Genomic DNA, 72,089 nt, shown 5'->3' with positions numbered 1-72,089 from the left:
TTCTTTTCAAGTGTACAATTTGTTTCTATGAAGTCACGTGTCTCTCTGTGCTTTTTGTATATAAAAGGATAGGTATACAGACATTATTTTAAACTTAGCTTCTGAATATGCTACTGTCATTTACAAATGTACTATAGAAATTATTCATAAGAAGGAGCAAAAATTATTGCTATATTTTTTAGTATATTCATAAACTATATAGTGTAGGATTCATATGGGTTGCAACATTCTAAAATTTTGTTTTGATTAATGTATTTTTTTCCTTCATAATTTGAGTGTTTCTCAGGATACTAATCTCTCATCACCTCACTGTCCAACTTCAGTACTCATAGAAGTATAATAGTGCAAGAGTGTAATGCACGCTGGTCAATTTTTTCCTGTAAGCAAACACCTTTTTCAAGTGAAATATCATTTCAAAGTTTCAGCACTTTAGAGAAAAAAAAAAAAACATCAATTTTGCTTTTGGGGAAGATTTACTTCTATACTTAATTACCTTCCCCATCTACTCTATCTCTGTTGAACACAATCAATTTATTTCACTTCTATGGTTATTGCTTGAAGTACACTGAAGCATGACAGAGTAAAATGAAACATCAGGAACAAAATGTAAAAAAAGGTCAGACAAATAAAGAATATAAATGGTAGATGACCATGAAGAGATGCTGTTTGCTGACACTTGTATTTTAGGCTTTTTTCCTTAATATATGACTTGGATAACCCCATAAAAATTTTTAAACCTTGTTTTCAACATACCTGTTTATTTAAAATGTGACTGAAGAAATAGCCATGCAGAAATTTTTGCCAAAGATAAAATGATTAGTGAGAAGTTGAAAATATTAGACCGTAGTTGCTGGTTAAAAGCTGATTCTGGGAATATTGGATGTTCCCCGATACATAGCATTCTAATATTCATGCTGTGACATGACTACTGCTGGCTGCAATTAGCCAAATCTACAATAAAATTCAGAATTTTAAAAAATGGAGGTGAATGATTTGAAAAGCTTACATTTATACCAGAAGGGTTTGCAAAGTTTAAACCCAGGAGAACATGTTTGCTGAAAAGATTGCCACTAAAAAAAAACCAAGTGTTTTGCATAAAGACAGTAAGAAAGATGGCTTGACCACACTCATCACAAGCCCAAGGGGATTAAAGAGTAAACAACTTTGAAAGATATGGGAAGACATATACTGGGGGCCCAGCCTTTCCAAGGACACATAGGCAAGTTTCTCAGAGTTCAGCTCTCCAGGAACTCAGAGACCTCTGCAGCCACAGTCCTAGGAGGTCAGGCAACTGCTTGACCTGACAGCTGATCTTGGTGTCATCCACATGGTGCTAGTTTTTTAGACAAGAACAAGGCAAGAGTTGCAGGGTCAGGCAGTCTTCCATAATGATGTCAGAAGCGGGTCTAGGAGGCAGGCTGGGAAGTGTGCTCCTTAACACTGAAAGGGTAAAGCTGCGAGAGTGAAGCAGAAAGTACACTAGAGACTCCAGGACATTGAAGATACCTGGTTTTCAATGTCTGCCAAAGAAATCCGCAGGCAGAGGACAGAGTCAGCCCAGGAGAGAAACAATAGGGGCTGCAAGGAGCAAGATAATAGGGGCAAGATTTGCTAGGCTGTTTGGAGCACATAACTCACTCACCCTGTCCTGGGTGCTGGGCATGGAGCTACAGGATGTAACCTGTGCTCTGCTGAGTTTTGACTGGCTTTGGTCCCATTCTTTCCTCTACTCCTGTTTCTCTGTTTTGAAATGGAAATGGCTACCCTGTGCCATTGAATGTTGGAAGCAGTTAAATTTGTTAAAATTTTTTACATGGGCTCACAATTGTGAATTTACTTTAAATCTTGGATTTACTTTTTACTTGAATTTTTCAGCAATCTAGAAATGTTAATATTTTGGTGACTCTTAAAAATGAACTACATGCATTTTGTATAAGGATACAGTAAGGAGTCTTTGGAGATTGTGGCTAGAATGCTATAGTTAAGATCTAAAAAGTTTTCCTAAAGTCTTCTGTGTTTAGAACATGATCAGATCATAGGGCCACTAAACTTATTCACTGAGTTCAGTAGCTAAATGTGCTATCAGGAAATGATGGCTGCTTAGAGGTGGGTCACTAGTTATCTGTCATGGAAGAGTTTATTCTTGCTCTGGGTCCTCCTTTTCCCTCTATTTCCTGGCTGCTATAGAATTGGCAGCTTTGCTGTACCATGGCTCTCCAGGGCGCTATTTCTTCCTTGGGACCAGCCAACCACACATACAGAATCCTCTAACAACCATGAGTCAAAATAAACTTTTACTTTCAATTGCAGGTGTTGGATATTTTGTTCCAGTGACAGAAAAGCTGGCTAAGAGGGTATCCTAGAAAGACCTAGGATTGAAAGTCAGATGCATGAAAAGCAGCCTGTGCTACTAACTAGCAAAGAAACAATATTACCACAGAAAGGAAGAAAGTCTGCAGGCTACTTTCAATAATCCCAAGTCTACAGAAAGCATAATAAACACATGTTGAAATTTTCCCATTGCTTTTTTATTTAATAACAAAGAGGTCATTATGACCTTGGAAAGAATGATTTTCAGGTGGGAGTTGAGACATGATTTAATGAAGTATAATTAGGTGTAGCTATAGAGGAGAAATGAATCTTAAGATTTATATCTTGGAGAGTAGCAGGCTAGAAAAAGAAGCATGCAACTATGTATTTAGAGTCTATGCCAAAAATAAGCATCACCTGGGAAAGTTAACAAAAAAGATTGGTTGACAAGAGAGAATGAAATATACTAGAGTATCAAGCTATATTTAGAAAAAGCAGAGATAGAGAAAATCTAAAAAGTAGAAAACTAACTGATAGAAAAACAGAACACTGAAGAATCCAGAGGAACCAGGACATCTAAATTATCTGAAAAAGTGGTATTGCTGAAATCCATACCATATGGGCTCAAGCACCATGTCTTATCTCAGGGATTTATCACTTTCGAGAAAATAACTTCCATTTCTTTATAGTCTTTGTACTGTGTCACTTTGGTGTCTCTGAAAAAGGTCTGCACTGGCAGATATCTTGTGCAAAACACAAGTTTAATTTCCATATGTGCACATGTGTGAAAGAGATTGTGTGGGAATATCAGAAAAAAAGGATTTGAACAGTAAAAGCTACAGTGAGGGGCCACATTTATAACACAATCTTTAAACATACTAGTTATTTGAAGTCTGTGTCTGGAGTTATAAAGGTCTGAGCCCCACTGTTTTCTAAATACTCAAATTTGGTATGCAGCTTTATGACAGGAAGTTGGCCTTCAGAGCAGGAATGTATGTAAACAAAGAAATGTATCTCACAGGAAAGTTTAGTTAAATCAAATTCTGAAGGCTGCCCCCTCTCTGAGAGTCTTCTGTATCTTGATTATTTGCAGATGCTTTCCATGAGGCTGGAGATGAAACCCAATCATTAACCTCCCTAAAACTCCCAAAGCAGCTCACAGTCAGACCTGAGTGTGGACCAGCTAAACCAAACAACGAGAAGGAAGTGGGAAATTTAATGCCATCCTGCTTCAAGATGCAGAAAATACTTTTTTTTCCCTCCCTTAAGAATCAAACCTCAAGAATGAACTTTTAAAACAGAGATTGAAAATTCAAGCAATGCAAGTGCCTATTATAATCACTGTAAACATAAAGGGTTGTAAGTTATAGTTGTTTGGTCCTTTGGCTTTACTATAAAATCACATGCTAAGCTTCAAATCCTATTGTCTTGCCAGAGGACACAGCTCTGACTTTCTTGGTCATGCAATTGCTAAAATTCCAAGTGCTACAAATTGCCTTGTATAAAGTCATGGAAACTTTATAGGTTAAGATAGATAAAGAAAACAAAAAGGATAGGTTTTGTCACTCTCAGAAACTCTGTATCATGGGTGAAATAAAAAAATTCCCAGATTACTGCAGCACTATCTGCCATAAAGAACTAGCCAAATTCACCTGAAAACTAAGAGCTGTTTTGTTTTCCCCAAGCTAAGTAACTGAGGAGAGTGCCAAGAAATTAAGACTCTCTTGCTATTGGAATTGTGCTTCTTGGCATGGCCCCTGCTGATGGCACAAGGGAGAAACAAAGAAGGGGAAAGTGTGCTGGGAAGAGGCAGAAGGACTGGAGGCAAGGCCCAGAGAGTCTCTCTGTCAGCAGCTCCCACTTCCCAAGCGTTTGAGAGATGGATCCTCCACTTGCCTGCAGGCCCCAGAATCAACTGGAGTTTGGATCTGCACTTAGTGGAGACTGCTGCTTACCTCCTGGAACACTGCGGGAAGAGCTGGGGTAAACTGAGGGATTGCAAATGACTGTGGGTGTTGCTCAAAGGAAGCTCACAAGAGTCTGCAGAAAGTATGTTGAAGAAGTGCTGGCCCACAGGAGTGGGGAGTTTTTGGGGGTGAGTAGGGTAGGTTGTAACAGCTCTTAGATAAAAAGGAAGACAGGAATTCTTCCTGTAATTTCAAGCCTGTAATTGCAACATTCTGGGAGACTAAGCCAGGAATATCACAAGTTTGAGTCCAGGTTGGACGATTTAACAACTTAGTGAAATTGTGTCTCAAAACACAAAAGAGCTGGGAACCCTTCATGGTGACGATGTTCGGTGTTCTGAGTTTGTTCATCTTTTTCCCTCACTAATCCCTGAGAAACTGAAGCCATAGAAAAACAGGGAAAGAAACATGAGAGCCATAGCAAATCCATGTCATTTTTCAGCCATTTAAACTGCAACTCATACTTAAGAGGGAAAAAAGAAAATTTTTAGAATATAAAATGAACAGGAATGAATTGGATAAAGTGAGGTAAATAGGAATATTGGAGAGTGAATGAAATATAATGGGATTGGGCCAAGGAGTTATTCACAAATGTAGCCTGTCTTCTATAATGACAGGAGCTTTAATATGGTCTAGATGTGGCATCATTGCTGGAAAAGTGAAGCAATTTCATGTTCATAACTTACAGGTCTCAGACTCTTCAGTAAACTCATGCTATATGACAGCTCAATTTTGCAATGAAGGCCTTCGACCCCTGAATTATTACAGAACCTCATTTTGTTGTTTCTTATTTGACACTGAAAATTGTGAGTTCTTGGGCATACATTTCTATGCTTGAATATTTCCTCAATCCTTTTAGAAAAAGATACAAAATTGTCTTTTAAAATGAAATTTAGTGTATTTCTTCCTTAACACATTGAACATTCCTCAAATCTTTGGTTTATTACTAGTTTTATGACTTCTAATTCTACCATACTTAATTTATTTCAATTTATATGCATTTGTGTACTGCATTGGTGTGTGCACACAAAGACACAGATTTCATTTCAGTTCCACTTCACAGTGACAGGATACTCAGGACCAAGTGAAAGGGGTCGGTGTACAATCTGCCAGCACAACTCATTGCCTGGGCTAGAGTTAACACCCTGTTTCCAGCAGGGACACCTCTTACCACAAGGGGGAGAGGGGGTGAGGGGGGCGAGCAAGTAAGGGAAAAGGGATATTCTTTAAAACGAGAAAAATGAAAGAAAAAATATCACATCAGTTTTTGCACATGGGGAGGGGAAGAAAGGTTGAAGTAGGAAAGAAGAATTGGAAAAAAAAAAACAAGAGATACTATACACAGGTACAAATATGATGAATGTAACCATTATGCATGGCAAGCATTTAGTAATAAGAAAAATTAGAAAAAAGAAGAAGATTGACAGTCACCACTTTCTCCTGGAGAAGAAGCCTTTCTCTATATCAGTACAAGTTATATAAAATTAGGTGTTTTTCCACCTCTAGGAGATTTAGAAAGATAATTAGGGCAGTCAAGATTGTGGGTGGACCAATCACCTCAGAGGACAGGGACTGGAAGTGGAGATAACCGTCCGGTACTAATCAGTATCTCAAGCGGTCTCTTGGGATAATCATGTAGCAGTAAAGGGCACAATCCAACAAAATTTAGCCTCAATGTTTGTTTCGGTTTAAAAAAATAGAATTTTCAGAATAACATTTTTGCTAATTTAATTCTTTTCCTGGCAGAAAATAATATATTACTTCTAGATGTCTTAGGTTTTCTTGGATCTACATTTAGCTAAAAAAATTATTTGCAATGGATATGAAATATATAACTTTCACTAATGCAAAAACTTTCTTTTTTGGTAATATATATTTTTAGTTTGATATGTTTTAACTGAGTTCTCAATAAAACATAGTCATAGAGTTTATAGTAATACTCTTTTCATCTGCACTAGCAAAACCTAGGAGAAAAATAGACTTGCTAAGTGTAGAAAACACTAAAATTGTACATGGAGCCTTATGACAAAAGATAAAACTTATTTTAAGAGGATATTTATATTCATATGAAAAGGTACTAATAAAACTAAATAGGCCCACAGAGTTGAGTCCTAAAATATCCCATATTGTTGAAATCAGGGAACTAGAGAAAGCTTGTTTCCCTGAACTCAGGAGGACAGAAATCCAATTCTTCTCTCTTCTATTTGCTGTCTTTTATTTTCATTTTCCCTCGACTTCCATATCATGGCTTGGGTTACATTAAAGTCTACTGGAGTTGGCTATCCAGCCAGTGCACGGAAGAACAGTTTTGTGTTGATATGAACTAGGCCATGAAAATGGTATTGGAAGCAACAATACATTGTAGGGACTGCTGGGAAAGGGTTTGTAATGAGAGAACCAATCAGCTGGAAAGGCAGGCTTTAAATTCAAAATGTCATTGGATAGGAATGACTTAGGAAGCTAAGTCGTGTCACTGTGAATTCTTTAAAAAGTTTTCCTTTCGGATCTGAAATTTGGCAGCAGGATATCTGAGTCCTGGAACTGGACTTTCATTCAGTTGTGAGGACTGGAAATGTTATTTGAAACATCAGTATAGAGGTGATATTTAACACTATGAAAATTTAAGTGTTCACTGGAAGAATGAACTTACAGTGTCACAGGTAAACACAAAGACATGAAGAAAGATGGGCCTGTGGGATTCTAGGAGGGAAAGAAGAAATCAAAACAGAGGGAAAAAAAAAAAAACACAAAAGTTGAAGACACTTAGCTTTTTGTAGCGTCAGAGTAACAAATTAAGAGGCAATTTGAAGATGACATCTATTGAGTACAAAAATGATAGTTAATTAAATCAAACCTTTGAATTTTGTAAGAAAAACCTTTGTGAGTTTCTAGACTCAGCAGTAAATTGCTGCTTTTAAATTGTTTCAAAGGAGAGAAAGGAAATTAAATTATTCATTTATTCTTTCTTCTATTTATCCAAGAAATAGTTGTTGAGAAACGTCTGTATGTTAGGCATATGTGAATTACACTTTTAGGTCATTTATGACAAGCTCTTTGGAAAACTTCCAACTTTGAGTTTTTTTGTCCAGCAGAAGCATAAACATTCTCCTCTGTAATAATATTACCCAATAATTTCATTGAATCACTCAATGTAAGAAACACTCAGACAAAACTATTTTAGGAGATTTCTATGTTTAGCCTCAGTTGGGGGAGAAAACTTTTAAGTTTCCATTAGACTTCTCATAAATGAATTGAAAAAACAATTATTGTGGTTTATAGATGAAAATGTTTCCATTTTTATTTGTACTCTCATAGGAAGATATTGAGAATAGGGCTTTCTCTGTCTGTCTCCTATAATTTCTTGTTTGCTTTATTAAAAAAAATTAGGCTAGTAAGATAAATAGCAGGACTCAATTTGCATGAATATTCCTTTAATCTTTTGAGCAAACCACTACAAATAATGCTTCTTGACTTCCAGGCCTTTATTCCCCAGAGATACTGAAATTCCTCTGGAACAAAATGGATATAAAGGCAAAATCTGAGGTCATAGGAAAACCATAATCTTAAAAACAATAAGGATCACTTTACTAAAATGTTCTACTGGTCCTGATTTTTAGAGATAGGCCAAGATCTTATGTCAGTGAATTTCAATTCACATCTTTCCATGAACATGTATCTGGGTACCTACTATGTGCTCCAAACAAAGCTAAAACATTGAGCAAGAAAATTTAATTTTCAATGGTCCTCAAGCTCTGACGTGTAGAATTAGGCAATACAGGTAGCTGGTCTTGCACACGCTAAAGCAGTGTGAAGGGAAACACAGGATGGACTCCACATGTGAATGAGAGGGTGGAGCTTATGACATACACAGTGTGTGTAAAAAAAAAGGACCTCTGTAGCAATGAGAGCAGAGCCAGGATTTGAGTGACATGGAAAACTGAGAAATAAAATATTTGAGGAAAAAAGTTTCACAAAAGAGAAACAGCCAGCGCGGTGTCCTACAGTGGGGCTTAGGTAGCCCTAAGTTGGAGAAACAAGAGATAGTGAGGTAAGTGAATGAAAGAAAGCATGGTGGAGAAATACTGGGTTCAAATAAAACTTTATCACAGTTGAGATTTCACCCTAAGGGGAGCTGGACACCAGTGGAGGGTTTTGAATGACAAAGTTTTACTATCTGATGGCATTTTTAAAATATTACCAGAAATGTGTTTTGTGTGGAAACAAATGAATTGGGACAAGAATTAAAGGAGAGGACTTGGCCCAGAAGGTGTTGCAGATACATGTGAGAGAGTAAGTCTTGCTAAGGCGGTACAAGGAAGGATGGAAGTCCACGTGGGGGTGAGCAATGCAGTGAGTAGCAAGGAGAGAATGCAAGCCCACTTTTTGAAACAGATTTTAGTACAAATGTATTAAATGTACAACAGTAATTTTGTTCAGTCAGTAGTGTTTGTGTCAGTGCAAAGAAGAAAGGCTTTAATTATGTCAATATGAGTCAATGGAAAAAAGATTACAAATAAAATTTTAAAAATGATGAGCAAGGTTGACAAGGAGGCTGTAGATGGCTGAGGTGATATTTGGGAAATTTTTCTGTGATCTTGAAACTGTTCAAATATATAAAATGTACTTCTTAAAAACTAGGGTAGTTTTCTAATGTTAATGTTAACCAGACAATAAATAATAGAAATACAGATGATGATAAAACATCAATTCAGTGTTCCCAACACTTGAATTTTATAGACTTTATAAAGATCAACGTGGTGATTTCCTTTGTCTTGTTTCAAGAATATTTTTAAATCATAGCAAAAATTAGATCTTTTCTGAAGTTCATTTGTTTATTTGCACTTCTCTATCTTTGTTACAAACTCCATACACAATCTTCATTTTCCTTGCAGATCATTGCAAAAATGAAAATATCATCTTCTTACCCTCAAATACTGCCCCACTGTTGTGCTTTAGCTAAGTGTCCTCTGAACAGCTGTGTAATGGATTGGCCACCAGTGTATGACCCTGGGAGTTGTCAAAATCTTTTAAAAATGGGGAGTGTGGAAGAAAGGCTATTTATAATGTGTCCTGGATATCAGGATGCATTTCAGGGACCCTGACCATTCCTCTTTGTCTATCTTGCTTCCAGGCTGCCATGAACTGAAGAGTTTCCTCCACTGGGTATCCCATGTATGGTTCTGGCCTGACCCAAAGCAACAAGACCAATTGAACATGCACTGAATCTTCCAAAACTGTGAACTAAAATGAACTTTTCTATTTAAGATTATAATCTCAGATAGTTCATTCTATTACTAGAATTCTTGCATATCCGTCTAAAGGTAGACTATAGACTTCAAGATTCATTGGTATAGTACTAATTTTTGAAGTCATTTTAGTACACATAGAATCACTACAGCTTTGCCTTTATATAACTTTTTTTTTTTTAGAAAATTAGAGTTTCCAGAAAAAATAAAGAACATTTGTAGTAGAGTTTCAAATAAGCCATAATTTCTAAAAAACTTTGTGGAAAAAACTTAAAATTTCATGGCAAGATATTAGGATAATAATAGCTCATACATTGCATATGGTTATATTTAAAGTAATTACTTGGAGTAAAAGATAATGGCATAAAAATTCTCAAATGGGATTGGGGATTTAGCTGAGTGGCATAAGCATCCATCTGATAAGTGCAAGGTCATGAGTTCAATCCTCATTACAAAAAGTAAATTCTCCAAATGATATTAGCACAAATATTTCTTTTCAATGAACTAAGAGACACTAGTAGAATAATTTGTAGTCTTTATTCCTTTTCACTTTTTCTTTCCCTTTTCCTCCATTCTACTTCCTTTTTCTTTTTCTATTCTATTAACTTCTTCCCATTTCAAAGTATCTATTGTACCTGGTGCATCTTATTTACTCTCTCAGTTTCTCATACTGAGACAATATGATGTCTACACATGTGAATCTGATTTATTCCACTTACGATTATGCTCTTAAATTGCATCCATTTACCTATAAAAGTCACAATGTATCCATCTTTATAGCTGAGTAGTATTCTCCTGTATTAAAAAATCACAGTTTTTTTTATCCATTCCTTGTTTAATAGGCATTTGAGTTGTTTCAAAGATATAGCTATTACAAATGGTGTTGCTATAAACATGGGTGCACATTTATTGATGTGATAGGATGCTTTGAGTCCATCCGGGAAGATAACCAGAAGATAACTAGCTGGATCAAATGGGACTTCTAATCTTATCTTTTTTAGTAATCCTAATATGATTCCCATAGTGCTTGGTAATCAGTCTGCATTCCCACCAACAGTGCAGAAGGGTTCCTTTCTCCCCATGGTCCCTCCAGCATTTGTTATTGTTGATTTCTTGATGTTAGCCATTCTGGAGTAAGATGGAATCTCAATGTTGTTTTAATTTGCATCTCTTGAATGACTAGTGATGTCAAACGTTATTTCATGTGTTTAATAGCCATTTGTATTTTTTTCATCTGAGAAGATCATATTCATCTCAGATACCCATTTTTGAATTTGGTCTTTGAATCTGGGGTCCTAAGTTTTTCAGTTCTTTATGTGTTCTAGCTATAAGTATTTTGTCTGAGAGACAACTTGCTGAATTTATTCCGACTGTGTGGGTTATCTTTTCACTGTTGGTGATTTCTTTTGATGTGCAAAGGATTTTAATAAGATGAGATCTCAATTGTTGATTCTTTGAAGTATTTCCAGTGTAGTCTGGTTTTTGTTCATGAACTCTCTGCCTACCCTGATGTCTTCAAGATTTCTACCTACTTTTTCTTCTATTACATCTACCATTTCTGTTTTAGTATTTGGATCTTTGATCTAGTTTGACTATAGTTTAGTACAGGCTATAGACTTTGTTTTCTGTTTAGTCCTTGGGGAAAACCAGTTTTTCCAGAACCATTTATTAGAGTGGTAACAGTTGTCCCACAGATTATTCTGGCCCCTTTGTAAAAGGTTAAGTAACTAAGTGTGTTTGGAATTGTTTGCATCTTCTAATCTTTCCCAATGATCTTCAAGTATTTTTTATCATAGTGAATTTTATCATGGTAGTTTCAATGTATAATTTTTCAAGTCAAGGATTGTCTTTATCTTTGTTGCCCAGAATTGCTTTTCCTATTCTAGACTTCCAATTGGGTTTTAAGAATTTTCTATCTACTTCTATGAGATATGCTAATAGTATTTTGATTGATATTGCACTAATTCTATATAATAATTTGGAGAATATGATCATTTTCATTATCTTCCTACCCATTAGAAAGGGATCTTTCCATTTTCTGATATCCTTTTTGATCTCCTTTCTCAGAGTGTGATAGTTTTCAATATATAGACCTTTCATTACTTTTGTTAGACTGATTCCTAATTATTTAGAAGCTACTGGGAAAGCTATGGTTTCCCTAACTTCTCTCTCAGTGAATTTGTTGTTTGTGTACAGGAATGTTGTTGATCTTGAATCCAGCTACATTACTAAATTTGGTTATTACTTCTAAATGTCTTTCAATTGAGTTTCGGGAGTCTTCTTTGTAGAGTATCAAATCATCTGCAAATAATGCTAATTTATCTTCTTCCTTTCTATCCTTATGCATTTTATTTCTCTCTCTTGTCTAATTTCTCTGGCTAATGTTTCCACAACTATATTGAATATGAGTGGTGATAGTGGACATCCTTGTCTTGTTGCTGTCTTTTTATCTATTCCTCAGTTGATGAGCATTTGGGTTATTTCCAAGGTTTCACTATTACAAATGCTATTTTAGAGTGAAAGCTTTCATTTTTTTTTTTCATTTAGAGTGATTTTTTGACTGCTGATTTGTAAGAAATGGCTTTTGTCAGATTGGGGTAAAAATCATCTATTCCAATTTTCTCTTTTGAGAGTATACATACTTCTGCCTTTATATGTCTGACAACTTTTCCTATCTTGAAAAGCTATGTTGAGTAAATATTGTATAAAGGAGATCTTCATTCTCACAGACATCATCATAAAAAGGGGAGAATTGCTAAATTGTAATTTTCATTAAACTGAAGCCAGGGCAGTGAATCTGGCGTCTTTGAAGGGAGAAAGCCACACAGACTAAGAGAAGGAAACAGGCCTTGTTTCTTTGCAATTTGCAAATATTAATTACTGTGAATGTAGGGAACAAGTGGAAACCACTTACATGGACTTTTCACAACCACATTTAAATTTTTATAAGAAACTTTGTATAGTAAACCACAGTGTTCACAATTCAAGGATGATTGTGACATCTAAAGTATGAGAGAGAAAAAGTTTTTTAAATTGGTTATGCTCTGTGTATGCTGTAGAATGCAAAATCATTAACAAACAAAATGGAAACTGTAGAGGTCAAGGCCAGGCCAGAGAAGCAGTCATTGAATAATTTTACTGCTTTCAAAGTGTCGAAATCTTAAACAAAACTCATTAATGAGATCTGTAGCTTACAAGGCTCAAATACAATATTCTAAAAGAATTTTTTGCAGTTGTTTTCTTTAAAAAGTCTATTTTAAAGAGAAAAAATAAAACAAGACACTAGAGGGTAAAAATGGGATTTAGCTCAGCGGCATAAGCACCTGCCTTGCAAGCAGGCGGTCGTGAGTTCAATCCCTCGTACCGATAAAAATGAAAAAGACAAAAAAAAATAATAATATACTGTATATAGTTATCTTCAAATTAGTTGCTCAGAGTAGAAGGTATTGGAATTTAATTGACCAAACAATATTAACACAAAACTTTCTTTTTAATAAATTGAGAGAAATTAGTTGTATAACTATCTTATCTTTTATATGTATGTGTATAATTTGTTTTAATTTTCCCTTTCTTTTTTCCTTCATTCTCTCACCTTAGTTTCTCTTTATTTGTAAAGTTTCTTCCCATTTTACAATATTTACTGTACATTTTGGATTTCATTTACTCTTTAAGTTTCTCATATCAGTGAGACAATATGAAGGGTACACATGTGAGTCTGGTGTATTTCACTTGTAAGTATGGTCTTGAGTCACATCTATTTACCTATGAAAGTCTCTGTATGACTGTATACTACTCCACTGTATAAAAAGACTACATCTTATTTATCCATTCCTCAGTTGACAACCATTTGGGTTGTTTCCAAGATTTAACTATTACAAATGCTATAGATATGGGTACACATATATCACTGTGGAATGATGTTTTTAATTCTTCTGGGAAGATACCCAGCAGAAGAATAGCTGAGTCAAATGGGATCTCCAATCCTAGTATTCTGAAGAATCTTGACAATGATTTCCACAGTGGTTGCACCAGTTTACACTCCCATGTTTGTATGTCTTCACCTAAGAAATGTGTATTCATCTTAGATGCTGATTTTGTATTGGGTCTCTAAAGTTGGGAAGTTTGATTTTTGTTGTTCTTCTTTGTATGTTCTTGATAGTAAACCTTTGTCTGAGGAACAACTGGCAAATATTTTTTCCCCACATTTTGGGTTGTCTCTTCACTTTCTTGGTGGTTTCTCTTTCTGTGCAAAAGCTTTTTAATAAGATGAGATCCCAGTTGTTGATTCTTTGTGATAGTTCCTGTGCAGTTGGGATTTTAAGCCTTTGCGTACACCAATGTCTTTCAGACTTTTACCTATTCGATCTAACATTGGATTCAATATTTCTGTTTTAATATTTAGACCTTTGAACCACTTAGAATTTAGTTTAGTGCATGGTGAAAGATACAGGTCTGATTTTAATCTTTGACATGTGCAGATTTTTCCAGAATCATTTATTAAATTGGGTATCTTCCAATGAATGTTATTGACATGTTTGTTCAAGGTAAGGTGCCTACAGTAGTTTATTCATCTTCTAATCTGCTCCATTCATCTTCAAGTCTGATTGTTTGCCACTATCATATTGTTTTATTACAATAGCTTTATAGTATAATTTCAAATCATCGATTGTTATGCTCCCTGCCTTGCCTTTGTTGCCCAAAATCATCTTTGCTATTTTAGATCTCTTCTGGTTCCAAATGAATTTTAGTATTGTTTTCTGTAATTTGTGAGATATGCTACCGAATTTTGATCAGAATTGCAATAAATCTGCATAACAGTTTTGAAAGTATGGACATTTTCGCTATATTGGTTTTCCTACCAAAGAGCAATGGATATCTTTCCATTTTCTGATATTCTTTTTAAAATTTTATTTAAAGAGAAAAAAACAAAACAGAAAAAGTGTACAAGTAATACAGAATTTCAAAAACTAAACAGTAAGAAACCACTAGTTAATAGATTACATATTACTAGTTAATAGATTTAATCAGATTGAGAGAAAGACTCACTAAGAGAGGAATTAAGGAAACAACAGAATACAAGATGATCAAAAATGGTTACCATAATGCCTCTTGTTACCTTAAAAAGAATTGCCTGTATCATCAGGTATAATAAAATTGAACAAAACAGTACAGAACAAAACCAATAAAACTGAAACATTGGAGACATTACAGGACTTCAAAAGAAGATAATAGTCAAACCAGAATGGCATCATAGTGAATCTTATTGCCTTCAAAGTAGTTGCCTATACCTTCAAACTTGATACTGTCAATCAAAACAGAATAGAGTAAAATCAGTCAAAACAAGATGGTGCGTCTGATATTCTTTTCAGTCTCCTTTTTCAGAGTAGGGTTCTTTAATATCTTTAATCAAACTGATTCCTAGATATTTCATTTCTCTGGATGCCATTGTAAAAGCTGTTGTTTCCTTAATTTCTCTCTTAGTGAGTTTGTTATTCACGTAAAAGAATGCAATTGATGTTTGTTTATTTTTGTATTCAGATATGCTACAGAATTTGGTTATTAAATCTAGCAGTATTTTGGTGCAGTTTTGGTGTACTTTTATGTAGCGTATAATGTTATCTGCTAATAATTATAATTTAACTTCCTTTCTTGTCATTATTCCTTTTCTTGCTTTCTCCTCTCTAACTGCTATGGCTAAAGTTTTCATGATTATATTGAATAAGACTGGTGATAGTGAACATCCTTGTCTTATTCTTGATTTTAGAGTAAAAGCTTTTAATTTCTGACTATTCAGTATTATGTTGGCTGTTGGTTTGTCATACATAGCTTTAATCAGATTGAGAGAAAGACCATTTATTCCAATGTGGAAAGAAATTATTAATATAAGCTTTCAATATTCTCATACAGGCATGCATTAAGGAATTTTATGGAGTGTGTACACCCTAGAATGTCCACATCAACAAGAAAATGTAAAACTTCTCTAATAAATTAATTCTTATTTGAAAGATAAGTGTTACAATATATTGCTTAACAGTTTGTGGAAGACTTAATATATAAGTTAATTATTCCTGTTCTGCAAATCTTATCCAAAATACTGCACTCTAAAACCTGAAACTTGTTGGCTGGCAAGGCAGTGCTACAAATGGAAAATTGTAAAACATGAAAGGGTGTTTCTTGCACAAATTATTCGGGATATTGTGTGACTCTATATTCAGGCTATATGCATACAGCATACATGAATCCTGAATAAATTTTATGTTTAGACTAGGTACTATACTCAAGATATCATATATATGTAAATATTCTAGAATTTGAAAAAAATTCTATAAATCAAATCACTTATGGAATCAAGGATTTTGACTAATATATCAACCTATGTTTTTACACCCTCTTCCACAGAGAAATTTCATTTTTTCAGTTCATATTTTCTCATAGAAATAGAGAATTGTGAAGAAAGGGAATCAGCATGAGGCAAGTTTTGCAGGACAGTGAGTGGGCAGAAGTTGTGTATTCAGGGCTCTATCCATATATACATTGTAAATGGATATATGTATCCATATATACATTGTGTATTCAGGGTTCTATCCATATATATACGGACTCCTCTGTGCAAGACCATAGGACCTAGAGTGAATCATGGGCCCTAAGCAAGTTTCTGCCAATATTCATGGTTTGGAGACAATCAAGTACAGGTATAAATGCTGTTCATGACCATATGCAAGAAACTCAACTTCAGCCTCAGCTTGTTCTCAAAATGAATAGACATATAATATTTATCCTCAGTGATTTTTTGATCTCAAAACTCATACAGACTTTAAAATATTTTTAATAAATAAGGTTTTCATAAAAGTATCAATCTACTTGTAATGACTTTCAATAAATGTATCCAGTAGTATAAACACAAATATAGATGTGACATTGAACATTTGCTCTACTCTGGAAAGTTCCTGAGTACCATTATGCAATCATTTCCTCTCCAGCATACAACACTGTAATCCTGATCTGTTTCCCCTTATGACAGTTTTTGTCTTTTAAGATTTTACAAAATGCAATCATACATCACATACAGCTTTGTGTCTGATTTCCTTACTTAGCACAATGTTTTTAGATTCCCTATACTGTTTGTGTACTTGGATTATTCCACTGTATGAATATCCAGGTCTGGTTTTAATAATTAAGTAACATGTAAAAATATAATTAAGTAAAATTGTCTACACACAAGTTAATGAGTAGTTCTTGATTTGTAATTATTGAACTAATGGCAACTATTAAATTATGTGTAAATTATTACACATAATTCCCTCTTATTAGGTATTGCTTTCTGTTGGTACTTAAAGATTAATATAGTCAGCAAATAGTATTTTGAACTAGTGCATAGAAGCCCAAGTTATAAAGAAAGAGATAAATTGGAAAATTTAGGTATTATCTGAAAAATTTAAGGTTGCCTCTGATTCAATTAGCAGACATGTTCTTTAGATTGATTTATAAAGTTACCTGTCTTTCCTCAATTCTACTTTCACCCTCTGTGTGTGTAGATAATGCCGTACTTGGAAATATATAATCACCTAGGGTCAGTTTTTATATCTGTAGACATGACAATTTATGTTGTTGCTACTTCAGCAACCAAAGAGTCTGTTAATGGCATCATAAAACTTGACACACCATTGTTTTGCTACAAGGTATAAAATTAGGAAACTTAATTTCAATACTGAGATGGAACTCAGAACAGTGACTACAGATAAATATACAAGCTGTTTTCAGAAAGCGTTTCCTATGTCTTTTTCACTAAGAGTGTATGTCCCTAAAATTTTTCAATATGTGATCAAAATTCAAAGCAATGTTTATGCTGTGATTACTATTATCACTAAATTATAGTACTTTTTGGGCCTAGACTTGGAAAGATAAAATGTGAGAGACAGTTTAAACTATAATAATTTTCTGATTCTAAAAAAGAACATACACTAGTTCAGAATTTAAAATTTGGATTTGGAATTTGCTTCTGAGAATGGGAGATCAAGATTTGCATCTTGCAACCCCAACCGTAACGAATCCAGGATTTACTACTGGGACCAGTAGACCAGTACTACTGCAAATGCAAAGTTCAGGCTTGCTGCTTAGACCTAAGCATCACTTAACTTGAGAATAGCTTACTCTGAACTTACAGAAATGCCATACCATTTTGTAAAAATTTTTCCTTCATGCATTCATAACAGTTTATCTTGATTATTCTCTATAGATTTAAACCTAAAATTTAATTTTCTTTAACCCTTTTTCTGCTATTCTTTTGTTGAAGAACACTATTGTATCCCACACCAGCTACAGCATTACTGGAGGAGCACCAGTAAAGTTCAACAGAGAAACAAACAGCTGCGTGTGTATACGTATAAATATATACACACAGACATATCATGTGTTTTCTATATGCACATGTATGTGTTTGATTTCTTTCTGATAGTTTTGACCTTGCACTTGACATATTTTTATAAAACATAAGAAAGTGAGTAATTTGAACTGTATTACTACTAAGTTTTAGTCAAGGAGTAAAAAGCCAGTAGTAGATTAGAGACTTTTTATCAGAAATAAGTTATAAATGTGTAGAGATTGCTGCACTAGAGATGAAAGAATTGCCCAGCTCCATTGAAAAACAAAGAGACAGACAGAGAGATAAAGAAACAGAGAGAGAGAGAGAGAGAGAGAGAGAGAGAGAGAGACAGAGAGATTGGGTAGGGATGGAGCTCACAGGTAGAGTATTTGAATAGCTTGTTCAAGTGCTAGTTTTCATTCCTAACAACACACACACACACACACACACACACACATACACACACATATATATATATGTATATATATATATATATATATATATATGCTTGCACACACACACACACACACACACACACGGACAGACACACTTTATAGTTCTGTAAGTTTCTTATTGACTCTCATGAGACACTTAGGTCTCACATTTTTCAGAGCTATTCAGTCAAATTACTTTGTGGTGCAGATGATGGTTAGGAAAAGTATAAATTTTACCAGAATCCAGAAAATAATCTCTGCTTAGTATCTAGCTAATTGTTTCTAAAAGTTAAATTATTTTTTCACAAAAGAAGCCTACTCTTCCTAAATGAGGCCCAATGCTTTTTTATGAGTGAAATCTCAATCGTTGTATACAATCTTATCCTCTTCTTTATTACACTTTTTAATTTTTATTTTTCAAATAAATTTATAAGGTTTTTTTGAGATTTCTTTATTTGATTTTCTGCATGCTGTTTTATTTTATTTTTTTTGGAAGACAGGGACAAGCACATAACGTATTTAAGCATACCCCTCATCCACTTCCCTTGCTCCCTCCTCTTCCCTGGTACCTTTGGTGGGGGGGTAGGTGGCCATCACAGGTCATGTATATTGATCTCATCTACACCCTTGTACTTGTCACTGACCGCTCCTTCCTGATTCCCTTCCTCTTGTCCAACAGTAGTGTCCCTCCTACTTCCTGACCTCCCACTGAGAGCCCACGTGTTATGGAGAATGCGCCCCACCTGACCTCCTGAGCCTGGCTTATTTTGTTCCACACAATGATCTCCATACCCATTCATTTTTTCTGCAGACTAAAAAATTTCATTTCCATATGCTAAACTAAATTGGGTAACTGAGAAGAAATGGACACATTTCTAGACACGTGATCCATGAAGACTGAACCAGGAGGACATAAAAAACCTGAACAGATCAATAAGAAACAGTGGGGCTGAAGTAATAATAAAGTCTTCCAACAATGAAAGCTGTGAACCCAGGATTGCATAAATTTAATGATGAAGTTTACCAGATCTTTAAAGAAGAACTAACATCAGTGATTTTCAATCTATTCCATGAAATAAAAAGGAGAGGACACTCCTGAACTCATTCTATAAGGCCAATATTGTTACAAATAGAGTTAATTAGAAACATTATAGGCGATCAGACAGGGCTGGACCCCCAAAGCAGCCAGTGCAAAAGACCAGGTATCTTGTAACTTGGAGAAGACAGACATCTCCTGTGGGCCAGACCTCAAGACAAAAGGCAAAACAAATGCAACCACACCTTAAGTAAAAACACCAGGGACTGTTATTCTAAATAAGTATGGATCACCTTGAGGAAGCCAGGAGTCAGCATTGAAAACCCCAACAGAGTCACCTCACTATGAATCATTTCCCCATTTGATCCCAATTTAATCAATTGTTCCTGAGCAATTACACTTATAATCTTATTGGTAGGCCATAGCCCTGCTAGTTCTCATTTTCCCCTGTTTTCGACCTTCTTCACTTCATAGTTTTCCTCTATAAAAATCCCTAGAAAAGGCAGTCTGTAGCAACCCACTCGGGACCTCTTCTGTCTCTCTCTCAGACAGAAGCTTTCTTTCTCTCAATAGACATGTTCTGCTTTTAACCTCCATTGTTCCTAAAAGTCGTTCTTCAGTTTTAGCACAAATTCCTACTAGACATCTAGTTGGTTGGGAGTTTCACTCCCCTATATCACTATTACCCTGATATCAAAAAGAGACAAGAACACAGTAAAACAAAACCATAGAACAATACTTTCAATGAGCATTGCTACAAAAAATCTCAATACAATACTAAAGGCCTCATTTGTTAAGAGCAGTTCTACGTTCATAGCAAAGCAGAAAGTTACAGAGATTTCACATGCAAAGCATAACCTATGCTCAGCGTTACGTAATAAAATGGTACAATGGATCAATCCCCAGAGACACTTTGGAATAACCCGAAATTGAAATTACGTTAGCGTTCACTCTTCAAGTTGAATATTCTATGGATTTCAGAAACTATATAGTGACATTACAATGTCATGCAGAGCATTTTCTACTCCTAAAAACTTCAAAGTTCTATTTTTCAAATTTCCTCTCACTCCATCCTTGCCATTCATTTATCTTTTTTCCTGTCTCCATAATTCTACCTTTTCCAGAAAGCTCTGTATTTGGAATTACATAGTATGTGAACTTTTCACATTTGCTTTTTTACCTTTTTAAAAATTTGTAATATGTTCTTAAGATTTGTGCATATCTTTTCATATCATGATAGCTTATTTCTTTATTATTATCCCATTATGTAGATATATGATAGTTTATTTATCTACTAGAGCATTGTGGTTTCCAAGTTTTGGGGATTATAAATAAAACTCCTGCAAATATCAATGTGCAGGTTTTTGTGTGGATATATTTTGAATTCCTTTGGATAAATATCAGTGTTCATAATTGCTGGATCCTATGATAAGTTTACATTTATTTTTCTCAGAAACCATTAAATTGTCAGTCATAGTAGTTCTACCATTTTGCATTTCCATCAAATGCAAGACATGTAACAAGATAATGAATGTTCCTATTGTCTTCCATCCTCACTGGCTTTTGTATGTTTTGTATCTCCAACATTTAAGGAGATATGTGGTGGTGGTGCTTCATCGCTGTTTCACCCTGCAGTCTCTGATGACATGTAATGTGGAGCACCTTTTCAGATGTTTATTTTCCTTCTATACATCTTCTTTGCCTAAGGTCTTCACTGAATTTCTCTGTGGGGCTGTTTTCTTATTGGTAAAATTTAAGAGTCTTCATATATTCTGAATAACAGTTGTTTTTCAGATGTGTCATTTGCAAATATTTTATTCCAGGCTGTGGCTTGTTTTAGTCTCTTGACACAGTCTTTTGCAGAACAGAAATTATACTGCATTAATTTTTCAAGAACAAGTGTTGGTTTAAGTGATACTCAGATGTGATCCTAAAAATAAGTCAAATATATGGGGAAAATTTACATGTATGCTCTTTAAATGTCTTTTTCAGTTACAGTGATATTTAACTAAATGTAATGAAAACAATATAAGCATAAAACCCCCTTAATCTGTCACATCAAACTCTTCCCTTACAAAATTTTCCCAAAAGTTGTAATGCAAAGCCTTTGTGTTTTCTTATACTACACATTAAACTTGATGGATTAGATGTCGTTATTAAATTTGTAGATTCTTATTCAACACATATAGTTTATTGTTTGACCAAGAACAGTGCACACACACAGGAATACAAACTTCATGTTTCTGTGCTGTAGTTAAGCCTGCTTTAGACATCAAAGATTCTCATTATACTGATGTGAATTAACTGCAGAGCTAAAGAATAGCCTTTTGTGGGGGTAAACCGAGCTTAAAAGAAATCTCTAAGTGGTTATGCGTCACCCTGTCAGACAGCAGATTTCATATTCAGCACCATGGGATGGTTTTTCTCTCCACAGCATTCATTTCTTATGTCTGTTGGGGTGAGATATCTTGTCTCAACACAGACTGGAAAAGTCCGTGAGAGCTGAAAGAGTGGTAATACACTTACTTGTACCTTTCAGTCTGTGTGAACACAGAAATTAAAATAAAACCCATTTGGAGATATATATTGAACATTTGTTCTTGTAAATATTTGATTTGAAAATAAGCTTTTGAGGTATTAGTTTCATAAAAGCTGTATAATAAGCATGGGAGTGTGACAGAATAGTAGGGAAACTTGATAACTATATTTTGAGGTGTTAGGCATCTCAGAAGAGGTATAATTCTTGTTTTCTTTACCTTATTTAAAAAATACTTCCCATCACTTATAAATTCTCTTTTCATCAAATTTAGTGATGCATTGTCCCACATAAACCTGTAAAGCCAATTAATATAAAGAAAAACAAAGAACCAAAGAGGGTGTATGAGCCTACTACTAAACTAGCTAATTGGTAACAGGGATGTATGAAACCTACAGTGTGTTTTAGTGATAGATGAGCCACCTACACTATGATTCCATTCAAAGTGAGGGGGAATACAAGAAGTAAGCTGTTGTGACAAGAATTGTTAATTGAACTATTGTAAATTTTATTTAAATACCTTCTAGAACTTATTAAATTACCTTTTCCTTCCAAAGTATTCCTTCCAATGAGAAATCTATAAATATGATTTAATGATTTCGGATTCCACAAGTCTATTATGACATTAGGGAAAGTGTCTACATAGACTGAAACCTTTCAGTGTTGAAACTCTTAGTTGTAGGGTTTTAGAGGACTAAAATTCCAGTAATATGATAATTATTATGTAAATAATTGTTTAGTTAGTTAACATAAGGCTAGTTATATCATTGCTGTGGTCAGAATCATTCTGGAAAACAGAGCTTACACTACTCAGTGAAAATATATAAAAATGTACATGTAGCTAGGAGTTTAGAGAGACATTGAAAGGCTTGAGGAATCAAAATTTGGGGTCTAAGTAGATTGCAACTGGATGTCAGCTTTGGTGCGGAATATCAGGAGGGTGTCATTTCTACTCCTGGTTAGAAAGCTTTAGGAAACAAGTGCCAGTGAAAGAATTTCCCAGTACTCTGAAGTTTGAGATTTGGGCAAGGAAAGTGAAGTCCAGCTGATGGTGATAAAATGTCACAACTGGCAAAATTCATTCACTCCTTTCCTGCAACAAGAATAAACATTATGAGGTGCAAGCCTCATATGAGATTGGCATGTTTCTGGTTGGTATAAGAAAGTAGAATTATGCTTAGAATATTCTAGAAAAAAATCTTACTGAATATTAACAATAAATGAAACATTGATCCTTATCTGAAGCCAACTTTTAAAACTCGATAGACTCATCAATGATAATTCTAGGTTTACCGATGTGTTAAGATTTTCCTATCACTGTGCAACACACTACCACAAAGAGGTTTTGAGAGCAAGTCAGATATAGGAGCTGATCCAGAGACTTGGTTGGGGGGAACAATCCACTTCCAAGTTGGAAGAATTCAATTTCTTTCAAGTCTAGGATCTTTGTTACTTGAAGACTTCTCTGGACTCAGAAAAAGTCTAGTACTACCTTTAAATGGCTTATTTAATAAGGTCTCCACAATAACGTGTCTTTTTATTAACTCAAATTGAGTAGGTTAGAGTTCTTACTTACATTCTTCAGCCTTTGCTGTGTAAAACAACATGCTCATGGAAAGGGTCTTGCATCATAGTCAGGTCCTTCCCATACTGAGGAGGAAGAGAAGATACCAGGGGATGGGTCATTGTGGATCCTCTTAGAAATTTGTCTATTGCAACTTTCTAAAAGAGATCTTACGATACTGATTATTTTATGACACTAAAGTATACTTGCTGCCAGGAGAGTCTTTCATTTACTTTCTTAAAAATATTAAGGCTATTAATTGCTTAGGTAAAAAGTGACAGATCATGGTAAATTCTACTTTCTCTAGAGCAGAATTATCATTTGACTTGATTCGCTTTAATTTCCAGAATTATTTGATGCATCATTCTATAACTGCAAATTATTGTGGAGCATGCTTTGACATTTCCTATCATTTCACAAAATGAAGAAACTAAAAAGGAAAATAGGTAGGTAGGAGTGTAGCCAGCTTGTCCCAAGACTCCGGTATCATGCTGACTTCACTGTTTGAATTTTACACATTTCCAAGTGAGGCTTTGTGATTGTTTCTCTTGTTAGACCCAAGCAGTAGGCACTGATAACCCAGAGACACATAAATAAAGCAAAATCAAAGGAAATGTGCAATAATGAGATCTTTCTCATATCACCACAGTGTGCTTTTTCATTCCCTTTATCTAGGTCAATGTCACTTTATCAGATAAAGTGGAGATACTCTCCAATTGTCTGAGTCTCCTTTTGTACAAAGAATTTGCTATCATCTAAAATATAACCTTTGAGTTCTTTTTGTTGGTTTATTTTCTGTATCCTTTTGATAGATTGCAACTGCCTGGTGGCACACATTTTTCTATTAGGTTCACTGTAGCATCTTTGGTACCTAGAACAGTAATTAGAATAGAGTAAGTTCCCAACAAACATATGCTGAAAGAACAAATCAATAGGTTGATAAATAATTTAAGAGGTCAAAATTCCCCTGGGAAGCAAGCAGGCTAATAAAATTTATAGGTATTATAGACAGCTGTCTGGATACAAGTGAGAAGATTTTCTGTAAATGTACTGGGAAAATGTAGGTAAGAAAATTTACATGTCCTAAAAGTTTACAGTAATTGTTAGACAATGCGAAACCGTCACCTACTTCTCAGTCTCGTAGAGTCATAAACTCTGTCTCCATTCTGCAAGTCCTACTGAATGTCTACCAGAGGAAAATCATTGTCCTGAAATTTTGAGAATAAATATGATCTATTTACTCTCTAATTATTTTATGACAACTGCTTTGAAAGTTGTACCAGATCTCCAAAAGATAAAAAAATGCTTTCACTTAATTTTACCTTTGGTTAACTTTACTTCTTCCTGTTTAAGTAATTTTTTTCTGAAAGTAAGTGTAAGAACTAGCCCTGAAGTTTCTATTTCTGTATTTTTTGAAACTGATACATAAGTGGACCAATGCATTGTATTCTATACAATTAGATGTTAATGGAAATAACAATTTTCCATCTTCATATTGGCTGCCTGAATACTCAGAGCTCTTTTGATCTGCCAAGGTGACCAACTGCCCTGTTCAGTCTTGCGGCATTGGATCTTTCAGTGCATAAACCAAAGTAAGATGCTGTTCTCTTGACTTCTGCTTGTAAGAGGAATTTATGCTCATCTTTGAAACTTGGACAAATGATAAAAATGAAAAGGATAAAGAAAACAAATTTTAAACACACGATATAAATGGGAAATTTAGGCAACCCATTCAAGACACTTCCTGTCTCACAGGAGCTACTCCTGTTCCCCATTCCTTTTCTCAATAAATTTTCCTAATCTTAAAATCAAATGGAAATAATTGACTAGTTGGATTAAGAAACTGGAAGTAAGAGTGAAACAGAGTGACTAAAGGGAAGGATTTTAAAGTCATTGATGTGGACGGGAAAGCTATCCAAACAAATGGAAAGCTATTCATTTGTTTGGGTTTGTTTATCCAAACAAATGGTTCCTGTATGTCTCATTTAGAGAAAAATAAGGGACCTTTGCTAAATTGTTGGAGAAAAAAATAGAAAAGAGTAGAAGAAATAGAAAGGAAATTTTCTATTTTTATTATTAGCTATTCTATTTTATTATATTTCTATTTTATTATTACCTAAAATTCTTTTCCTCCTTTTATTTTTTTCTCATCAAAATTTTATGCATTTGATAATTTTAGACTGGTTTGTATTTTTTCAATTGAGAGTGTCTAGTTTTTAAATAGTGTTTAAAATTAATGGGTTAGGTAGGTGCTAGGTAAGGGGAAATGTCTCCACTAAGACATCAGTCTAAGAAGTTTTGGCCTGAGTATTGTCACTGGAAAGTAGCAAAGCCCTGAGCAGTGATGTTTTGGTTGGAAATGGAGCAGAAAGAATTCCAGCCTCTGCCATGTATTGCAAAGTACTCCCTTGTGCCCCTGCATCACCATTTGCTCAGCCTGTACTCAGCCAACATATTGTTTTTCCATCCAAGTAATTTTCAGTAACACCCACAGAATCCCCAGCAGTGATTGCATCTAATATAAAACCTGGCAAAAATTCAACTTAATGTAAGGAAAATGGCATCCCAGAATTCATGCCTCTGAATAAAACCCTTCTTCCACATCCTGAAAGAGAGGAATGGCAATGAAGAAGCCCATGATTATGAAATTAAGAAGTCTTTAGCCACTAATTCCAAGAGAAAATAAATAAATGCATAAAGCATGCATTTTTTATGACCTGGTTCCGGCATCACTAAGAGAAGCAAAATCGTACAATTCTACCCAGAGAGTATATATGCACAATAGTAACAGTTTAATAATTAAAATCAAGTCCTTTTTAAAGGAGCTGGCTCCATCAGAGTCAAGAAGCATCTAAGAAGTCTGCCTCACACTCCATGGACTGTGCTAGCTCTTTCCCGCTCTATTATTTCCAATCAGAGATATCCTACCAAACACAGATGATTTAAAACTTTTTAATCTCACTGTTAAATAAATACTGTTATTTAACACTCTACCTGATAATTTCACCATTGATGTAGTTTATCATTCAATAAATGTATCATTTTTTGGCAAAACAGATATAAGAGAGAGAAAGTTGTGAGAACATTTGCACCATTTTTCCAGTTTTGGTGCAATAATTTGCTTTGTCACATGGAAAATTCGCCACCTAAAAGTGGATTTTTCATGCACGAGTCCTGGTGTTCACAAATCCCACTACTGTATAGCAGAATCTATCATGATTCATTTGAAAATGTGCCCTCTCTGGAAAAGGCTGAATTTTGTCATGTGCATTGTCATTTGAATAGCCTCTCATTTGCCCTCGGCTCGAATAGCGAATAGCGGACAGTCCATTCTTGGCTCTGGTCCAATGTTTTTTTTTTTTTTTTTTTGTTCGTTTTTGTTTGGTTTGGTTTGGTTTTGGGTGGAGTCCTTAATCACATTAGCTCCTATTATGATTCCTTGGCCAGTTTCACAGCTTGGTCCCGGTGTGGCCATTGTTGGGTCCCAAGGCTATACAAGTAATAGACTTCCATGATACGGTAGAGATCACATGATTCTTGCAATGTATTTGCTTTGTGTCCTAGAGTTGTCACTGCCTTTTTACTGTTCTGAGCTCTGGAATACAGGAGAGGATTCAAATTTTTACTTGTTATAATTTGTCTTTATTATTTATTTATCAATTTTCTTTTCTATTTCTTATGCTAAAATTAGAGATCAATATGTTTTAAAAGTTAAACATGAGTTCATATTGTTCTAAAGTGTGATGCACAGTTTTAGGTAACAAAAAATGCAAAGCACATAAGAAAATGGCCTAGTAGTTAAGGGCATTATGCAAATATCACCCAGTAATATAGCTGTCACACCATAATTTTGGTTAAATGCTTGTCATTTTATTAGAAGACACTGGAAAAGTAACTTCCTTGTACATCTACAAAACTTAGAGCAATTTTAACACCATTAATAAATATAATATATTCCAAGGCAAAGCTTTTCATTCTTTATTGTAATGCCATGTAAAACATATACAAAGATATAATACCATGTTAATAAAATATGCAGATTTTAGCAAATTTATCCTCATATATGCTTTTTCTGTTTCTGTGAATTCTCTTTAAACTTCTTAAACCTCCTAATGACCAACAGTAAAAGAAAAGCTCAGAAGTAACCACATAATAGCACATCATGCAGAGAAACTTATTTACTCCAGACATACATAGATGTACACCTAAGAAGTCTCCATAAAAATAACAGATGGGAAGATAAGAAAGGAATTCCTCACTACAACTTCCCAAGAGAATTCAAATTATATCAATCAGAGATGAAATAGCTTTTTTAAAAGCATAGGAAAACACCTAAAAATTATGAAACAAAAACACTACTCTCTTTGTTCTTTAACAATGCAAAAAAAAAAAAAAATCACTCTTTCCAGGAGATTTTAACACCACATGTGAGTAATAGATACCTCACACAAGTGCTGGCCAGCTAGATCTGGGGTTGTTTGTTCCAGGCATAGATTAATGTAGATGTCTTAGAAACAGTTCCGTGTTAACAAGGACAGCAATGTTTTCAAAGAGCTCATTTCCCCACTTTCTGAATTTATACATAATATGCACCACCTAGAAATCTCATAACCACTAATGTGTATTTGTGTGTGTGTGTGTGTGTGTGTGTGTGTGTGTGTGTGTGTATGGATGATGCCCAGTCAGTCCATTCTTTCTAGGTCATTCAGGAAGGAGGACACTGTGTCTAATCAGGATACTAAAGAGATTATATGGCAGGAGCAAAGATCTCCCACATAAGATATAGGACAGCTCGTCAGTGAAGAGTACTAGCCTTCATTCTGCACCTTCCTCTTTGAAAAAATAGACAACACTCTCTTTCCAACACACATGGGTGCCAGTTGTAAGGTTTGCTTTTCTTTCTTCCTTTCTCAAGAGTCACTTGGAGTCAGTCTGCTTTTCTTTTTCTTCAATGGAGCCAGGTCAGAGTTTTAAGACAGTATTCTTATTAGAGATGCTCAGAGGACTCAAATGAAATATGGTGTTTATTCACTTTCTCTGCTCCTCTTTTAATTCTACTTGTTTGCCAATGACTCCTAAGTAGCAGGAAGTACAAGTGAGAAAGTGGTGTATCACATATTGCCTCAGGCAGTAACAGGTGGAGATGAAGGACCAATGATGTAGGGCATTTATTAGGATCAGGGAGAGATAAGAAAGGAGGTGCGGAGTAATAGGCACATGTGATGTAAGACATGCATATAGATTTTCAGGTTTTGAACAATTCATGAGCAAACAAAATGAGTTTAAGACAAATAGATTCATCAATAATTTGCTATGATTAACTCCTGGAATTCCTCAGCGAATGGAAATTTTGTGATAATTGGTAATAGTTTGCAAAAATAAATGTGACACACTTTCATAAAAATTAAAGCACAACGAGAGTGAAATTTTGGTTTACATTATTATAGCTGTCTTACCAAATGAAAGGCCTAGTAAAGGCTTAAACTAATAAGAGTTAATGGTTTTGTACTTCAGTTATTTCAAATTTAGAAAAATAAAGAGAATAATGCCTGAAGTGCAAGTATGACAAACTTTATTTACCAAAATGTCTTATATTTTTAATCTCTTAGGTAGAATGACAACTTCCTGAATAACTCTGTAAGTCCTCCTAATAAGTACTTGGTTACTGCAGTTGTCTTCGGATTCCTCACGCCACTGCCAATTAAGGATTGAGACAGGAGCTGCAATACCCAGTAAGTTACACCCAACCGGCTGATAAATCAGCCAGTTTCCCAGCCTGGGCTCAGTCCCTCCAAGTCTTCCCTCTCTAAGTGCAGATTCTGCTGACTGCAGCATTTTGTATTCATGACCCCAGTGCTGCTTCTGTTCTGGTGTGCCTGCCACTTGCTCAAGGACTACCATTTCTTGTGCTGGACGGATGTATATTCTGTTTCCTATGATTTTAGGTTTCACCATATGATTTGCTTTGTTAAACAGAAAATGGCAGTAATGATGGTGCCCCATCTCTGAGTCTTGCCCTTTCAAATTGTTTTTCTCATCCTCTGGCACTTCCATGCCGAGATCCAGCTTTGTTTTCCCACTTCACCACGGGCAATGACAGACATAGAGAGAGACGCATTTGCCTAATTAACCATCAGATGACTTTCGGGTATATGACCCAAATTAATTTTTTTTTGTATGTCATTAAGAGCTTGTCCCTGTATAATATGTAAGACTACCATGGCAGCATATAGCTATTGCACTGACTCACCATAATTAACCACCTCTTTTGGAGCGAGACAAGTAAGGGTGATTCCAAGCTCTTTAGGTCACCTTCCCTTGGGTATATCTTTATTTGCTTTCTGTAATCTGTCCATCAACATAACTACTCTCATCAACCTGTAGATTTCCTTCATACAGCTTTGCTTAAAAATATTTCATCTTGAAATAATAGGGAAGAGATTACATGATCCTTTTAAAGTCCTGATTGGAAATATGAAAATAATTTTAAGTTTATATTCAGTGTATTAGGTCATTCATGTGTACCATCTAAAATAAAGCACACTGGGAAGTTCCCATTGCATTTTCGATGTTCACTCATGGGATGCTGCGGATATGATGGGTGTTGAATGTCCTCATGGGTGGGGATGGGGGTGTTTCAGAACTAAGCAGAACCAGGGTGCTAAAGCTACAGAACCACTACTGTGGAAGATGTAGACAGCAAAGTAAGTCATCAAAGTATCTTTGTCTTTCTTGCCAATATATGGTTACATCTCTTTTCCTAGTTTATTCAAAGGAATAGGGGAGGAAAATATGTGTGAGAATATTTGACAAGTTACAGTGGAAGCTCCTATTCTTTTCTCCAACCTGACGTACCTTCACCCTTAATCCAGCTGCCATATATTTGGTTAAATAAACATTTATATTTCATGTTATCATTACTAATGCAGTACATGCTTTATCATCAATGTTCAGGAATTTATTTTTATGTCAGATGAAAATATGTGCAACTCAGCTAAGGCAGCTGAGGTATATGTAATCCACTTTCCCATTCTCCATTTTTACATTCATCTTGGGTTTTATTTTGATTTGGGATTTGAATAAAACTGAAAACTCAAAACAACACTCACACAAACTTGTCAAGTATACTTTTCACTAAACTTTGATTGAATGTCTTGTTTTTTTCTTTAAAAACACAAGAGTGATGACAGGAGTTGGTAATGTTTTGTGCCCATGATTTCCTAAAGAATGCTCGTGGTCTTCATTTGGTCTTTGAACACAAACAGACATTTTTTTCCCATGAAAATTCACATTGATTAAGATTATTTTGAGTGTCCCCTCTAGATAAACAAGAATTTTGTTTGTTTATAAATACAAATAAGAATATTTTAAAATATTAATCTAGTATTGTCCTAGTATTTCAGAATTACAGTAAATACTATAAGTAATTTTTCTTCTTAAAGCTTTTCCTAGTAAGTGAAAGAAAATATAAATAACTACATTTCATGATTTTTTTCATCCATATAATCCCGCTCAGATGTTTTCCCACACTAAAGAATTTTTCAGAGATTAACCTCTGAAGATAGCTTTTTAGAAAAAAATAAACAAAAGGAAATGAAAGCAAAGTGAAATTTCCCAGAGAAACTCTTTCTAATTTACACTAATGAGTATGCAGGTCAAATGGAAAATTGAACAGCAAAATCTAAATTTTCAGGGCAGGAGAATTTATGCACACAAATCCTATTACCAGCTAATGGGATTTGTACGGGTCCTCTGAGACCTATTTAGAAAATTTACCCCTTGGTGTTTAGATGAATATATCATATGCATTAAACTCAAATACATGGTCCTATACTGTTGGCTTTATCCCCAATCTGTCAAGTGATTCCTCTATGATTTTCACAGTGTTTTGGCAACCATATCAGCATGTGTATCTGACGGTGCCAAATGACATTTGTATTTTCTTTTTCAGAACCTTGTTTGAAATATTTAAAAAAATTTTTTTCTTCAACCGGTTCTCTTTCTCTGCCCCCTCACTCTTTCTCTCTCCTTTTCTTCTCTCTGTTCTCTCTCTCTCTCTCTTTGTCCATTTATTTATTCTTCTCATTCTTGAGTATAGGAAAGAAACAGAATAGGCATTAAAACCTCAGTGTTCTCTAACTGGACTTTCTTGAAGACAGTGAGACCCTTATTGCAACAGAGGAAATACCATGGCTGTGGCTTCTAAACTCTGTTTGAAATGAACCTGAAATTTGCAGAATTCTTGTATTTGTAAAGAAGCCTAACAGACACTTAGAAAACCTGAATTACAGAAGCAGAGATGTGGTAAAGTTTGCTGCTGGTAACTGCATTCTTCTGTGTTCTACACCTTTTCTAAACAACTGTTACCTCTGGGCCTCTGCACTAAGTATCCTCATGCTGCCTGCTGCCTGGATACACAGTCACGTTCCAGATGGCGGGACTCCATCCTTCACAGGCATGTTTCTGCTCACTAGCCAACATAAACATGCATTTTCTTAAGTATAAATCTAAAATCCTTTAGGATTATGCAATCTATAAAAGCACAGCTAAATCAAATAAATGGACAATGGAATTATCTCTTCTGAGTGCCTGAAATTTAAATTTCTTTCATAACTAAAGAACGAAACTGCGTGCTAATAGACAAGGCTGTTTTTAAGTAGTGTGGGGACAGAAGAAGTTTGTGAAAGAATGTACCCTGGTAGTGCTCAGATCACAGGAACTCACTCACTTCACTAAGCTCACTCCCCTCACTAGTCTGGAGGAAGGTCGTCCTCCTAAATACATTCACAATGAATCAAACATAAAGGAATTCTATCTTGGATTTATGTGTAATTTACAAAGTGATTTACAGTAAAACAAGATACTCTATAGCTCATTTTCACTTAAAGCCAGAAGGTTTTAAGTACGTAATATTTATTTTTCTACAATTGGAGCTTTTGAAGGCTATTAAGACCACCATTGTTTTATGTGCAAATAGATTATTATTGCATTTCAAATTTATTTATTTCAGGTAAAAGAATATTCTGACAGATCAGTATACAGTTTTTGATTGTATTTCTTTCTATAGTTATATCTATCCTCGTGACCTTGGCTTCATTTGTTTTAAACTCTAGACATTAAATCAAGGGTTATTGAATTCAATTTTAATTTTTGAAAAATTCTCTGTAATTTGTGACATTGATATTGCAAGATTTTAATTCTTTCTTGAAGTTTTCCAAAGTTCAAAAAGATGTTTTTAATATTTTAATTCATTAAAACTTTTTGTTATTTTCATATGAATCCAACACACACTTAAAAATGTACCCTATGAGGTCTTAATAATCTATTTTTTTATGTACCTAGATAATTTTACTACTTCATAATCATAGAAACTATTTTATCTTTACTCTTCACTACTCATCAGTCATGTTCAGCTAGTCTAAAATAACAATAATAAAGTCAAATAAAAAAGCCATCTAAAAGATGATGCAAAATTGAAATAAATTACTTGCTTCAGCTTTACTATTGTATCGTCTTTGAAGAAGGCATAAAATAAATTTGTCACTATTTTTATAATTCTGTTTCACTTTCACTAAACAATATTAATTCTGAAAGTTTTATTCAAAGAGATATTTTACAATAACAGAGCAAATGGAATTTGAAAATGAAGAGACAGAGAATAGTATTTTACACTCTGTAGTTTTGAAGTTCATCATATAAATGAAATCTCAGACAATGGGTCTTCAGATTGGTGATAACGTGCAAACATTTTCTCAGACTCAGAATTGATAAACAAGCAATGTATTTCCAATGACAAGAGGTATCATTCTCACCCAGTTATGGTTGGTCCATCCACTGCTGGATACATAGTCAACAGGGAAAAGGATTTCATAATATAAAGGTGATAAAATCTAGCCCCTCTCATTTTGCTGGAAAGTAAATAGCTATGTTTCTTGATGTTACATCTTGGGGGGTAGATTTTTATCTAGGGTCTGTAAAAAACATCTTAATAAAAAGTTTAGAATTATGCTTTCAGAAGGAGAAACATAACCACCGTATTGGAAAGGGAAGAGAAACAGCAATGTAAAATCATTTTATTTGGGAAAGGAGATAAAAGTGGATGGACAGCTATCTTCTTGCAATAAGATGGGAAGCCCAGGGCTGGAATTGTAGGGTCTTTGTTCTAATCCACTTCTTACATGGTGAGAAAAACGGACTGTACCTCTTGAGAGTCGTTTTAACTGGATTGGCTGCCTTTGAGCTCTGAGACCCCTGATTTGTCATTGCCCCTTCTACTGCCTACATGCACATCCTTGGATAAGCACTTCTATAATGACTCTGTGCTCTTTATCTTGTGAGGTTTTTATTTGTTTCATTGTTTCTTTGTCTTTGTGTGACTGGGTTTCACTATGCAATGAGGCTGGCCTTGGACTCACTTCACAGTCCAGGCTGGCCAGGACCTTGTAGCAATCTTTGAATCAGCCTCCTGTGTGCTGGAATTACAAGGGTCCACCATCATGCTTGGACGATCTTGTGAAACTTGTAGTGGAATTACACTGTAAGTTCAGTTAGTAAAAAGAATACACATGCATTTTAGTGTATTAATATGGTGAAAATACTAATATATATATATATATGTATATATATATATATATATATATATATATATATATGCACAAACACATATGGGTGCATGAGTGTTTAGGTGTCATGTATATTTTCTATACTAAGGGAGTTTTTATGATATAGTCCTCCCTCTCTATTTTGTTTCTCATGCTTAATTGATGATAGGGAGAGGAGGGAATTACGTCTTGGCATGAAGTGAGCTAGGCCTTCTTATCAATTCTGTTTTTCTTGATCTCTCTTTCTGTCTGTCTCTGTCTCCCACCCTCTCCCTTTCTCTCCCCTCCCCTGTTTGTCTCTCCCTCCCCCCCTTCCCTCTGCTCTTCCTCTGGGGAGGAGGGGTTGGTTAACTCTTTAAGAAGCCTTACTGTCTGACCCCTGACTTTTCCTACATTTATATTTCCTGATATTTTATGTCAAAATTTACTTGATAAAGTATGCTATGATGAAATTCTCATTAATCTTTCAATTCATCTTTTAATTAAAATATTTTGCAGATTACTAGTACAAAGACTTAGAATATTTTTTATAAGAAATAAAAACTGTTCATTAGGCCTTGGTAGTCAGTAGCAATGACTATTTTTTCCTGGCAAATTAAGGGTTATATTGTATATATTTTAAATAACAGAGTTTAGATGTTCTCAATTAAACCTTCTGGAAAATCTATTAAATGTGCACTTCCTCTTCTTGGTAATTAATTTTGGCCAAGGGAAGAAAAGACTCAGGCTGATCCCTGCTATCCTGGAATCTGCAGTATAAAAAACTTTTAAGGCAAGCAGCCAAAAGGAGAGGACACAGATCCTGGAATAACCTACATTTTCACTGAATGTATTTATGTTTTACATACAATTTTTCAAATTTATTTCACATGCAACATACTCCTGCAGCATTCGGCATTTGGAAGACAAAACATGCTGATGAAGAACTTTTCAACAATACTGCGAGGCCTTGTTCCCCATTCATCCTGGGGCAGCAGTCACCACTCAGAAGAGCAAAGGATGACACAAGTCTATTCTTTTGCTTCATAAACATGTGCCAAGCTCAAGTTTCATTGTAAAACCTACATGTTTTATTATAAAAATCAATGTCAGTTCAAACGCAGAACACATATTTTCCCATATTCGTAAACCTGGAACTCCTTACATGTAGCTCATACCTTTATTTAACAAAACGACCACAAAATTTTTATTATATATACACATATGAGTAGATTTCATTTCAGCCACTGAATACAAGTCCTCAATTCACTTAAATTAACTCCAGCGCCATATTGAATGGCAGAGGTCCAGACAAACTAGTTCACTTGGTTATATGATAGCAAAACGTATTTATGAGACACCCAATCACACTCATGTATGTCAAGGAAGTGAAGACTACAGAAAACTCAGTTAAATCACACCTACCTCACTTCTGTTCATCAGTCTCTCAACTCTGAATTAGTAATACTAAGGATCAGTTCAAAGTTTTAAGGCTATACTGCCCCCGATATGATCCTATCTCTTACTATCTCTTGTGAAGTTCTAAGCTTAATATTAATGGATTCCAACAACAAGTTTTCTTCTTGTTGGAAGGATGTTCAGTGTCTAACCCTAATGTTGTGTCATTTATGGATCGCCATTCTTTAGATAATTTATCTAATATTTATTCTCCAAAGACTCTTCCACAACAGAAAGAATATAAGACCACTCATACATAGGAAGCTACACTATAGCAAACAAGAAAGATGAACTTGAGTTTTCTAATTTAAGAAATATTTTAGAGGAAAAATTATGGATAATATTAGGTTCAGGTGTTGTAAGATGAAAAATAATAACAGTAAATCAATACAGTTAAATATTAAAACAGAAGTTTATTTTAGGATTCAGCAATCTATACGGTTAGGACAGAGGAAGGACCAAGCTTTCTTGGAAGTTTAGAGATAAATTCACGGGGAGGATGACTGCTAGATTAAGGCAAGACCCCTTTAACCATTTTTCTGTGATTGAACTGGTCAATTTGCTTCCCGCCTCCCCCAGGAGGGCATTTGCCTTTATGTTCAAATCAGAGCTCCTTCAGCAAATCTCTCAATAATTTTTTGTACTTTGAGACAAAATTACTATTTTTTGCAAGTTTCTCCTAATTTGCTTCCATTTCCTTTTAGAAAAAGAAAAATGTTCTGATTTTGGTGGCTTTCATAACTAAATTGTTCTTATTCACTGAATCTAAATGTAACTGCTGCTTGAAGCCATTGCTTTCCTACCAGGAAGTCCTGAGACTATCCGTGTCACAATTATGTAGTCAATTTATCATTAAGTAAGCATTCTATGTCATTGTTTAAATTCAATAAATTTTAAAACACAATAACATAATCACTAATAAATCAGGGTAGGAGGTCATTGTTCAGAAATGCTTTAACAAGTATTCAATTAACACTATTATTTTTTATTCCATGCTCTTGGAAAGAATGTTGAGGAAATACTAGACTCATAATCATTTGTGTGTGTGTTTCACTTTCCAAAGAACCATGATCACCCTATGTAGAAAAGAATTCACACAAATGAAAATTAATTAAGTAAAAAATAACCCAGAGCAAGGAAGCCTGGATTTGGTGGTAGCTGTTTATCTGAATAACAAATGCCTTTCATTATAAAATCATGGAACATTCCTTGCTCATTCTGAGGATCAGATAGTCTTAAAAGAACAAATGCTGCAAAGGTAAGTATTCATGTGGCCAAGGGAGTATGTGTGGGGAGCAGACCCCAACAACCTCATTCCTATGAGACTCAAGCTTCTAAAGCAGGGACCAACTAAAGATGCCTTAATGTGATGAAGCCACTCAGGTACTTTAGTACAAAAGTCTTTTATGACTCAGCCAGGGATTGTTATTTGTAAGTACTCTGTCTTTTGTCATTTTGTACTAGAAGTAGATGACTAATGAATAATTTGCATATAATAAAATAAGAATAATTTCACACTCTGTGGAAACTTCATTAAAAATTCAAACAAAACTGCTCATATATATGAATGTACAAAAATCTGCTTTTAAGGTTATGTCTTCTTAGTAGTCAGGGATAAGATATAAAATGAAGGGATCCTTTGATTATTGGAAGTATGGTGCCTGTCCTGTCCAGACTGTATTAGCATTTAATTTAAAATATTTGAGTAGATTTTAGCCTGTCCTTTTTTATACAGATTAATTTCAAAAAGAATTTTATTAAGTGGAATTCAAACATATATTTTAAGAGACAAATTGAACCCTTTTATCCCAGTTACTATTCAAAAAACGCTTGTTCTTTGGTCCCATTTGAACAGTTTTTTCAAATGATGTCACCTTAATTACCAACCCATAGAAATAAAGAAAAAGTAAAAATCTGAGAATTATTAAGAACCACTATAAATGCTTTGACATTCCCTCTCTTGGTCTCTCGTCTTCAAGTACATTCACCAGGGTTTTCTCCTTTCACAGTACTATTTCTGTACTTTTCTATTCTAGGAAACACACTGAATGAATGGAAACTATTTTTTTGTCCTTCAGGGTCCAACTGAAACAAATTTGGAAGGAGAATATCTCTTGGAAAAACTTTAGAAAATACCTAAATTTTTATTGAATGATCCCAAAGGTTTATAACAGCAAAGAATTTTCTTGTTTTAAAGAATGTGGTTCCTAAAGACTTTGGACTGGAAGAGCAAGAGGAGGCAGTGAGTACCCATGCTGACTCCACAACCAGGGTCCATTTATGTACATTAAAGCAAATGATCTCTAAATTTAAAGCAAACAGACACTGAGTTCTATGGTTTCTGAGTCAATACATGACAACATTTGCATGCATTACACACACACACACACACACACACACACACACACGCACGCACACCTCACACGATGCTGAAAAGTAAGAAATATGGCATTTTACTCTTGAAAAAAATATGCTTTAAAATGGTATCAAATCATGTATCTGACCTGCTTTGTAAATACAGTTTAAGCCTTTAAAGATATGTGCTGTTGTAAAAATTGTTACTGGATATTTGTATACTATAAATTTCACATCAAATGTGCCAATGTAGTAGAAATTTATGAACTTCATAGATGTTTCTGTCTCCAGGTCTAGGGGTTTTCCAAATGAGATGAGACAACTTCGTGTGAAAAAGACAGTGCTAGAGTTGAGTACCGACTTTTTAACAATGCCAACAACAACAACAACAACAACTAACATGCCGCTACAAAGTATCATTTCTCTTAACAAATTTTGAAGTTTTAATTGCATAGTTGTTTGAGTTTATCAAAGACAAAAAACATTAACTTGAATTCTATGATGCTATAACTTCTTGAATACATCAACAATGGAATCGAGCCCAAGGTTTTATAACTGCTTGATCCATTGTTATTTGAAATCAGACAATACAATTGTTAAATGCTTTGTTTTTCTCCACTTTTTTCTTATAACTTTTTATATAAAAATGCAAAGACCAAAAGGTAACATAATAATTAAAATCAGCTAACTCTAGTTTAATTAGCTGTTTTTCCTGCTTCCTTAAATGAAGACGCCTACAGAAATAGCAACATTTTTATTAGAAACTAGAAACCTCAAAATGAAACCATATGTCTTACTGAAGCTAGTTCTTAAGCTCAGGAAATACCAATTATGTTTGTTGTTGTTTTTCTCTTTTAACTCCTAAAAATTTAAACATGGTTTTGTGTTCCAGTTTGGCAACTGCAAGCATTTCTCCATCAATGTCACTTTTTTCAGTGCCTTTAATCTTTTTTAAAGTTATTTTTGATGTTTTCTCAGAGGCATTTTTTTCTGAATGAAAGACGAAAACTGTGATTTTAGTTCACAGTTTAGTTTTGTATATTTTTTCACATACTAAAGCTAGCTATTAATGGGACTGTAGGTATCTTCTATTCTCTGTATAAACTGAAATCTGGTAATCTATTTTTAGGTTTACAAATCTGTCACATACCAGAATGTGCTATTTCTTGAGTATCAACTTACAAGAAATTATTTACTTGACAGTTCTAATACATAATGCAAATGATTAGAAATAAAGGAATGTACTATGTTACTGCTTATCACTGGACAATGTCTTAAAATTCACTTATCCTCTCTCTCTTTCTTGCTAATGCTTCCCAGATAATATATTTAAAATTATCCCCTTCTGACCTTCCTTTGCTTTTTAAAACATTTTCTGAGCCATAACTTTTCCATTCAGAAGTCTTGACAATATGTAAGATGAGAAATATAGTGGTGAAGTATGTATATACAGCCTTTCTAGCCTGTTCACTACTGCAAACTCATTGAAGAGCCTGTATTTAATTCTTTCATCAATTATTTTACTTTTACACAAAACAACAGGTGACATATAGCATAGTTTGAGTATTTCTCCCACAAGCTGCTCTTTTCCTGTTACCTTTACTAGCTTTCAGTGTTTAGTTTACAAATGTTTGAAGTTTGTTCATACACATGAAATCAATTACTTAACAGTTCATAAGCAATCAAAATTAGTGATAATCACTAATACTGAAATGGCAAGTTATGTTTGGCCATTTGAACTTCATAAATAGAAATTGATTCAAGACCTACTAAACTTGCATTTTTAAAATCATTTTTCCTTGAAGACTAAGTTAACATGTACAAACAAAAATTATTGAGTTAGATTGCAATAAAGGCAGTGTGAAACCCACTAATTCTGACTTTTAATTCATTAGTTAACTCAGTTCTTTCCATGATTCTGGTCAGGAACTGGCTGAGATGGAATCAGATTTTCTCATGACATCAACACTGAACCTCACCATCAAACTTGATTTGGTTCTTGTGCAAATCATTTTGCAACCAGAATGTTGAAAAGAATCAAATTCATGAACCAAGATACCAGTTTCTTTGACTATTTATTATCTATTTTGCCTGTGAATTACTTATTTTACTTATTGTCATACTTATTGTTTACTTATTGTCATAATGGCTGTCTGCCTTTATGTTTAAGATTGCCAAGTTCATCTGTGATTTTAATTTACCTCTTAATAACTCACTATTCATGAATCTCCTCCTGAGTCATAAAATGTTAAAAATTTGAGGCAGTTTAGATATCATCCTTTTAATAATTAATTTCTAAATTCAAGATGTATATAAGGTGTACACAAAGCAAAGCAATCTGGTGTTTTTCTTTTCAATAACATACAAAATGCAGTCATACAGAAGAAATCTCACGCATATGGCATATATATATATATATATATATATATATATATTTGTAATCTGTTCTACACTCTTTACGTTTTTAGTATTTGTTGAACTAATATGTATAAATCACTTTCTAAATATAAAATGCCATAAAATATAACTTATAAAATAGTTTTAAAGTAGGATCTCAGTAATGCTATTTCTAGAAAGCATTCATGTTATTCAATTTCACATGCAAAGTTTTTAAAAACAGAACTTCTATATTAAAAGCAGGCACAGTGGCACTTAGGAATGAGCAGCACTGGGAAAATAGTAGTCTGCTGTTTCCATTAAGGAAACTTATTTTGTTTGTTGAATTTGCTTTAAAGATTAATGAGAGTGTTGAAGTTTATAGTTAACTCTCATTAGAACTCCAACTGGACAGACTAGAAAAAGGACCAACTGCTATCTATAAGCCTGTTTTTCAGATTTCTGTTTCACAGATTTGAATCCCTAGCTCTTAAGGGAAAAAAAAAAAGTCTTCCAAGCTGCCAGCCGCTCAGAGCTGTATAAAATAAAATGGAGGTGGGAGACAAAACGTTTCAGGATGGAGCAGAGGCCGTGTAAACAGATGTGGGTGCAGTGAATAGAAAAGGTTGAATAGTTGCTTTGTTTCTTGCTTTCTGTTTGTACCACAGAGTCCTGGCTACACAAGTCTTCCTGGCAGATGATGTGCCACATAACTCTTCCTGCTGAAGAAACATACACAGCCTGATACTTGCTAAACACAGGCCCCCGGAGCTCTTGGCTCTGTTTACTTTAATGAAAGCTTATTATAATGAAGGTTGCATGTAAGACCAAATGTTTATGCAGTTATGAAAGAACATTTATGGAAGACATACTGAAAAGTCAACGTAATTTTGCTTTTTCGCCTACTGATAGATAACCATCTGTCTAACGCTGTACTGTAGACAGAAAAGTACTGCATATGAAATTTTAAAAGTTGCATTCATCACTCACAGGTGTTAAATAACATTGGAGGTAACAGAAAAAGGGAGATAATCTTCTAGTAAAAATAGTTGTGAAGGGAAGTCCTGTTATGGATGAAGACAATGTGGTGAGCTGAGCTGTGTAATCACTCCTCTTTCCTTAAAGATTTTGGTGAAAAAAAGAAAGCACATGGCAGTGTTGAAGTACTCCACGTGGCCACTAGGAACTGTTATTGTTGCCTGCTTGTTAAAGGTCACAGACACCAGAATTTGGAAGTCTGCCCAGGTTCCTCTAAATAACCTCAAGGTCTGACATTTAGTGATCCAACCTACCTGGTTGGGTGGCTGGATTGGAGGGTGAGTGGGTGGAAGATGAGGGATGCTGGCTCCATATTTTATTGTGCTTTTATTCTGAGTCAAATAAAATCACCACCAGCCCCTAAAGCCAGTAGTAGCCTACAACAATAAAGCATATAATGTTCCTTCATAAGTGTATATGGTTATATTCAACTTTTCCCCTGCAGTAGAGTTTTATTTTGTGAGGAACAGGATAAATGAGTCTCTTGAAAGTTGGTGAATTTACAGCTTGATTTTTTATCCTTCCAGCATGGAGTTAACTTCGCTTACACCAATGTGTCTGCTCTGCAGAAATTCTCCCTTAGTAGAAATCACTCCCATCCAGGCACAGGAGATAGCTACAGCTTTGACAGAAACAAGCAATGGGGAACAAGGGAGAAGTCTACAAAATGGTCCTTTTGTTGAAGGTACAATAACTATTAAATGATGAAAATCATAATCTTCAAACCTGCAGTTAACTTGTTATAAACCGTGAAAATCACACAAGTAATTTACACATATTCTTACATTATTCAAACATTTTTCTTTTATGGATAACTCAGTGTAAGTGTATAAAATTATTTTTTAGCAGAAAGGAAAAAAGACAAAGTTATGGTGCTCTTAAAATTTATTTTCCATATTTAAATATTTTTATTGTTCTTGAGATGCTGTTTGGTTATATGTAGAAGTATGTTAGCTTGTTTCTTTAATTTCCTGTTCTGCTGTTCACACGGACTTTGTCATTAAAAAAATAATATCATTTGGACATAAAACACCAACAACAAAATGGAGGGAAAGCCGGGAGGGAAAGCTGACCAGAGAAAGTTTTAAAAGGAGTCTCTGAGCTCCTCTTTTCTCTGCCCATGTGGAAGCAGCTCCACCGGCCGCCCTCAGTCCCCACTGACCGGGCTGCAGGCCCTTCTATACATGACCGTGTCGCATGCATTCATGGGCCATAGTGACACCACAGCCCCTTTTGTTCGAGGCCAGATAATTGCTCCCCCTTCACACAGCTGCCATATGGTGCAGTGGGGACCAACTTACAAAGACAGACAGGGAGAGCACAGGACTGAAAGAGGAGGGGAAGAAAGAAGATCAAGAACCAGCAGATGAAACTGATTTATGTTCAGTGTTAATGGGGCAAGCGGGTAGGGAGGGGCTGTGAGTGGAGAGGATAAAGGGGGGCCGAGGAGGGAGTCTGGGCAGGCGGATGCTCTTGAAACATGAAACTTTTCACAGACAAGCAACTTGGCTGCTTCCTGTGAGAGGCAGGCTCTGCTTCTTCTCCAAATATGGTGCTTTAAACCAAAAACACTCTACTTATCTTTCGTTATCAACATGAAAATTACTTCCATTCTCTAGACATCATAGATTATATTATTTCACTTGATCAACCTAACAATAGTTAATAAAACTCAATTCACTTGAGTTTTTATGTACTCTGAAGGCTGTATCATAGTAATTTTTAGAATCTTTTAGAGCTTCTAAAAAATTCATAAATGAATCCCAGCATAGTTTTCTGTTTTCCTCCTCTTTAATGGTGGATGCAGTTGTGGGTAGTTTATATATTCTGTTTTAGGACATCTGGATCCCACTTTTCCAGTAAATTTTCTCATGCTATAGTTTGTATTTTTTTTTTGGTAAATCACATAAATATTCTCAATTTACAGGCATATTTATAGACTTTAAGAGTTTAAAATTAAGATGGCCTCAATGTGTAAGACAACAGAGGGACGGACAGAGTGCAGGGAGCAGGGCTTGGCTCAGTGCGGTGCTGCTGTTAATCATGGCCATGTAGGCTCAATGCGTCATATCTCGATTTTTCCTAAGAAAGCTGAGCCCTGAGATTTTCATGAGAAATCTTCTTTTAAAAAGTTGGTAGCCAATTCAACTTCCTTAACTAAACGTTTAGCATTGGAGACCTAAGGGCACCTAAGAAGAGTTATACAAAAGTTATATGAGGAACCCAAAATATAAACAGCAAAATAAGTAGATAATAGGGAGTAGGGAGATAGGTCTTTTGCAGTTGAGACAGGAACCAAGAGATGGAGAGAAGGGATAAAAGGGAAAAAGAAGAAGAAAAAAAAAAAAAAACTGAGGTGTGTTATCTACATGACCAACACCCCACAAAAGATGTAATCATTGGGTAATGTAAACATGTGCTGCTTAAAAAACTGTAAAACATAAAATGAAAAATCATATTTCATCACTTTCAAAACTTTATTTTGATTGCAGCAAAAATTTTATTTTCCCTTCATTTATTTCTATATAATATAATATAATATACAGCTATACTGATTGTGTTTCATAAGTCCATAGAGGCAAAAGTACATTAATTTTTCTTAAGAACAGCTTGATTTTTTTGGGTCTTTTCTTCCATGAAACAGCAAACAGTGCAATTGCTTAGTATTTTGTATTTAATACTGATCTGCTAATATGAGAGATAAGACGATGTTCTATGAAAATACTAATTATTATTATACAGACTGCAAAGCATATTAAGTGCCCTTAGATAATGTGAGATAACTTACCACTTATTCCAGGAATAATTATTCAACATACTAAAGTATATATTGCTTTACCTATTACAAATTCTGTTCTGCAATTAACATCAAACATACCACACTCTTCTAGTATTTTGCTTATTGAGCAATATTTCTCAGTTTTTGTTGTTGGTTAGCTTAAACTCTCTCTTAACACTGGAATATACTGGAGCTCAAACTTCGGAATTTTTTCATCTGTAACTACAATTATTCTTTTGAATGCCTTATGAAATCTGATAGCTTTAAACGCCATCTACTTGACAACAATACCCATACTCCTATCTCCTGATCTCTTCTCTACATTTTTCTAGTTGTCACCATACATACTGTTTTGTGGTGGACATCTCAAGTCCAGTGTATCTGCAACTAAATTCAACATGGGTGTTCACTAAATCTGTTTTTCCTGCTGACTTCCCATCTCAGCTAATGAAAGTTCTATTCTGTTTGTCCCTTTGGCCTAAATTCTTAAAGTGATCAACTTGTTTCTATCTCTCCCACTAAATACCCAGTAAATCAGCAGTTCTTAATAATTTTAACCTTAAAATGTGTCCGAAGCCATCAATCCCATTGGTATCATTTGAGGCCAGCTTATCACTATTTTTGTTGAATTGTTTTAATGGTATGTTTTTTGGTTTCTTTGTTTTCCATTCTTGCCCTTATATTTGCAATACAAACTGGGGAACCCTTGTGATATTTTTTATTTCATTTCTTGACCCTCTGGATATAAAAACTTGTGAAAAAACTGGTTACCACCTGCCTCCTTAAACATGTTTCTGCCATACTTTCTTTCTATTATGCAAGTACACTAACAACACTTCCATGTCAGGCTCTTTTTACTAACTCTTCTTGATGTATCAAATACTTTCATTTCAAGGTTTACTGGTTTCTTACAAAGGTTTTCTTGCACCCTGTCTTCTTGGTGAAATCTGTCTCGCCATTTATAAATTTCAGCCCTCCCCCATGCACACATAATTTGTCTTCCTTGTTATATTTTTCCATAGCCCTGTGAGCTTTCTACCCTTCGAGTTATAAAAATAAATCCTTCCTGTGAGAGCAACAGCGTGAAGCACTGGAGTCACTGAAAATATATAAGTCTTCCTGTGAAATCTAGATTACAGTTCCCATGTCTAGCTCCTATCAGACATGGGCCATCTGGAGAAAAATCACTGGTTTTAGTGTTTTGCTGCCAAATATCTCTATTCATTGAAATAATTATTATATGTTTCTTACTATTCTTTTTTCTAACCCACTTCCAAAAAATGCAAAGGATTAATCTCTGTTAGATGGCAAGATATGTTCCTGCAGTGCATCCTAAATGGTACTGACCCTAGCATAAATGGAAAACTGCTAATAGAGGAGATGAAATTAAAATTAATATTCTATAAGGAGAAAAGAAAATGATAATTAGAAAATAAAAGTAACATCCTAAATTTCCCTATTACCTCTCAAGTAAGTTAAATGAAAAACTCAGAAAGAAGTCATGTAACCAGTATTATAAATCATCAATATTTGAAAAATAAAAGATGATAGTTCTCTGTTTAGAAATAGACAAAGTTTCTAACTGGCCCATTTCTTGTCCTTCTTTTCTGTTAAGATCAACATGTATTGCACGTTGCTGTAGATAAATTCTCTGAGAAAGGAACAAAAACAGATATACAAGTTGATTTAAAATTAATATAACCAAATAAAATTGAAAAATTAACAAACTGAAGAGCCTGGGTCTTGGCATCAGTAATAGATCACATGATTGGTTGCCTCGAATATTTAATTACTTTGAACCTCTGTTTCTTCATCTGATACACAAGAATAATAATACTGTTTCTGATCTGCTTCCAATAATTATGGCAATGATGACTATAAAAGCCTCTGTTCTTAGTTATTTTCCACTTTGCTGGCACAAAACACTTAACATTCACAGCCTAACAGAGGAGAGGTTCGTTTTGGCTCATGTTTCAGTCCATGGTCCGCTGGTTCCAGGGCTGGATGACACGGCACAGGAGCACAGCAGGAAAACTTCGCTCTGTGTGGAAACCAGGAAACAGCAAATGGAAGAGCCAGAGAACCAAACCCTTCAAGGCCACACCCCCAGTGACCCACTTCTACCAATCAGAACCCACCTTCTAACAGCAAATCCGCTGTGAACTCCCATTATCCAATCAGACTTCAAATGTATAATAGCTTTTTGGGAACATCTAGATACAAACCATAACTGCCTGTCATATGTTGAATGCTCACAGATTTGAGCATTGTCTGTATTACTCCAATAAAATATTTCATGGTATATGAAAGTTACAGCTAGAGAAGTTATTTCTATTCAACTTTTTCTTTTAAAATTTAGAAATAATTTTTAATTTACTTGTACCCAACTTGCTCTTTATAATTTTAACTAGAATAAAAAAAAAAAAAAAAAGAGAAACTAGTAAGAGGACATCAGGCACCTTGGATGTCACTGTAATACATTTCTTCTTAAAATAAATCTTTACATACAAGCTCCACTGATTGCACACACAGACAGAATGACCAGATCCTCCCTAAAGTTTGCCTAATACCTACGAATTTTTCAGAAACAAGGATAATTTATTCCAAGAAAATGACCACTGATTTGCCATGAACTCAGAGTCCTTGAGAAATTTCAGTTTGTGATATGTGGAAGAAGGGTTTGATTTTTAACCAAAAGCTTCTGCTGTGTTTTCATCAGCTCTGACTGCTGTAGCATTGCCATACACTTGATGGCTTAAACAACAGGCATTTATTTATCACAGACTGGGGCCTGGGAAGTCCTGGGCCAAAGTGACCCCAAATTCACCTCTTACTGAAGGTGGTTTTATTAACTTACAGATGGCAGATTTCTCACTATGTCATCACATGGCAGAGAGAGTAAAAGAGAAAGGATGGAGAAAAGAGAGAGAGCGGGAAGGAACAGAAAGTTTTATAACAACATAAATACCATGATAGGAAATTATTTCCCCATGTTTTGCCTAAATATAATTATTCCAAAGATATATTTCCAAATCTCATCAGACCAAGGTTAGGCTTTCAACATACCAATCAGGATGGGGGACACAGACACTCAGTCCATTGAGCATTGCCATGTTTATGATGAGTGTGAGCATTTATAAGGAAAATAGGTGCGCAGCAATCATTAGTTTCTCTTCTTCCTGTATATATATATTTGTTTCCCAGCTGAGCATAAATTCTTATAGACCAAGGTCTCTAAGAACTTCAGTGCTCTTTATCAAATGAGATTTAGCATGGTATTTATGACATCATATTCAGTAAGTAAAACACGGAAGAGAAAAAAGAAGAACAGATGGTTAGAAGGGAAAAGGGGTGTGGCATGTATTTAGAAGTCTCTTTTTTCCTGAGCCATGCTTTGATTAACTCAAGTATTGGCTCATTATAGCATCAGTAAGAACTTTTTTTCCCAACCTGCTTAATAAGGGACCCAGTTCCAAAGAGCACTTTATTTCTGAACTCTACATTTTATTTAATTTACCCAAAATTTTTTTTAAAAAAAATGAGAACATCTGTACACTGAGAGCTAAGGGTTTCTATTTACACCACACACACACACACACACACACACACACACTTTCAGTATTTGTGCGCATTCTTCACAAAAATCTAATCTGAAACTCACAAATTAATGGAGGTGAAATAATTGCCTTCATCTTCTCCTGTTTGGCTGGGAGGGCTCAGCCATGCTGAGATGAAGAAATATGACCTCCTGACGTGTTCTCCATGAGGATGTGTGTGCTGCAAAGCCATGGAGTTAAAAGTAAGCTTCATTCCCCTGTGCTCGAAGGTAGTTTGCAAAAGAAGTCAGAAGAGTCAGGACTGCTATTTTTCAGTCTGCTTTAACCACTTACAACCTATTTTTGTATCAGCTCTAGAGATGCTCAGGTGAGGTAGACACCCCAGAGAATAAAGGGAAAGCACTTACTTTCACATGAGCATGACGTTATGCTCACTTACATGTTCTAATCATGTAATTCTCATTTTGAATCTAAACACTGTTTAGATGATTCAGCACAGTGCCTGAGTCTAATCATACTGTCACCATCCCGAAGTTCCTCATGGAGGACACCTTCCTAAACTTCGCCCTTCACTCTTACTTGAATTCAATTAAGGTGATTCTATCTCTGTTCTTGTTCTGATAAACCCACTGAGGTTTCATTTTCTCTGACAAACGCTCAAGTTTCTTAATGAGGTCAGTGTTGCTACTTGTCTAATTAACTTTTATTTTCTCCATTTCACACACTAAGAGTTTCTACGGGGATGTCTTGCGGAAAGAAAGTGTTGTCGTTAAATATAGATTGAAAAAGATTGTCCCTGTGTAACTCCATATTTGAGATATTTATGACTGCACATAATTCTTTCAATGAAATCTCTTGTAAAATTAGAAACTAATGGATCACTGTTTCAAGGAGATTGAGTAAAGATAAGTTAATATTTTGAGAAACATATTTTGATATATCTTTTTGCAGTTATTTTTATGGGTGCTGGGGATCAAACTCATGCACTGTGCATGTTATAGCCCTAGCCCTTTCCTAAGCTTTGAAAGTTTCTGGGTAATGTGGTCCAATAACCATGTGAGATGCAAATTATCCATCATAGTAGCTCTGTAAGACTTGAATTTCTCAAATTGTTGCTAAATTCTTTTAGAATTAATTTTATTGCTACACTTTTGATATACATAATGATCACATTTATCATAGGGGATTTGTACCTGTACATAATACATCTTGATTCTTTTTTTCCTATGTTCACCTCTCCCTGTTTCAACACTTTCATTCCCATTTCTTTCTTCTTCTTTCTTTCTTGCCTTTCCCCTCCCTTCCATTGTTCTCCTTCCCATCTGAACCTGTTTGGACTACTTCTCAGTATCTGTCATCCATGTTGCTAAAATTCTTGAGCAATTTAGGATTTGGGAAAATTATTTTTAACTTTAAAGATACTGCTACCTAAAATGAAAAATACAGAGCACACTGTTTACCCAACAGTGATGCAAATGTCCTCTGGGTGTTTAGATACTTTTATTTTTCTAGAATTTATCCCTTGATCATATTTCTATATAAGACTTCTAAAATAGTTTAAATCTAAAAGAACAACCATTTGTTTTTAAACTGAAGCTACTAGGTCCAGGGATTTAGTTCAGCAGCACAGTGCCTGCCTGGCAAGCACAAGGCCCTGAGTTTGATTCTCGGTAAGAAGTTACTAACCCTCTTGAGGTGACTCCTTTTCTCATGGACACACATCTAGATTTTTATACAGTTGTATGTTAAATGCCTGAATATTTAATTTACTTAATTTCCTTTATTTAGTGACAAAATCAGTCATGCTAGGAAAATTTAAAAGTGAAAGAAAAATCAGAATTTGGGTATCTTTTATAAGTATATGAAGTTCACTTTTAACTAAAGTCCATACAGTGAGGCAAAACCAAGCACAATATTAATGGAGCATTTCTCGTCCATGACTTTTTTGTAAGGGTTCGTGTTTTTGAATGCTTTTAGTATTGTATTTAAGCTGCTTGCCTAGTGGCTGTACCTGCCCAATTGCATGCTAGTAATTTGTTGGTCTACTGCAATTGCAAACATATTATTAGAAATGAGACATTGTTTCATTAATTAATTTGAACACCACACCCTATCATACTTATGTTCTGGAACATGATTTTACTTTCTGAAAGGAGACTACTATTAATGTTTGAGTAGGGTCCTACCATATGAACACACACTTTTCAGTATCTCTTCAATGCAGGAAGCTAAACCAAACTCTAATTTTGCATATGTCTAAAGTATCAAACATGGGTTGATTTTTTGATTAGAAATTGAGATAAAAACCTATCAACTTCTTCAGAGAATTGAAATTATGGAATCCTTTAGATTCACCTGCCTTCAACCCAAGCAACAGCGCTTCATCAGCATTTCCTCCACAGCCCTCCCTTCCCTCCTTCCTGCAACTCTAAACTAAAACCAGATTTGAAAAATACAAACCAGTGCTCCAGGATGAGGCTCATTTCTCATACAATATAAATCTTCAGGAAATGCAGGAAAGGGTGGTTTGTGAAGAGACTTGCACTTTATAGCTTTATAATGTTAAAAGTGAAGCAGAGCAATTATATTCTTCATAAAACTACAGTTTAGTGACTTCTGACCTTTTCCTCATCCGGTCCCCAAGTGTCCCTCATTCCAATAGCAGTAGCCACATGGAGAGGAAAAAGACCCACATTCACAAGAATTTAGCTTCTGGCAAGAATCACTTTAAAGAATTCACTTCCTGGCGCATGGTTTACATGACCTGTATTCCTTTGCTTTTCTCTTTCCCCCCGCTCCTCTCTCCTCATCTTTATAGCAAGCTGAAGTCTAACTGTTGGCTTCACTGTGACTTCCTTCCTCCTTTGCTTTCTATTTTCATATCCATGGGAATGGAATCTGCTCAGAACTGTTAGGCCCATACTCACCCACTCACCCTCCAGCAGTGTTACTGCTACAACAGCCACCTTTGACATGGAAAAGAATAAGCAAGTTGAACAAAGTCAGAAGGATGTTAGCTGACTAATCCATGCACAGTATTGCTTGCTTTGAAAGCTGTCGTTTGCACAAAAAGAAAACAAAATTGACTTATGTTTCGATCTCTTTTGAGGCACAAAGTTTACACTCCTACATTTGATTATGAAATAATTTATAGCTAACAGTAATTTGTGTTTCTTTTATCCTATTATTTTAAGAACAACAACAGAAAACTTTTCATAAGTCATATGTATGCAGAATCAATTTTCATTGTTTGTCTTATCAGGAAATGGAAGAATGAAGTTTACATCGAAAACCATGGGAAGATTGTTCACTTAAATGTTTATCAATTCTATGCCTCCTTGAAACTTTAGAAACCACACACCAATGAAATAAAGTAATAAATGTGGAAGGAGGTTTTAGAATTGTATCTCTTAGTGAATAAAACCATTGAGTTATTTCTCTAGCTTGAGAAAATTTCTAATTATGTGTAAAATTGAATATTTTTCTTTAAAATTAAGATCAAAAGGAAAAGAACAATGATTTAACCATATAATTATGTTCACTATATTTTTTCAAATTAGCAACATCAATAAGTTTTTTAGATTGGAGTGGGAAAGACATCAGTTAACCATAAGGTACAATAGGGTAAAATTTTAACCTTTTTTTGCACTATGTGAAAGGAAATTATTTTCTTATTTTAGCTTTTAAAGTATGATCATCACGAGTCTTGATTTCTGTTTCTTATCGCTTGTTTTCCTGTTTCTATTTCTGTTATCATGTGGTTAATTATCTTTTTATTTTTCCATTCAAATTCCAAGAAACAGACTTCAAATTTTTATATAAATAGCTCAGTGTACTATCGTTTTCCTTCTAAGGCATATTGACTGGCAAGATGCTACCATAGTTGCTGACTTACTTGTCTCTCTGATATCTCTGCTGTCAGGCTGCCAAAGGGAGCCCCAGAGTCCCCTTATCAGTAGATGTTTTCAGCAGTGTACTTTCCCTTGGAGGAGTTGAATGGGCCCAGTTGATGTGTTGAAATTGACATGGATTGGACAGTGGAACAAATCCAAAGGATTTTGCCTGAAACAATGGACAGCACAAAGAAGCAAAGTGATGAAGATGAGACTGTGAAAAGCCTCTTGAAAAGATTCATTGATGATGATGTACAATGCCAAATGCATTGAAAAAAATAAGGGAATGGATTTGAGAAAAGGTTTAAACAGGTTAAATATATTCTTGGAATTTCATGCATCAGTAAATAATGACAGAGCTAGGACAAATCACAAATGGTCTTTCTACTGTTTCATAACTTTATAAGTTCAGACTATGCTGCATAAGCTGACCACAGTAAGATGCTTGCTGCCATTGGTTTCTGTGCTTAATTTACATGCAAGTTTCTTAGTTCACTGATTTTTAACATGTGATTTAAAATAGTCAAAAGCTTTGGTATTTGTAAGTGCTTTATTCTTCCATTTTATACATTCAATCATTCTTTGCTTATAATTTATTTTTCCTTCCGTGACTTTTAAAGTTTAACCAGATCTGTCTTTTTTCAATTTTATTTTACAGTCTTACATCAATTTCTATTGTCCTGGTAATTACTTCAAATATTAGCCCGCTTATTTTATCATTAATATCTGTAGTTAATAAGAATCTGTAAACACACATATTTTAGAAGAGAAGTTAAGCAAAATTGTAAATGAATTCTCTGTAACTAACTGTATTATGCTAAAATCTGAAAATTTATTTGCAGAAAATTATTAAAATTCCTTTTTAAGTTTGATATTATCTGTCCACTAAACATCATCATTAATAAAGTTTCAGATACTGAATATTTAATGTTATATAGTAATCTTCTAATAGTAATTTCTTCTATGCAATAACTTTTGTAAACAGTGTACAAACTGAAGTAGCATTCCTAGATCATGACATTTGTGTTTTGGTTTACTTGGATAAGTGATTAAAGAAACATAAGGTATGTATTGGTCATAGCTTTTTGTCATTGGGACCAATAACTGAACATACAAAATTTAAAAGAAGAGGGATTTATTTTTTCTCACAGTTGAGGGTATTCAATACACGATCAACATGTTTCAGGGCAGGAAAATCATGGAAGAAAGATGGGGTATTGCCGTATTGCCAATACCTTAGTTGCTTTCAACATTTTTTTTTGTCATGTTTCAAAGTACTTGGTCTCATTTTAATAGCTCCACTTTCTTGAGTAAATCATGAGTCAAACTTAAGGTCTTGTACTTTTCAGATTAAAATTTAAATTTTTGAAATGCAAGTCAGTTATACTATTAGTGTCTTAGTTCATTGAAAAGGAATGTTTGTGCTAATATTTATTGGATAAATTTTAATGTGCGTATCTTGTACTCTGAATAACTACCTTAAAGATAACACTATGTAATGTGTTAACTATTGTTATTCTCTTATTTTATTGTTAAATTTTGTTTTACCTATTCTCCATAAAATAAAAATGTAAAAATAAAATTTAAGTTTTTGAAATACTTCCGCTCTGCTTTCTGGTCCCAATTCTCATTTTAAATCTATCATACAGCAGTTAGCAGTACCCAGGCCACAATCTGAACAATGGACTGCCTTGAATTTCCTTCACCTAATTAGCCCACCATTTTAAAATTCAGGATCAGACAAAACATGGGTAAAATTAAGACAAGTTCTGTTTTTTACAATAGAGTCCTCATTTCAAACTGAAACTTGAACCTCACATTTCTATTCTGGTCTTCTCTATCCTGCATTTCTAAACTTTTCCAAACTCTAATGAGTTAGTATAATTAGAACATATTATTATCAATACATTATAGTGATCACATTAATTTTAAAAGTTCACTTTGACACATCACAATGTAAACTAGGTATGACCACAGATAGAAGAATATATTATAGAACAAACTTATAGCTCAACATCTAATGGAAATAATCTAATCTAATCCCACAACACAATTGCAAAGACTTCTGAACCATATTATTAGGTATAATTGTAAGACACCACTTCTTCAATACAAATTTTCTATATGAGTCAACTTTTCATCAGCGTGGTAAATGCTCAATATACTTGATTTAAAAGGAAAAGAGTTTATTTTTGTTCAGGTTTTAGAGGCTTCAATCCAAATTCAGTCAGCTCCAAGTAGGAACATCATGATCTAAGGACATGCTCCTTTCATGGCAGCTAGAAGGCAGAGTAGGGGAAAGCACCAGGGGGGAAGAACAAGGGTCCAGACAAGCCCCAGGATCACACCTCCATGACCCATCCAGACACAGCCAGAATTGTGCTCTGCTAAGCCCCCAGGCAGCTCTCAAGCCAATCAGATTGAGAATCTACCTTCTTTTCACACAAAATGCTTACCTTCCTTTAAAAATCAATTTTTATTCCTCTGGTTGACAGGGCAGTACTTATATATGTTCAATCATTTATGGTTTTTCTCTTTTAAATTATCCAATCATATTTTTAAAATTCCTCTATTAGATTATTAGCATAAAATTTATTTATATATTAATTTTACCTATTTATCTATCTTCCTGAACATATTGTAGAATTATACTCTTATCTCCTTACAATAAACTGAAAACTTTGCCAGTCAAAATGCATTTAATATAACTACCTACAAAATATCATCCTTTAGCAGCAGCATAACAACATAGTACACAGAGTATCAGTTGTTTGCCCTGGTGATTGTGTGGTTGACTAGTAGTCCCTCTTATCACCATGCAGCCATCACCATGAAACTATCATAGAACATATTGGTAGTCCATGATGAGACCAAAACTCAAACTTGGAAGTACAATTTCCACTGAATATATGTTGCTTTTACATCATTATAAAGTTGAAAACTCGTAAGTAAAAAACAATCTTAAGTAGAGGATCATTTGTAAGTATATCCAAGTGGAACTCATATGTATTAGATCTAGACACTTGTGGTAAATTGAAAATATTACAAATTAAAAGTGCACCCAATGCATTTAATTTATAAGCCATTATGGAGTTCTGTAACATATATTCTTGAGTGTCAGTTTTTTCCCTGTTGATCACAAGGCTGATTGGGAGCTACAGCTTGTACTTGCTGCCCAGCATCAGGAGACAAAAATCATATGCTGTACCATCAGCCCAGTGAAAAGCTCAGATTCAAATTCAGCATTTATTAATGTGTGTCACAAAATTTAAATACTCTTAGATCAAACTACCATAATTCAAGGATTACCTCTATATGTAAGTGTACATACACACACACACACACACACACACACAGATAGACATTCTTTTATATGGATATCTAAGCTTTTCATTTCCTTGGGTCTTATTAAGTAAATATGAATTATTGTGAGTAGTGTATGAGATACACAACATGGCTAAGGTACATAAGGAACAAAGTTTCCTTTTCCATTTTTTATTATAACATTTACTTTAAAAAAGAAGCAGTAGATTGGGAATGTAGCTTAGTGGCAGGGTATTTGTCTAGCATGTGTGAAGCTCTGGGTTCAATCCTCAGTACCACTGAAAAACAGGCAACCTAAACTGACCACACAACTGTTGGGAGACAGTATTATCACTGCAGTGCCCCCACCCAACCCCTCTACATAGTTTTCTACACAGTTCCTGCTTAAGTACTACACAACTGAATCAGAATCATATTGCTAAAATCACATAATCATTTTAGGAGTCTATAATCTTATGCAGCTACAATCTTTTAAAATATTTGGCTTTTTTTCTTCTCAAATCAGCCTTTTTCCATTTTAAGTGGTTTTCATTGTTTATTTCTTGTGGCACTTTAACAATTGCAATCGTAAATTTTAAAAATGCTTTCATACTGCTCTGATATCTCAAATTTTTGCAGAACTAATCTTTCTCTTGTGCCTGTTGCCTTTATACCATTGCATATTGCTCATGTGGCTCAGAAGATTTATAGAGATATAATGTCTGGAGATTTCCACTTTCCCCCTAGAAACTCTCCTTGCTGTGCATGGTACAAATGCCCTCAAGAGCTGCTTAACTTTTCCCCCCTAATAAGTGAATCATGATGACTTCTCCCTCCAAGTTTATGTGCTTATTTCTTAAATTTGAGTCTTGACACTTTGTGACACTACAGTTTTAGACCTACTTTAATACAAAGATTTAGTTTGAATTTTTCCTACATGGCGCCATGAGTATCTGTAAATAGGTGGCCGTTTAATGGGTCAGTGGACAGTTGTACTGTGTTCCAGGAGTGACTTAGAGTCTAAGGTACTTGTTTTTTTGCATGAGTCTCAGTTCCAGGTCCATCTCTCCTCTGCAGCCTCCAAGTCTAGAGTTCTTATCAAATTGGGTAATATTGAGACCATTGTGGGTTTTACATGTACTTAGGAGATGCTTTTTCTTCCGTTCTTGTTTTCTTCTTTCCTCCATGTCTTTTTCTTTGCTTTGCTTTTTTGTTCTTTCTTCTGCTTTCCCTTTGCTTTCCTTTATTTTCTTTTCCTTTGTATTGGGAATCATACTCAAGGTCTCATGCAGACTGGGCAAATGCTCTACTCTTGTTTGCTTCAATTTTATTTTATGGCAAGGTCTCTGACAGAGCTACCAAGGTTAACTTTATACTTGTGATCATCCCGTCTCAGGATCCCTAGTGCTGGCATTACAAGAGTGTGCTGACTCAGCTAGTTCATTTATTATTTTTTTTAATACGTGAACTCCTGTTGCTTGTTTTACCCTCCTCCTCATTCTACTTTCCTTTCCCTCCCCCTCTCCTAGATTTCAGTGGGTCTGTTGCAATATAACTTCCACATTTACTACTTTCTCTGACCTCTGTCTTCTTCAGTTTATGGGACAAAGAGATTGAAGTTCATCTCCCTGAAGAAATCCTATTACTGTGCCAAAACCCTCACATTTGCCTTTGTCCCTGTTGCCAAGTTTACTATGGGATGGGTGTGTAACCCATTACACTCACTAAAAATATTTTCAAATAGAAGATTGCGCTACTTAACAGTGAAAATGATAATTAAGGGAGTAGTGCTCTCTATAACTGGAGAATTATGTATGATGGTTTGCAGTTGAGATTCTACATCAAAATAATGACTAGTAATTACTGCCTGTTTAAAGATCTCATTTAAATTTTATGGTGTGTCAGGCAGATTGTTATATGTATCTTGTGGTGATACAGCAAGCCAGGTTTCTAAATCCTTGGAAAGCAATATAATCTTAACTATTTATCTATTGTAAAAGGAAGGAAACTGTGAATTGCCTAAAGTATTGCAGTTTTTAATCTATGAGATTGGTTGATCTACTTTGGTGTGCAACTATTACATCTTTTGACACATTTTTTTCTCCTACCCAATTTTAAGCACGTTTGCATTTCCTGAGAGTATATAAATGCCTGTTTCTGGTTGTAGACTCAACTAAGAGGTCAGCTCTATAAGGAAAACTTCTCAACAGTTATGTACTCAGGGACATTGATTGTGGATCTCCAAATCTCTCAAAGATATTCATTCATTTTACACACTAGTTTATATTCATTTATATCTCACCTAGAAGATTGAGCAACTTCATTCATAAAAATTTAAAACAAGAGAACAATAATGTAGTCTCTGACATAATTTAATATTTACAACAATTCCAAAGCCAGCCATAGCTTCTTAACATCATTCCATACAAGAAGACACTGGACTAAGATCACACAGCTGGAATATGTTGCAACTAGGATTCAATCCAGACACTTTGCTTCTTGATTCCATGAACTTGACCACTGTGATCTGTTCTTAACTGCATTTATTTCTCCCACTCCATGAGCACATTGAAGCTACTAATGAGAATTGAACAATTTTGCTTGGAATTTATAGTCAAATCTAATCTTCTTGAAGTATTACTGATAAACAATCTACTCGCATAACTAACCATATCTCTGTTACAGAATTATTTTATTAGACTTAGTACCTTCCAAAAGCATTGGAAAGCATGTTATTCAAGTAACCTCTTTATGCACGAAAGTAAGTGCTATATTGATTCTTACTTAACTTAGGCACCAGAGAAAAGTGGATCAGAAATTGTAGAAATTAATCCATGCATCCTATTAACAGTGAAAAGAAATAGTTAATTATGTTATCGCACAGCTCCCTTGGTAACATGCAGATGTTCATGTGGTAATTGAAGAAATAATTTTTGTCTCCCAACTGACAAAATGTACTTGCCACTAGTTGTTTCTCCCTGTTGTACTCATAGGGCTTTAATTTATCTGTCTGTAGGAGTTGGATATAAGCAACCAGTATGAGAAACTCATTCAGCTAAACAGAAGGAAATGTCTTTTGATCAACTTTAGACCCCAGTTGAAGTCTCATCATTAGCTTTTATAATGAAAAGCTAGTGTTACTACATCATATCTGTGTGTTTAAAATGACCATTTCTAATATTCAAAGGTGTATTTGTCATTATCACAAAACAAATGCTACATAAAATACAACTGAGATTTCTAAGAACACATCAGAAAATGTAGTATGTGGTTGGTTCTTTCATTCCCCAAGAGGTGATTAAAGGGGTGAGTAGAAAAATGGTAAGCTTAGCAAATCTGTTTAGTTTCACACTCCCATTGCCCATTTCTGCATTGAAACTGTTCACTTCCTGGCAGCAGATGGGTAATAGGATGAACGTTTTCAGTGCAGCATGGTGGGAATATATATTTTCAGACGCAACATGAAAAAGTGCAAAGCACAGTTCTTAATGTGATTAACAACGAGGCATAGAACCTGCTATCAATCTTCCTAGTTACTGTCATAGAAGTTCCCAGGACTGTTAGAGAAACTTTACAATAGCTGAATGCATGTTTCTCATGCAGATGGAAAAGTGCCCTGGGCAGTTTAGTACAATTTACTAGACATCCATTTTTTGAATTTCTGGCTTCTGAGTCATCATTATCAGCCTGACATTTTCATTTCAGAAGTCCTCTTACTGTAATCTTGACATGATGAATAAATTGTGCCATCATTCCATACCCATATGTATTCCATTAGAAGATTTTATCACGAACAGTATCTTTCACAGAAATTAACATGAAATTAAAAGATGAAAAGTTTATTTCCATCCTTTTTGAGCTATATTATTCCCTTTGGGTCATAAAGATTCCTTTTTCAAATTTAACTGTTTGTAACTGTAGAAGGAAACAGAAGGATATTTCTTCCCTGAGACTTTTGTTCTAATTGAGGCATTACTTGAGAAAAAAAGTAAAAAAAAAAAAAAAAAAAAAAGAAATCAAAACAGTATGTGTGAATTACTATTTGCAAAATATTGTTTACCTTCAAGACAAAAGATACAAAGGCATCATTCAAAGTAGTTCTTAGACTGAAGAAATGTTAGTTTGCTTACTTGTTATTATTTGTTTTAAAACACAGCTTGCCACTGCAGGGGTCTGAGGAGTCCCCCAAAGAGAAAAACAGGGACCTCGCTTCACCACCACAGTGTAGGATCCTGACTTGTCACCGAAAAGCATTTCAGCATGCATCTCTGACAGCCATGCAAGGATTTATTAAACACAATAAAAAATGTTCATTATCACAAAACAAAGTGTGAGCTCTTGAGGAGCAAGGCATATTATGGTCTAGGGCAGGGCATACTTTATATGTTCTTTGGGGCTGGCAGTCTGTGAATTGTGAATCTATAATAAAAGTATAGCAAGAACTCAATTTTCAGGAGAAAGATGATGACCCATTTACAAATGATAGGCCAATTTCATAGATGAAAGGCATGGCCTATTCTGTGTGTGTGTGTGTGTGTGTGTGTGTGTGTGTATGTTTTAGGAATTTAGGAGTAAGTAACCGAAGGGGTGAAATGCAACCTTGAATAACTTTGAATATGTCTTGAAGCTATTGCAAGCATTTTAAAAAAATTATTTATAACTTGAACATTATGATTTTCAGTATCTCCATTCTTTTTTTCTATCCTATCTCAGAATCATTTTAAACAGCTCTTGGCTTTAGGTAGAAATTAGTCTGAGCTTCAATCACAGCCATAGTGTTACTGACTTTTGAGATCCCATCAAATCTAGGTTCTATGTCTCTTGATCAGAGAATGAAACAAGAGACAGTTAAGACATTAGGATTTACTAATTTGTGAAAATGCCTTTATTTATATATATATATATATATATATATATATATAATTTTAATAATTTTGTTTCAAAATGCTTAAATGAATAAATAATTTAGCATAAAAGGATGTACAAATGACTATCAAAAGGTGTTTAAGTTTTTCTATAACTGATTATTTCCTGTAACTTTGTTACTCTTCCTTCTGTTGCAGGGAGCTGAGTTAGTTAGAAATATTATAGGCAATGAAACAGGGATAGGTCCTGGAAAAAGCCAGTGCGGAAGCCCAGATACCTAGCAACTATGAGGAGATGGATACTTCTTGCTGTGGGCCAGGCCTCAAGACAAAACATCAAACAAATGCACCCACATCCTAAGGAATGATACTCTAAATAGTTCCCTATCACCCTGAGGAAGTCAGGAGTTTCCATTCCAAGCCCCTAGAGAGGAGTCGCTGCTCGCTAACAATGCCCATTTTCTACGTGACTCACTTCCCCATTTGTCCCAGGTTAATCAGTTTTACCGGAACTATTAATCTTACTGGCTAACCATAGTTCTATCCCACCTTATGCCCATTGGCCTTGTGAGTTCCCAGTTTTCCTCAGATTTAACCCATTTCACCCCATGATGTTACTCTATAAAAGTCCTTGGAAAAGACAGAGTCCTTGGCAACCCGCTTGGGACCCCTTTTGTCTCTCGGACAGAAGCTTTCCTGCTCACAGTGAATGTACTCTACTCTTAACTTCTGTTGTTCCTAAAATTCATTCTTTGATTTTTAGAGAACATGAACTCATTGGACATACTAAGTCAAGAGTTTCATTTCCCTATATCACCTTTAGTTTAACTTTAGTTTTTTTTATTTAGTTTCCTGAAGTAAAATTTACATTCTTAATTTTGGATTTTTCTTATTTATTAATGTAAGCATTCAGAACCATAAATTTCCCTCAAAGTACATCCATAAATAACTTTCTATAGTGTTTTCATTATCAATCACTTAAAATATTTTAATTTCCATGTAATAACTTATTTGACACGAGTTTTATAGATGTGTCCCACAAATTTTGAGTATTTAGAGAATTTGCAGATCTGATAGTTATCGATTTCTACCCTATATCAATTGTCCAAAATTTATTTCAATTTGCTTCTTGGTGTCAGATATGATTCCTAATGATGAATACACTATATACCTTGAAAAAAAAAGAATTGCAAAAAAATAAAGGTGTTAGGATTTACATTTATTAAGAATGGGAAAGAAATGTGCTCTGCAGAGTGGTAGAGAGTCATTTACAGAATCACAGAGCCCCAGGGTTAATGGTAGTGGCTTTATATATTTTATTCCTATATTGCTTCTCTTCTCTGTGAATCAGGCACTTGGGATGGTTATCCTATCAGAAGTTCCCTTGGCCTGATGTCTATCTAGGCTCTTCCATCAAAGGCTTGTTTAGTTTCACAGCCAGATATAAATGAAATGGAAGGATGCATTTTCCGACTGGTTTTGGATGCAGCGTTTGGAAACACTGTTCTGTTGCCTGTGTTCTGGGTCTGCATGGTCCACAGCTTATCCTCACTTGCTCAAATGGCTTTGTCCTGCCCTAATCTCCTGCCTCAATAGTATTAACTTTATGTTTACATGATCCCAAAGAAAGTCTTACAATATTGTTTGATTTTTTTTTTCCTGGGTAGACTTCATAAACATTTTCTTGGGCAGCATTACTGGTAGGTAAGGGTCCTTATGAACCTATCAGAATTCCAAATTCCAGTATGGAACAGAAAGAAGATTAAGACCTGACATGAAAGATTTGATGTTTCTTCAGTGAAATGAAAAAAAAAAAAAAAATGAGCTAAAATTTTAGGTAAAACAAGCAAGTTGAGGGGCATCATTTCATTTAACATTAATAGTGCACATTGCATCAGTGCACAGAGTAATTTAGAAAAGTAAATGAGAGCTTAAGCTACATTTAAGGACATATGAAACAAGTCTGAATGAAAAAGTGTTGAAGCTGAAAAATTCCATAAACCATTGAAGCTCACCAAGGGAAAAGACATTTGTTTGGTCATTATACAGACCTACTCGGATTCAGTAGCTTGGATGTATAGAGAATCCAATCAGTCTCCTACTAAAATGGTTTCACCACAATTCTCAGAAGTTTAGACAAAGGGTTGTGGAACTCAGCTGAGGTTGATAAACAATCAAGATGATTGAGATTCTGGAGCCAAGCGTAAGTATGGAAGATGGACAGGCATGCCAAAAGACTGAGGACCAAATTCAACTCATTAGAAAATGAGACACTCACAGAATAATAAGGAGAAATGAAGAAAGACAAATTTCAAACATCACGATCTTGAGAGATGGAGAGATTAGAATAAGAGGACAACACATGTGGAGCCTATTTATGTTATATTGTATCACTGCCAAAATTCATAGATGCCAAAATATCAAAGCATATTTGAATATGAAGGAACCATATTTAAATGAGATTTGATCCTTATTTTTAAATGTTATACATATTTACAGAGTTCCAGCTGTAATATCAAATATATGTTGAATATTAATTTCATTCAAATGATATTTGAGGACTGAAAAATTATTCTCAGGCATCTTTTTTTTTTAAATCAAGGTATGAAAGCACACAAAGGCATTCTTTACTAAAGGAAAATGTTCCCAAATTAATAGCTATTAGGTTTATGAACTTTTTATGTTATTAAGGAAGGGGCCGAATTAGACATTTATTATGCTTTTTAAAGATAATAAGAGTTATCCTTCTTTTTTAATTATATCTTTTCCATACCTGTTCTCCTCCAAAAATGTTGGCGACTATGTTTGTTTTATACTCCTTAATGATGGACAGATAAATAATTTGCTTTCTGTTCATCTTTGCTTTTCTTTTGCTCTGACACCTTAATTCTGCTGGCATCATTCAACACATAATAAAAAACGGTCTTGTATTCTCCTGTTTCCTGATTTCTGAATACTATGGCAACGGATGCTAGTTGACTTAGTGAAACTTGAAAATGTCACATTGCTCTTCACTCTTTGATGAATGCACATTCATGAATATATCTCAATGCAAAAGCAATTAAAAGCAGCCTTAAAAGCTACCATAACCAAAGTCACCCTCAGATGATATTCCCCAGGTGGTGTATTCAAAGCAAGCCTCTCCCGGTATTAAAAACAATTAAAATTGTCTCTGAGAATGACTAGCAATCACTTTTAGAAATCTTTCTAAGGAGACACAATGATTTTTGTAAATCAATCTTAATTTCAAATCACTGACTTCACTTAGAGCGCTTCCCCCCTTCCAAAAAAACAAAAAAACAAAAACAAATAATGAAATCTATCAAAATGATGAAGTGAGTAAAACAAATAGGCAAATTACTTAACAGAAGCATAAATTAAAAATGAAGCAATTTTGTAAAACAAGCACATGCACAGACACTAAACTCTAACTTACCTAATTTTAACAAAGTTTGCAATACAAAACTTAAGAATGATCTGTGGATAAGAACAAATAGTTGCCTGTCCAGCAGAAACGGGTTCTGTCTTTAATAATCCACTCCCCAAAATGTCTGTAAAAATTATCATAAAAACCAAGCCAAAGAGTTTCATATTTCTTCATTGAGAATGCAACCAGTGATAAATGGGACAAAATTTTATGAGAAACAAGGAAATTAAGGAACAGCGCTTCATTTAACGTTAGTAGTGCACATTGTGTAGGTGGATGGAGTAATTTCAAAATGTAAAAGGGAGCATAATACTGAAGAGGTATTATGGTTGCATTTCAATAAGAATAATTTACTATAAACTTGAACATCTATTCTGAAAGTAAGAATTTTGAATATCCCACATACTACACTTATTTGACACCACACATAAAATTTCAAATCTGATGTCATGTGGTCACACTGGGTCACAGAACACAGATTTGCTAAAAGTACTGCATGAAATTAACTTTAGGATATGTGTACAAACACGTGAAAGAAACATGAATGAATTTCACATTTATACTTAGGTCCTATCATTGAGGTGTATTATTATGTATATGTAAGCATTCTAACATTTAAATCTACAACACTTCAGATCCCAGGTATTTCAGAAAAAGGACACACAACCTGTGATGACTACACGCTTTTTTCATTGTTCATATATGTTATCTGATACTGCTATGATTTTCATTCATGATTTCACATTGAAAATATCACTTATCTGTACAAGTTTCTTTGTGAACAACATACATTGACCCACAATTACTTCTGTTTGATTTCAATTATGTATGTAAGTGTATGGAAAATAATGGCATGTTTTATTATTTATATTTTTCAGTTGAAGAAAGTAAATACAAAAATGTTAAAATTTAAGATCATGAAGTTATAAACTAGAAAACCTAAAATTATTATCTAGTTCTCTTTATTGCATTTTTCATGTTATAATATCTCTTTCACATATCCAACTCAATTAAATAAATTTGTAAGTGGTCACTATTCCATAGAAAAATTGAACCTGTCAAATAATATTATAAAGTGGTAGGTTATGAAGATCATAACATCATGTGACTTGATCTCTGGATGTGCAAAGGAGAATGGGATTTAAAGTCAATAAAAAAGTTCTATCAGAAAGGAGAAGAAGCAAAGTAATGACAAATATATCAAAGACTTACAGTTATTAATTGGTTAACCATAGTTTCTGAGCTGACATAATAAAATGCACAAAAGGAAAGTTTGATAGAGAAAGCTACGTTTCTATATAATAATGTGAATGAATAAAAAAATATTTTTCTGCTTAAAGTCAGAGAGCATAAAGAAAATTTTCTCCTGGAAATTCTGAGTTTCTCAAGGGAAACAAAAAGCTTCAAGTGAATCTGTAACAGAATCTAGAAACATGGAAATGAACAGAGCTTTAAACAGCAGTTATTCTCTGTAGGGAAAAGTCACAAATGAGGTCCATGAAAGTGAAGCTTAAAGTAAACAGTGTGAGCTTTTTAAAAGGGGCTACATCTTGGCCATCCGGTCACACAGGAGACCTACCAGTAAGCTCATTAAAGAGTGACCAAGCTCAGTCAAGAGGCAGTCATTGTGAAGGGGTCAAGAGTGTGAACTCTGAAATAAGACGGATTGAGTTCAAAGTTCAGGTCTGCCCACTTCTGCCATGCAAACTTCTGAAATTTCTTAACTGCTTGTGTTCTAGTTCCCCATATGTAAGATAGCAAGGATAATAGCAATCTTTATGATGGGCTTTTGTAGGAAATAAATGTAGGGGTAGAACAAAATGCAAATATATTGTGAACTTGGTTCTCATCAATATAAATGTTTTCAGGATGTCTGCCACTCTGGAGATGGTCAATTTAGTGAAACAGCTGTCAGCAGTTGATGAAACAGATGGTTCCTCAGAAACTATCCACTGTCCTGCAAAGTAGCGTAAAAATCAACTATAAGAGTCATTACATGCATTCCAAGAAAACACCAATATTAGAAAATAAAATGAAATCAATAGATGTGAGCATATACAACTAAATATGAATGTCTAAAGAGCCATAATAGAGATTGAAAAGCAAGTAAAACACTGGAGAAACGAAATAAAACTATGCAGTTTGAACATTCCTAGAAAAAAACAATGACAATTCAATAAAAATAAACTCGACAAATAAACACACGCTTCATAACGTGTGAAATACATATGGCCAAAGAATGTTAAAATGATTTTCAACTTTTCTCATCATGAAGTGAAGGAAAACACTAGGACCACAGGACAAGGAACCTTCAAGAGAAACGATATAAGTCATTCACTTATCTTGGTTGGAACAGACAACTGAAGTGTATTTTCTTGATGGCAATATCAATCAGCAGGGCAAGTAATACATATTCCATTTTATCTGGCGTTCAATTGTTAAAATTTTCTATTCAATTTAACAACAAAACACTGTACTTTACAATGTTTACAGTCTGAAGGATATGAAAACATAGTAAGAATATTTTAAGGGAGATTGACTAATTAAATCATTAGTATATATATATATAAATTCAATAAAATATTGCTACTATTGTGGTTCTCATTTTAGCATGCACGTACATACACTCAGACACACACACACACACACACACACACATACATATTGCAACAGAAAGAATAATAACAGTTTTCATTTAAAGTAAAGACATATATTTATGGACATGTAAAGAAATATATGATTCACTAGTATTAGATTATAATAGTAATAAATTACAATAAAATGTATGATTTATTAATATTAAATATTGAAGTCTGAGTGTAGAACTGCAATCAGTTCTCTTTTTTGTCTTTTTTTCGGTACCAGGGATCAAACTCACGACTGCCTGCTTGCAAGGCAGGCGCTTATGCCGCTGAGCTGAATCCCCAGCCCCATAATCAGTTCTCTTTATAACACACAGTAATGATGAAAAATAGGTAGAAATACAGAAACAAAGAAGTGAAGGAAATAGAAAAGAAAATGAAACTGAAACATTTTTGTGCTTTGATTTTGTAATTTGAGCAAGTAACATTCTAAAACATCCTAAGATATTAATATGTAATATATTAACTAGTGTTTATTTCTTACTGTTGTTTTTTGAAATTCTGTATTATTCTTACCCTTTTTTGTTTTAATTTTTAAAAGCCATAGAAATAGGCATCACAATGTGCCATTGGGACACATTTTCTTCTTTATAATTGGTTTTATTGTTTAAGAGTAATTATATTGGGGCTGGAGATTTAGCTCAGCGGCATAAGCACCTGCCTTGCAAGCAGGCAGTCGTGAGTTCGATCCCTGGTACCGATAAAAAGGAAAAAGACAAAAAAAAAACCCCAAAAGAGTAATTATATTAAACTGCAAATAAACTATTTTCATTGAGAAAGGGAAAGAAATATTTGTTAGTGGCCTTTTTAGGTAATATAATCATTTGTATTGGAACATACTAACTTTACTGGAGAGCAAAAAAAAAAAATCTTAAAATGACTGGTAAAAAATAAAAACTAGTGTTCACTGTTGTAGTTAGGGGTTGTACAGAGAACAATTAGAATTAGTACATAGAGTTTATAATATTGTTTTATGATGGTCATGGGAGTTAACACAAGAAAATGCAGGAAATCTATCCACAACACTAAAGACATAGAATATTTAGTCAAGGGCCTAAATCCCTCAGCAATATCCCACATGAGTCCAGATGAAGACCCAGAGCTCATGACAATGCCTCCCACAAGCCCACCTGGAGGTCTAGAGCCCACAAGAAGCACTCACACTAGTCTCTTTAGTAGGGAAGGCCTAAAGGTCAGCAGTGGAAGCCAGAAAGTCCATGCCAGCGGGTTGAAGGAGCTGTGCTGATAGGTTGAGGGTTCTTTGCAGGAGCTGAGAAGTCACACTCACAACAAAGACCAAGGCTGTCCTGAAAGCACCACAGCCATCCTCAGCAACATGGAGGCTTCGAGCTCCTCCAACAACAAGCACAGTCGGGTACCTGCCAGGAAGCCAACGTGACGAGTTCATTCTGAAGACCAAGTGGTACACATCTTCTTCTCCAGAGCCAGGAAGCAATGCTCAATGTGAGGACCAAAGCTCTCCAGGAGAACCAATGGCTCAAACAGCAACTCATAGGAGAACTCACAGTGCCTCAGTGCCTCAACACAACAATGCATTAATACCCTCCTTCTCCTTCTCTACCTCTCTATCTATGCTGGCAGCTTTCCTCAGGTGGAGCATCTATGCTCAGTGCCATGCTGATGTAATCCACTTGGCATTAAGTTGACCACCAGTTCTTAATCCAAAACAACTGTGTTTAATTATGTAGCAGTCATCCATTAATACACAGAGTGAAATGATGCATCTTCTAGGCTCTTATTTTGCTCAGATTTGGATAGAAAACGATTTTGTTAATTTATTTTCATAACATATGAATGCATTGCCGCAAAAATAATACACTTCAAGATTTCCTTAATGTATCCATTACCATGGAAACAAACCAATGGATGGATATACTTTTAAAAATTCATATTATTAGACATATTGGTCATGAATCTAGATATAATTTTAAAAGTCTACTTTCTCACACACCTGCAGGATTCTTTATGTTACTATTCAGTGCAAGGCCAAGTTTTCAAGTGGGTTTGAAGAATCAATTTTTCTCATAAAAAAGCAACAAGAAACAAAATCACATAAATGCTTTTAAAAACTGGGTTAATGTAAATTAATTGGCTAATGGAAAATAATGCCTTAAAATATTATGTTTAGTGCTTTTAAACAATTTTTTTATATTCTTTTTATTTTTTTTCAGACAGAATGTCACTATATTTTCCAGTCTTGGCTTGACTGGAAAATCCTCTTATAGCTGCCCAAATAGCCAGGACATAGGTGTAAATATCACACTGAGCTGATTCTAAACTATTATTGTAAGTATCAGCTAACTGCAGAACATTAAGTTTGAGAGATGAACAAAGTTAATTCTGGAGCAAATGAATTATTTAATACACTTAATTTATATATTAAAAATATATGCTTGTTAGCCATCTTTATCCACAGAGGAAGAAATGTTTGTCAGTTATTTCCCAGAAATAAGAAAGTAGTTGAGTGCCCAGTGAATCAGAACATTTCTGTAGGCTGTATAAACAATAATTTTTTTTTCAGAATACTAGTTCCTCTTTATAATTCTTTTAGTTTAAGGCTCATTTTAATAAGTTTTACAATCTTTGAAAGTAACTATAAACTTATAATAGCAAGTAATATTATTGATGTTGGGATCAAATATATTTGAAATCTTTCCAAAATCATATCTTTGTCATTAAAACAGTGTATCTATAAGCACTATGACTGTCACAAATGGTCTTCTGTCAAAGTGACACCCATGAGATATTTGTTGGATGATTAATAGGTATGGTGCATTGATTATTTTTCTCTCATTCTTAAGACAAAGTACCTGATGCCCAAAGTGAAGCAAGGAAAGGTTTATTTATCTTACAGTTTTGGAAGTTTCAGTCCATATTCCGCTGGCTTCAAGGCAGAATGGCAAGGCAGGACAGCTGTTCATGGCCACTGCACATAGCAAGAGTAAACAGAGTCAAAAAGAGTAAAAGACATGCCTTCTTCCTGCCCTTGTACTGTATGTCAGCTCTGTCCCTCTCTAGGTGCAGCACTCACATCACCAGTCCTGATGCCATACAACAAACCAATCAGAAATGCCAGACTCAGCCTCACTCATGATTGCATGAAGCTTGGAGGAGGCATCCAAAAACAAACAATAACATTCCACTTGTCGTTCTCCAAAGACTCATGTACATCCTTTATACAAAACACATTTAGTCTACCTCTAGGAGTTTCCAAAATCCTAACAGTTTCAACATTGCTGAAAACTCCAAGTTGCAAGCCTACTCCAAGATCTAAGGCAAACTCTTAGCTACAAGTCCCTGTACAAATGAAAATGAAGTTAAATACAATGGCACAAGATAAACATTACCATTCCAAAAGTTACACACATGTCAACATAAAGTATTGGAACCAAAGGTAGTCCAAAATCATTAAGTTCTAGATTTCCACACTCATCATCTGAAGCAATCTGTTTGCAAGCTCCAAAACATTTAGGTGACTCCACCCCCATGGCACTTCCAAGAGTTTCAGTTCCCACAGCTTGTCTCTTAAGCCACTCTGAGCAGTCTTTGCAGCTGTCCTTGAATGACCCACATATCTGGCTTTGCTAAACTTCTGAGGTCTCCACTGAACCTTTGGCTTCACTTTCACAGCTTCACACATAGCCCTCTCTGGGGCACACTGGCTTGGCCTCCCAGGCCTTCTGAGGCTGCCTTAACCTCAGAACTCGTACACTCTCCACTTGCCTAAAACTGGGCCACATTGAGTTTGCTAAGGTCTGTTGCCAGCTAGAGCAGTAGCTAGGTGTTCATCTCTCTTGGCTGTTGGGGCAGAGTACTTGGATCCCTGAGGTCTCTGAACCTGATTGTAAGGAACAGCTTTTCTATGCCACCACCATTCTGGAGTCTCATGTGGCCACTACCATTTTGGAGCCTCCTGTGAACTCTGTTGCTCTGGAACATGGCACTCTGCAACTTCCTCCTCTGAGCAAAGTCTTTCACTTTTGCAGTTCTGAGGCTGCAAAGGGTAGAGACCCACTGCTTTCTGAAATGCCCCCAAACCATCTGTTTTATTTCTCTGCTCCTTTTCAGCAATCAAGGTGTCAGTTCTATCTTTATAATCCACAGATTTCTTGCTACACTCACAACATTTTAAATCACCCTACTGAGCTCTGGTCTTGCTTTACAACATAAATCTGGATAAAATCTTCTAATAATAGTCATGCCACAGCCTCAACATTAGACTGGCTTGAAATTTCTTTTGCCAGGTTAATCAGTCCATTACCCTTAATCTCAGTTTCATGCAAAGTCTCTGAACATGAGCAAAATACAGACCAACTTTCTGCCAAGCCATATCACACATCATGTGAGTCCAACAACTGATGCAATCCTACTTCCCCGAAAAAACTTCCCAAGTCTGGTCTGTACCAGTAGGCTTACTATCAGTCTTCTGGTCTCCTGAGCTCTGACCAGAATCTCCCCTACAGAACAACCTAAGCTGTTCTGGCTCTATGTATTCAGGCAACCGCTCCAAAACTTTCCAAAGTCTTCCTACAAGCCAGTCCCAAAGGCTCTTGAACCACATGGTCATGCTTAGTCATAGCAATGACCCCACTGCTTTAGTACAAGATTCTATATTGGTACTTTTCTCTCATTGTTAACACAAAATACCTGATACCCAAAGTGAAGCAAGGAAAGGTTTATTTATCTCACAGTTTTGGAAGTTTCAATCCATATTCATCCAAGGCAGGACGGCATGATGGGGCCACTACAAACAATAAGAGTGAACAGAATCAAAAAGAGAGAAAGACACACCTTCTTCTCACCTTTCACTGTATGTTGGCTCCACCCTCGGCTGGAGCAGCATTCACATCACCAATCCAAGCACCAGACAACAAACCAATCATGAGTGACAGACTCAGCCTTATCCATGATTGCATGAGGCTTGGGGGAGCCATGAACATGAACCATAACATATAGAATAAAAATATATTATACTTATAAATCTCTTTCCTTCTCCAAGTCTTCTAACAACATTATTCCACATCTCTGCTAATTTTTAGTGGAAAGCTGATTTGTCTCAGTTTTATTATTCACTCAACATGAAATCTAAATAAATTAGAGGCCTTCCATTAGCTGACTGTCATATGATTAATTTATAATCAGAAATAATTAAATCATTTGTATAAACCTGATGATTAATTTGAGGCTCTTTCAGTAGAGGACTTTTACTGCTTTTCCTTTACATCTTGTCCCTTTGTTAACTCACAATAAATGCAGCAAACAGTCAGTTAATAGGTGGAAGGCCTGAATTGTTCATGCAAACAGCAGATAACTATTCTCTTGTGCAACTTTTTTTTATCCTCTTCTGGTGCTGATCAATTCTCTAGTACTTTTGAATTAAAAATCAAAATTTAGCTAGCTTTGAGCTGAACTGTATGATGGAAGTCATTTCTAAGAGTAAATTAGACTTAAATGTGACTAGAATTGTTGGGAGAATTATATTGAAAAAGCACTGAAAAACACTTCATAAATTGTAAGACTCACAATAAGTTGGTGATATCTCAAGTGGTCCTTTCCTTTGCTGTTTATTGCTTTTATAGAATTTCTTACACTTTTGTTGAGTAACACCTGCATTTTACAAAAGCTATTGAATATGCTCATGCATGAGCACGCAGGCAGATGTAACATTTCATTCAGGAGCACTGATGAAATGATGTCACTGTTGTCTGTTCCTGCTTTTTCATTTTAACAAGTTACTTATTGAGAAGAATGATTTCACATGAAAAATGACTGGACTTTTATCAGTTATGCTTCCACTAAGAATATTTAAAAAGCAGTCCTTTAAAAAATGATGTGAGTTATTTATACCTTCTCATATTTCTTTCGTCTTAATGGCAACACAGTGTACCCTGTTTTATGACCCCTATAATTTCCATTATCAGTTTGCAACTCTGCATTTTTTCTTTGTTGACTCATATATTTGCAAATTATTTATTCATCCCAAGATGTATCCACACAGTTGAAAGGAGAGAATAATGTTAAGGCTGAGCCTGAATAAAAATGGTTCAATAAAAGGCACATAAATCTCTCTTTTTTTCTTCCCAGGTCTCCAATTACAGTATACCAAAGTTTAGAAAAACTTTTGAAAATACTGAAAGGTGATTTTTGTGAATTACAGGTCCACCACGCATACTGTAATGTTGTTTTTCTGTCTTGCTACTGTAAATTCCACTTTGCTTTCTTTTCTAGCTCTGTTGTAAATAATTAAGTTTCAGTACTTTTTGTGATTTCCCATGAAAGCTGCAATTCTTCTTCTTTGGATTTTATTTAGTTTTTAAAATATAATATTTCACCTGGATTT

This window comes from Cavia porcellus, unplaced genomic scaffold (assembly GCF_034190915.1).
Source record: "Cavia porcellus strain 051 isolate PalLab524CR breed Dunkin Hartley unplaced genomic scaffold, mCavPor4.1 scaffold_14, whole genome shotgun sequence".
Classification (NCBI taxonomy): domain Eukaryota; kingdom Metazoa; phylum Chordata; class Mammalia; order Rodentia; family Caviidae; genus Cavia; species Cavia porcellus.
The sequence above is the reverse complement of the archived record's forward strand: the minus strand, read 5'-3'. Positions refer to the sequence as shown.